This window comes from Lolium perenne, chromosome 1 (genome assembly GCF_019359855.2).
Source record: "Lolium perenne isolate Kyuss_39 chromosome 1, Kyuss_2.0, whole genome shotgun sequence".
Lineage (NCBI taxonomy): Eukaryota > Viridiplantae > Streptophyta > Magnoliopsida > Poales > Poaceae > Lolium > Lolium perenne.
The window spans coordinates 77,206,540-77,278,628 of NC_067244.2; the positions used below are offsets into that span (position 1 = coordinate 77,206,540).

Below are 72,089 nucleotides of genomic sequence, written 5' to 3' on the forward strand. Positions count from 1 at the left end.
ATATGATGAAGAAACCTTGCGGAAGGCACTCAAAGATGAAGTGGACGCACTCGATGAAGCCATGGATGAAGTACTTTCGAGAGTGACAACGTATCAGCAAAATCTAAAAAATTACCACAGCCGATGATTGCGGCCCAGGTCATTTGAAGTTGGTGATCTAGTTCTTCGGCTCAAGCAAGAAAGCCACGAAAAATTCGAGTCTCCATGGGTAGGGCCATACATAGTAACTGAAGTAATTTCAGGAGGAGCATATAGGCTGAAGGACAAGAAGACAGGGAAGGATGAACCAAACCCATGGAACGTGGTGCAGCTCCGACGTTTCTACGCTTACATATCAATATAGTATCGAATATGTAAGCATACATTGAACTGAAGAGCTCGCAAGTTTTCAGACGCACTCTTTTCCTTTTAGGGCACCGAGTGGGGCTCGAAGGTTTTTAATGAGGCGGGCTTGCGATGCTGGAATATAATAAAAATAGTGATGGTATATATTTTCTCGCAAGACTCAGGGGCTCGTACCCGAAGAATTCACAAGATATACTCGACTCTAAAAAAAAATATAGCTCGAAATTATTCGCCTTGGTTAACAAAAAAACCTCGCGGATAACAAACATAGATACGCCACAAAAACACTCGGGGGCTTGAAAAAAGACAATAAACATACAAATTTGCCTTGACTATGCATAAGTCCCCCAATAATGATTACAGTACATATGAGTTACAAATATATTCAGCTCGGACCAAATATAACGGGAAAAGGGAAAAATAGTGTACATAAATCTATCTATGGTTATGTTCTCTCGGGCAGCGCGGACAATTTGTGTTGAATCATCATCGTGATGATCTGTGAAGAAAGCAGTGTCATACCGAACAAGTTCATCAATCATCTTCTCGGCCACAGGTGATACAACTTCATTATGTTTGTCAACGTTTATCCTCCTTTTAGACGTCTTGAGGGCAAAAATGTCGAAGAGGCTGTTGACGTTCAACTTCGAGTGGCAGATCTTCAACCAAATTAGAGAATACTTTGCACCGGCAACCATCTGAGCCTTTACAAAGTCGTGAATACTCTCCACGTCCTTGAATTTGTCCATCAGCTCAGTAAGATTTGCAGGCTGAGAGTTCCGAGGAAAAAGAGCATTATCCACCATGGCCAGAGTACGACCAAAGAAATCGCGGAATTCCCGGACTTGAGCAGCTCGATCTTGGAACCGAATGATTCGTCGAGTATGATCCTCGCTTGCCCAGAAGTCAATACCGTTCTGTCGGGCAATTTTGGAGAAGGATCTCGACTCGCGCATTAACGCGCTGATCTTCAGTGACAACATCCAGAAAGGAACCTAGATTCAACCAAGAAAAATATATGAGAAAATACACGAAGAATGTCGAAGAAAAGGAAAGATACACCGCAACGCACCCGCCATATCTTGACTTGCTTCAGTCATCAGGTCAAGCATGTAATCCTCACGCTTGGTAGCCCGCAAAGCATCGGCTACCGCAGATTCCTTTAACTCAAGGGCCTCCTGTGCTTGTCGAAGAGCAGCTTTTTCACGCTCAGAGGATTTGCGGGATTGGTCCATAAAGGTGACATCTTGTTTTTCATAGCTTGGAGCTGTTGTCGAAGTTTGGCTAGTTCTTGTTGGACTGAATCAACACACGAAGAATCATCTAAGAAAACATCGGCAGGTGTTCTCGTAGAGCGAGACGCAGCGGGTGAAGCATCGGAAGGTCCAGCAGCCTCGGTATAGTTATCAAAAATCAACTGGAAGAAAGAAATACCGACATCAATCATTGGAAAGGATCACTTTTTCATTAATAGTCGAGATATTTACATAAGCGAGGACCCTTACAAAAGTCGACTCCTAGCGAGCAGATATGAATAGTCGCAGATCACAAAGAAAGCGACAACTACAAAAGGAAAGAAAAACATAGGGACATGTTGGTCTACTTGACCTCCGTCCTGGCAGTACTAGTGGATGCAGCATGCTTCGGGCTCAGGAAGGCGAGGATTTTCATCGAGTGGGGCTTGGCGTCCTTCACCAAAGTTTTCCACTTCTCCTTGTTCATCCCTTTGGGACTACCAGCCTTCGCCCAGTCGACGTCCTGTTGGCTGTCGGCAACCAAGGCAATGGTCCCCTCAACTCCAATCTTCAAGTTATCATACCGATAGACCAAGGCAGGATCCTCCTTACCCAAGAAGCGTTGGACGAGCTCAGAGAAAATCTCCGGCTGTTTCTCCTTAGGGAAGAAATGGGGAAGAGGCGCTTAAACGTGGCACGAGCATTGGAAATATTGGTGCGTGCCAAGTCGCCATTTAATTCAAGAATCGAGAGCGTGTCGAGAAGACTATCCTCGACCACTTCGTGCAAGGTAAAATCTTCACCCATCCTCCCTGCTGGAGAAAAATACGGATTCATTAACATTCAGAGAGACAAATCAAGATAAACACATAGGCAGGCAAAAAAGAAAAAAGCTTACTAGTGAATCTTTGATTCTGGGTGTCGAACCGATCTGCTATGGCGTTCTCACGCTCGATTTGCTGAGAATTTTTTTCGCTCAAAGCATTCTCAGCAGTCTGGAGCCTCTGGCGGAGACTCTCAACAGCAGCGGCATCCTCTTCAGCTTTCTCGCGAGCTTTTTCACTGAGTTCTAGCTTAGACGCAAGGGCATCAGCGTGTTCTTCGGCTCGGCGGAGCACCTCTAAAAAGATAGAAGGGCGAAGATCCATTATTATAAGACAAACAGCGTCTGGCGAAAAAGTGAGTCATCAAAAACAATGCGACTTTACCTTTCAAAGTGGATGCTTCATCGTGAAACCCAATAAATTGGGAGCCAAGGTTGATGAGATGCTTCATAAGAGGCTGTTAAGAAGCAATGTCAGAAAACAAGTCAGGAAGAGACAAACTCGTCAAAAGGTCAAAAACATTGACGGAAAGAGAAAAATAGACAAGTAATACAAAATAGAAAACCAAGGAAAGAGTACTTACATCGTCCAACGAAGGAGTCGAAGAGCTCCCCGCAACAATTTCATGACTGTCGCCAGCCCAGCAGCCCCAGTCCTTGCTTTCTTCGGCGCGGGTACTCGGGGGCTGGCCACAGGAGTCGACGCTTCTGTGTTTTGCTGAGGGGAAGGCAAAGATTCCGCAGCAGTGCGGTGTTCTTCGGAAAGAACCACGGTATTAGACGTGCTCGTAGGAGTTGTGCCATGAACTGCGGGTTCTTCTTTTTCTTCCTCTTCAGAGCTGTCAATATAGAAATATGAGTATTCTGAAGTAAAATAGAGATGGATAAAATACAACAATAAAGTAACTCACGACCTAACGGCACCAGCGTCATCGTAGGGGTCGAAGGCACCCTCTTCTTTAGGAGAAGATTCTTCGGCAGCTGGTTCAGTAGGTTTGGAGGCACCGGAATCTTCGACATCGTTCCTCTTCCTCTTGCGCCCAGGAGAAGTGGCAAGTGGGGGAGAAACGGAGGGACCAGACTCGGACTATCGTTCTGATCCAGTTTCGCTTTCGGAGGAACCCGCGGATTTCTGAGATCTCGCGGTTTCACTCCCAGGAAGAGAGGATTCTTGTGAATCGTCAGTGACAATGATCCTACCATCCACCTCTCCACCTTCAGGAAGTGGGGGAAGAGAAGAGAGAGTTTGGTGGTTCTGCAAAATACAAAGCAAAGGCAAGAAAAATGAGAACACAAGAAAAATCAGACGCAGTCGATAACAGATGAAGAAGTTTACTTAGAAGAAATGCTTACTTCAGGGAGAGCGTGGGAAGCACTGTATGGTTCCACGCGGCATGATGAGGGAACTTCATGCTTTTTGCTCAAAGAGGTAAAACGTCGGATAAGTCTCTCCAAGTCCTTTACAGAAAGATCCTTGGACAAACGGTCGACATCTTTAGCTCCTGAGTACATCCAGAGAGGGTTTTTGCGAGCCTGCAGTGGCTGCACCCGGATTCTAAGGAAATAGGCGATTATTTGTACACCCGAGAGTTCTTCTCTGTCAGTGTTTTGCAGTTGGTGGATGCGGGCCATCAGAGCTTCGGTGGCCGCCTTTTCTTCGACAGTGGCTTCCGTGTCCCAAGATCTGCTCCTTTGAATTTATTCGGCAGCTTCAAACGGCGCGATTCCATACTCCTGGGAGAGGGTACACTCGTCGTGGATGTATAACCACTTCTTGCGCCAACCTTGGAAGGAGTCGGGGAATTTAACGTCGAAATAATCAACATCGGGACGGATGCAGATACAAACGCCGCCTACATTGTAGACGACGTTCCTTGAGTTGTTGCGCCGGAGGTAAAAAATGTGTTTCCATAAGCCCCAATGAGGATGGATGCCGAGGAAACACTCGCAGAGGGTAATGAAAATGGAAATATGGAGGAGAGAGTTTGGGGTCAGCTGATGCAGCTGAATCCCGTAGATGAAAAGGAGACCACAAAGAAACTCATGGATAGGAGTGGAGAGACCGTGAATGAGGAAGTCAATGAATGTTACCCGGAATTCGATAGGAGGATGCGGGACGCTTTCATCGCCGGGAAACATCAAGGACTCCTGCTTTTTCAGCAGGCCAAGTTTCTTCAGCATCTTCTTTTTCTGGTTGGAGATCTTGGACCGCTCCCATCTAGAAACTTGAGCCTTCTCCATCGGGGCGTCGGTACCAGTGGCTTTGTTCTTTAGCAACTTCGTGCGCAGAGGCATGGGAGTGCACTTTGGTGGAAAAGTGAGAGGAAAGGATGCAGGAGCGCAAGGAGCTCAAGAGCTGGCAATGGCGGAGAGAGAGAGAGAGAAAGCAGATGTGCGGCGCGGCAAAGGGGGTGAATGAGGACGACGCGGTGACTTTATAGCAAGGATCCGATCCGCCGTGCCATTGGATGAAAAGGGGAAGTGTTTGTAGCCTTATACGTGTCCCAAGGGGTAAATTGGTCTTATCAGTCTGAATTTACCAGACAGGGGTTACTGCGCGCGTGCCAGAGATTACGAAGGAGGTGTGTCCCCCACTTGCGCAAACGTGTCGATGGCGCAGGACTTTGGACCCACGTCTTAGTGAGGTGACAGGATCCGTGGTTTCCCAAGGAGGCAATCGTGGCCGTCGTCAGCAATGACGTCATTCTATGAAAACTTCGAGTGGCTTTATCAAAGACAGTGATAGGGAAATTTTGAGTGTTCCAACAAAGAAACTTCGGGAACCTATGATCAAATACAAGCATTTGTTCATATGCTCGGGGGCTACTCTTATCAGAAGTATTGCTCATACTTCTGATAAGAGGACAAGTTGAAAGGCAAAAAATATAGAGTTGGTCAAAGTAGCAAAAGCTGATCCTACAGCCAAGTGCAAACACTTGCATGTAGCCTCGGGGGCTACTCCCATCGGGAGCGCTAGTCGCGCACCCGATGAAAATAAAGAAAGAAAGAAAGTGGAAAGTTCAACCTCAAAATATAGATGGTATGTGTTGAGCCTACACCGAAGTGCAAGCACCCGCCTGTAGCCTCGGGGGCTACTCCCATCGGGAGCGCTTTTCGCGCAACCGATGAAACATGAAGAAGAAGGAAAAACAGGATGACAAGATAAAAAACAAGGCGAGAAGTTATCGTCGTACATCTTCGAGTTACATATAACTCGTCATGTACTCCCATCGGGAGATCAAGATATTATCATTAACAATTCGAAGAAATTAGCAATTCCAGCAGCCAAAAAGGCACTCGACAATATATTCCCAAAGCGCGTCCGCCGCGGTGTAAATTCTGGATGTCGTAATATTTTACGAAGGTAAGTCCCCAGGATCCGTCTTGTGAGGCGTGGTATCGCACCCGAATGTGCTCTACTACTTTATCTGTGTCAACAGACGCGAAGAAAAATCCAAGCGGACGCGTTAGGTACTCGATAAAATATGTCTGGAATTCGGCTCGTGGTCAGACCTTAAGCGGACATGTCGAATTACGCCAGTATACCAAGGTCGAGTCCAGGGACTTGACCTTGAAGTAGGTTTTTGCGGGTTTGCCACGAGAGCAGTTAACTGGTACCTGATCCGTCAGATGAACCAGCCCCATCTACCGTTATCCCTGCACAAAATATAAATGTTCTAGACAAAACCTTATGGTGATTCGAAGAGTTTATGGATTGACTTTACGGTGGAGATTTTACTCGACTCTACGATTCAAGCAAAATCTCGGGGGCTACTGATATAGGCATCCCGAATGGGCCTGCCGAATAAAGTACCCGAGGATGACTGGAAGCCCACGACCCGAAGTTTATGAAGCCCGGAAGCCCAACAAGCGTCGATATGCAAAGTAGAGATAGACTAGGAATAGAGTCTTGTAATTATACGGGAAGGACTCGTATAACCTTCCGGACTTTATAACTTGAGTGATACGAAAGCCTCGGCTCCACCTCCTATATAAAGGGGAGCCGAGGGAGAAAGAAATCATCAAATCATTGTCAACACAAACTAATTTTCATAGTCGAGCACCTATTTCGGCTGAACCTTCGAGATCTACTTGCCCTCTACTTTTCGCGAAACACTAGTATACAACTTGTAGGCATTGACAAGTTAAACCCTTGTCACTAAGCGGCTGGGGAAAATTGAGCACAACTAAGAACCCGAGGGCACGAAAATAGAAATCCCTTTAAATTAATACTTGCCAAATGAAATGATATTGTTTTAAGAGACAACTTGCAGTTGGAAAGGAAGTCAATATGTTTCTGAATTTGCCAATTTGTCTACTGCCGCGGTAAAGCCCGCTGTCTTGAGAATGAATGATTTTACATTTTTTTTGGGAATGCACCAACAAAAGAATAGATTAAGACTTACTGAAAACATGTACATCCTTCCCGGGGAAAAACATATAGTAAAAAATGGAGATGTACTACAAGTTGTAGGTTCTTTGTCTCACCTTCACAGGTCTTACTTCTTCCTCAACAACATTTGCTTCATTTTGCAGCTGATCTTCGTCAATAACATTTGCTTCATTTTGTAACGGAGATTCTTCAAAAACATTCGCTCATCGTGGATAGCTTCAACAGATACATCTCCTTCACTTGGTAGCTCACAGTGAATTGCTGAAACCTTGTGCTTCAATGTAAGCTTCTTTCGCATAATGCTTAGCTTACTATGTTTTCTGCCAGACTTGTTTTTCCTATGACTGCTTGACTTTGTCATTGATGCCTGTTGAAAATTGTCAAGGTGAAAGTTATTAGGGGAAAAATAGCATATGTCCACGTAGGTGTAGATGTCACTTAGCAAAAAAAAATTACTATAAGAGGAACCATGGTGCTCTAATGTCACATGGATGGCAGAAGATTTGAAACATTTTAAGTGGGATGTCAGTTAGCATATACCGGAAAAAGAAATTGACATCAGAATGTGTAAAAAAATCAAAAGGAAAAATAGACAAAAATCCTCTTATACATGTGGTTTGTGAATACGTTTAAGTGGAATGTCAGTTAACATATACGAGAAAAATTGATTGGATGTCGCTCACAAAAGACACACAATTTCAAATTCACTTCATAGGGCACTGCACTTGGGTCCCCACCAGGCGCGCCAGGCGGAACGCTCCGGACCATCAGATGCAAATCGCATAGAGATAGATTTTCCGTATATATAAGGGAGAGGCAACCTGTACGTTCTGGAAGGAAAACGGAGCAGAGATCCATGGCCATGGAGCTATACTTTTGCATGGACGTGTTGTTGGACATCCTGCAGCGGCTGCCGCCGAGCTCCCGCCGCCGTGCTCGTCTCGTCTGCTAGCACTGGCGCGATGTCGTGGACGACCGCACCACGGAGATGCAGAGCCGCACCAAGCCCCTCATCTGGGACACTTGCTCCGTTGAAGCCCACATCGTGGACTTCTCAACGCCATGGAAGGCGACCTGCAAACGCATGGCTGATTACGACAATTACTTCAGAGCGGGCGTGCATCTGGTGGGCATGTGCAATGGCTTGCTCTGCCTCTGCAGCAACAACAAGCCCGGTGGCGTCATCATGGTGGTTAACCCTGCCACCAGGTAGAAGCTTTGCGTCTCGCCGTTGCGGGGCACAGGTCTGTTTGTCGGGAGTCGCCACCGGCCGGTCGGGTGGGACCAGGCGTACAACTTTGGCTACCACCCGATCATGGGGCGGTACAAGGTGGTGCAGTTCCATGCAGCTTTGACTGTGTTTGTGAGTTCGATGCAGTGCATGTGCTCACGTTAGGTGAGGCGGCGTGGCGGGAGGTGCTGCTGGTGATCCCCGGAGCCGGAGGCGCAAAGTGCAATCTTAACGCCGGTGTCGTAAGCATCAATGGAGCGACCCACTGGTTCACCGGAGGCGACTCTGCAAGGATCGTGTCATTTGACCTCCAAGACAAGCGCGTCATCTCAACCCCGCAGCTGCTTGCGCTGCCGACTGGGCATGATCGGTACTACCTGACGGAGGTGCATGGCAGGTTGGGCGTCGCCATCTGGGACGGCTCGGTGAAGATGGAGGTGTGGGTTCTGAATGAGGAGAGATGGAGCCGCTGGTATACCCTTAGGCGGGACATTCCGCGGCCACACTTTGCCTATGGAGAGTATGTCCTGACGCGCATTTCCTTGTCGTTTGATGTGCACAGCGAGAAAGGCTGGTGGTTATCAGGTGAGCATGCAATGTTGCAGGTCTATCAGGTTCCCGTGTTTGGCCGGTTGCAGAGATGATAGGGGATAAGTATTGCTACCGCATGTTCGCCTATGTCGAGACTAGTCGCTTGATGTATTTAGACGAAAAACACTCGGCGTTAACACGACAAACTAATAAGGATATCGTGGTGTTAGTTTTTGGTGCTGTGATTTGCTACAGAATTCTCTTATTGGATACTGATTCCGTAGAAATATTGGGCCTAAGTCTTGTGACCTACGATTAGATTTTAGAAATTCCCATAAATTTTTGTAATTTAAAAAAAATCTAGGACCAGCTCCAAGTTGTCGACGTGATTTTATCATTTTACACAAAACACACCTCCCCCCTTCCCAAAAAAAAGCAATTGAGTCCATGGCGTTGACGAGAGGAGAGGTAGCAGGTTGGAGTAGGAGGAGGAGGAGGAGGAGGAGGAGCAGGAGGAGGTCGTCGTTGGTGCAGGAGGAGGAGGCCATGTGATGGGTCCTATCACCGCCAACAACATTATAAGATGCAAAGACAAATTTCTAAATGAAAATATTTCAAAACTCTTCATATTTGAACCACTATTGCCTCCTTGCTATGACACACTCCTCGAGTTGAATATTTCCTAGAGTGCTAGTCGTTCATCCGAACATTTGAGCTTGTCCGCTTGTCCGCTGTGTTGACTCCATCCACAGTGTCACTCATGGCTACTTACAAGTTCTGCTTAGTACATCAAAATTCATCATCTAGTCCTCCAACAGGAGTCGACAATTTCTATATACGCCCATAGGTGCACGACTCGAGTCGAGTACTTCCTCGAGTGCTTCAAAAACTTGAGTCGAGCACTTCTTCGAGTGATTCAAAAACTTGAGTCGAGCACTTTCTCGAGTGCTTCAAGAACTTGAGTCAAGTACTTCTTCGAGTACTACAGCAACATGAGTCTAGGAACGACTACAAGTACCTGAACATATATAGACTCGGGGGATACTCCTACCACAAGCGCGGATGGCGTACCCGAAAAAAATGCTAACATCGGACAAACAAGAACCCGACAACTTCAGCTATTGCATTAGCCAAATAAGGCAGCCGATATATACGTTGAATTTTCAGACCGTGTCTACCGCGATAACATGTCTAGATGCCATGTTCATAAACATGAAGATAAGACCTCGTGATCCGTCCTGTGAAGCCTGGCACTCGCACAAGGTGCGCTCTGCTACATATTTTCTATATCAACGATGTGATAAAAAATCCCGACAGACGCGTTGGATACCCAAAATACATTCAGAACTCAATAAGACCTCCGTGGCCCGAGCTGAATTACGCTAGCATATGCTAAATTCGAGTCTGAGGACTCGAGTCTAAGTAGGTTCACGATGTTTTTGCCTAAGATAAATTAACTGATTCATAATCCGTTGGAAGTACCAAACTCATTATACCAATATCCATATGACAAAAGTCAAATTAATAAATTGTTTATTCAAACAAAACTTCAGATTTGTCTTGCAAATAAATGAATTAAGGTATGGAGACTCAACTCGAGTATGTGACTCGAGTGGACCCTACTTCCATCGGTAGCACCTGGATGCAAAAACATTCGAGTACATGGTATCGTCGCCCGTGACGTCGGCTGCACCAAACTACTTCACCATGTCCTCCAAACAACTTCATCAAGTACTCCAACATGAGTCGATAAAAAGGGGTTGCGCCCAGAACTCGAGTCGAGTTCCTCCTAAGGTGTTATAACTCGAGTCTACGCGCCAGGGGCGGAGGTCCCCTTAGGGCAAGATGGGGCAGCTGCCCTACCTTTATGTTTGGATAAAAACTACATATATTCACGTATGTTGTTATGTGTACACAATGTTCATTCTGTTAAGTAAATCAGACTTTTTGGTCCCATAAGAACTCAGATTTAGATGTTTAAATAGGCAAATGAAAGTTTTAGAAGAGGCACACAACTCTCATGTCTTGATTTACTTTATTTGATATCATCTTTCCAAAGACTTTTGGCGATCTAGAAGAACAAGTCTATGAGGGATAAATTTTGAGAAATTCCAAATTTCAACATAATGAGAGGCTACTTTGTGATTAGTCTAATATACATGCAATCCTTACATATCAAAGTGTAATTAAAAAAACATGTGCACTTTTACAACTATTAATATGTTAGTCCCAATAAATATAATAAAACTTATCAAGTATCATGAATAATAACATTAGAAACATCAAAATAGTAGACATGTTTCGTATGAGCGTGCTACATAGAGCGAGATATATTCAAAAGCAAAAATGCTATACTCACGGGCAGAACCAGTTCTTGCAAGATCTCATGAGGTCGCTCGCTGGTTTCCAACTCATCCCGTAAAAAAATCCCGTACGAATCTCCCGTAAGTGTAGCATTCTTATCGTGCTGAAACTAAGAAAGATTTTCAAAAAGAATCTATAGCTTTTCTACTGTCTACGACTTTTGGATGGAAATAAAACTTCACTTTTGGTATGTTTATAGGTTCTACTTCTATTTAAAAATGTTGCTATTACCTTGCGTTTATAAATAGTATACCAATTCAAATAAACAACTTTTACATTGAGTGATGCGATCAAATTTTGATTGGAATCCTTTAAAAGTTGAAAAAACTTACACAATACAAATATAGGGGAGGGGCATCTGCCCCCCCCCCCCTCCCCCAAACGGCCCATGGTTCAAGTTAAATAATAATGTATGCCTATGATTTTGCCTTACTAAACTTTTAGAACGTCCCCCCCCCCCCCCCCCCCCACACACACACTGCTACGCGGGGCTTCAACCACCCGCCCATAAACTCGGGCTACTCCCATCGGCAGCGGTGGTTGCGTACCTGATAGAAAAATAACTTCGCAACTTGTCGATTACAACTGCGCCACACGTGACTTACGACGTTGGCCTGATATGATATACTTCCAGATCAGTGGTCTCTATTTATATGGATGCCGCTATTTATATGGATGCCGAGTCCAACGATGCTGATGATTTGAGTCCTACGCGAGTCTTCGACTTCCATAGACACTCGGGGGCTAATGACATGGGCATTTTCCGCCGGTAGTTATTCAGCAAAAGTTTTTGTTGCATGTAATTCGCCGGTGGTAAATTCTCACCAGCTCGCTGCCACAAGTGATTACCCATTTGTATTTATTTTCTTAGCAATTTTCCCAACGCAAATCTTTAATTCTAACAAGTGCTGCGTGCCGCCGGTCAACCTTCCTAGTAATAATTGTTTGAGACATACTCCAGATGAGACTGATGAGCTCGGTCCGTCGGTCGCAAAGCTACGACCCGAAATCTTTGTTAGATAACCTCCGTTTGTAGTTCTAAAAAAAAAGATAACCTCCGTTTCATAATATCAAGGGTACAGAGTTAAAAGAAAAACTCTCCCCTAAAGCTATAGATCAATCAGTTAAGGAATTTACTCCTAACAAATTTCTATAAGAATTCTGGTAGAATTAGACAGCATTAAGTGTAAAGAGGATACATACCGTAGCTCCTTTTTTCAATAAAAGAATAGTACGGGAATGAAATCCAAATAGAAGAAGCGGAAATAGTAATATTTTTGATTCCTTTTGTTTGTTACTCTTTTTTATTTTAATAAGCAAAGGACGCTCCAAATATACCATAAAATCATGGAAAGATATTATTTTTACGAAACATAGTACAGACACGGCCGCTCACAAATGTGTGCATACACTCATCCGAGAGAGTGATTGTAAGAAACTGATCCGGCGGATCTTGAGATTGACAAAGTCATTACATGTGTCTCGTTGTCAACAGAAACATAGCCTCCCACGGAAGAATTTTCCGCCTTTACGAGACACCAAAATGTCAAACCTGAGATTCTAACTCTAACTAACTGGGGGTGCCACTGTCTTCCCAACTATCTAATCATAGATTGATTTTCTAGATAAATATTTATTGGATCACTATGAGCCAGATTCAATAGAATTAGATCCCTTCCAAATAGAAAGAATTAGGATCCTTGATCCCTCTCAATTTCTCTTTCAATCTGAGAGTTCAGAGAGGTGTTTTCATAGTCATCTACTAATACTTTCGATTTCATTTTTCTATGATATGTTCTTCCGTATGAAAATTTGTTATTTGCCATGTACAATGATTCTTGTGAAGCATCTACAACCGAATGGTAAAAGCGCCTAACTCATAATTATAAATTTACGGGTCCAATTTCTGCTGGATGCACGCGAACAGGAACATTTCATAAAACATTTCTAGCAAACTAAGATATATTATACTCCTATGGATCAACATACAAATTATTCGCAAAAAACATACAAATTAATTTGTCTCATAAACACCGAGTGGCTCTGTGGTCTCGACATAGGGGAATGTCCGGCATTGGGCATAGCCGCGTGTCATCTCGGCGACGAGCGTCCCATGATCCGGGTGCCCGACTCGTTCCACGCCATCGCATTCCAGCCTCCAGCCCTTTGGTGGCGTGCCTTTTGGCCGGTGTGCGAAAAACTCCGTCTTCCCCGACCTCGTCGTGAGGACATAATCGCCGTAGACAAAATGCGGCCGCGGGATGCCTTCCTCGAGCCTGTACCGGCGGCTCCACCGCCGCCACTGATCCAGGACCCACACGTCGGGCATCATGACAAAGCCCAGCCTCCCGTGCACCTCCGTCAGGTGGTAGCTGATGTTGCGCCTGTCCGGCTGAGCAGGCAGCGGCGTGGTGGAGGCGAAACATTCTCCTTCAAGATCAAACGACACGATCCTCGTGGCATTGCCTACCTTTACCCAGTGAGTGACGCCGTCGATGCTGATGACGCCAGCGGCGACGTCGCACCTCGCACCGCCGGCGGGGGCTGGTACCTCCCGCCACGCCGTGTCCCCGAGCGTGAGCACCTGCACCGTCTCCAGGTCGAAGAGCCGTTCTTTGCTCCACGGGACGTGCACCACCTTGTACTTCCCGGTCATGGGATGGCACGCGAAGCTGTACGCCTCGTCCCACCTGATCTCCTCCCTGCGGTGGCTCCCCACGAAAAGGCCGGCGCACGGCAGCGGCGGAACGGCCAGCGCCTCGCCGGTGGCAGGGTTGGACACCGTGAGGGAGCCGCCGGCCCGCTCCTCGTTGACGCAGACACAGAGCAGGCCGTTGCAGACGCCGACCAGATGGGAGGGGCGTGTGCCGGTGCCATCCCACCAGCGGTAGACGCCGGATCTCACCCTCCTCTTCCACAGCTCTCGGCAGGACCCTGTCGACGAGAGGTCGTCGATCACGTAGGCGTCGCCGTCGTCCCAGATCAGGGGCTTGGCGTGGCTCTGCATCTCCGTCGTGCGCTTGTTCACGACGTCGCGCCAGTGCCGGCAGACCAGGCGTGCCCGTCGCCTGGAGATGGACGGCAGCCGCTGCAGGATGTCCGCCAGCACGTCCACGGACAAGTACCGCTCCGCCGCCATGCCTCTGCCCGCCGTCGAGTTCGTCGTATTCTTGCTTAATTTCCACCCGCACGAACACGATGTAGCTCCCGTAGTGTCGTTATAAAACGAGATCGGATCCGAGCCCCGCTTGGTTTGTTGCCAATTCGTAGGGTTTTTTTCGTTGGAATTAACGTACGTAGCTGTCAAATTTGTTCTCCGGTTGAAGTGGAAACTGAGATCGTGATGATCTCTGATCCGCAATCTACTGAAAAAAAAAACGCAGTCGCCCAAGGAAGCAACGAGGGCCAAGGTAAGCTCATTATATTTCGGTGCGTCTAAGTCTTAGTCGACTGAGACATTACGATACAGGCTTAAACAAAGTATAAACAGCATCAAACACTAATCTTCAAGCAGAAATAAAATCTAACGATGGAGCACGTGATTGAGATATAAGTTACATCTCAGCTAGCTTAAACTTGGTAATTCCTATTATATTTTCAGTTATTTATAACTAAAAAAAATACTCCCTGCTTAACGGAATACGTGGAGTCTATAGAATGCAAAGCGTGAAATTTTGCAACAGCCAAAAATGAGACAATTAAGTTGTGTTGCTTTCGTGCTCTAAATCGTCTGAAAAGATAGTTCCGAATCCAGTGTGTGCTCAAATTCAAATATTCAATGGCAAATTGACAACCAAACAGGTAGCCAAGTTAGTTCACTCTGCCATCGCCTACGAGTCGTCGACAACCTGTGGTCGCCAGCGACGGGCAGCTACAAGGAGCTGAAATATATCATGTCGCACAAGGAAGCACACGCCACTATCCATATATGTCAAAAAATGAACTCGGCTAGATTAGTTGTTCTGCTTGTCACCACCGTACAACCTGATCGCTCGACTAGATTAGTTGTGCATTTTTGTTGGATTGAATATAACCTCCCTTCTAAATTAAATATCGTAGATACACGTCTCTCTTGGAAAAGATGTCCACATAAAGCAAGAAATTAAATTAGTTACTCACAGAGATTTATACCTCATGACTTTATCATTCTTTTCTCTCATTCCTCTCTTTTTGATGATTGAGACAAATATGCATTTACAGGTTGACACCGAGAGGGATATACTCAAGGTGATGACCAATGGGTGAACAGAATTAGTCACCAAAGATAGGACCAAGAGATGATAACAAATCAATAGAATGAACATAAGTAGGATCCGTAGTTTCTGTACTTAGGATCTCAAATTAAGCGAAGTGAAAATATTTAATATATGTATGTTTGGAAATGCACTATGTGGTCATCTTTTGTATATAAGTGAATATTCACGTGCATTTTGTGTTAAACTGTGTGCAAGGATGAAAACGAGATACTAAAAGAAGCCAGCAGCTAAAAAAAATTGTAACAATTTTTTAAACGTGTTGTAACAATAATAATATCCTTATAAGCCATTGGCTAATTCACCGCCTAGGTTTTTATGTAAAACAATTGAGTGGCTCCGTGGTCTTGACATAGACGAATGTTCGGTAGCAGTAGCACTCGCCTTTCATCTTGGCAACAAGCGTGCCCTTGGCTCGACCGACATGTCCAACGGTGCCCCCGAGGGGCACCAACGTGGCTTTTCGCTGGTGCCCATAAAACGATGATGACTCACGCGTCAAGACATACTCGCCATAGGCAAAATGTGGCCGCGGGATGTCCTGTCGCCTAAAGGTATACCTGCAGGTCCACGTCTCGTTGTCCAGAACCCACACCTCCGTGGTCACCGAGCCATCGCAGACGTCGAAACCCAACCTCCCGTGCACTTCCGTCAGGTGGTATCGATCACGCCCGGCCGGCAATGCAGCCGATAGCGGCCTGGTGGAGGTGATGCGCTCGCTTCGGAGGTCAACGGATATGACTGTCGGGGAGTGGCCTCCGGTGAACCAGTGGGTCGCTCCATCGACGCTGATGATTCCGGCATTCAGATTGCACTTTGCGCCTCCGGGGATCACCGGCACCTCTCGCCACGCCGCCTCCCCCAAAGTGAGGACATGCACCCTGTCGAACTCGTAAACGACGCCGTCGAAGCTGCATGGGACGTGCACCACCTTGTACTGCCCGGTGATGGGGTGGTATCCGAAGCTGTAGGCCTTGTCCCACTCCGGCCAAACATGTCTCTCGACAACCAACCCCTTGGGCCGCAACGGCGGGACAGGAAGCTTCTGCCTAGTGGCGGGGTTAACCACCGTGACGGCGCCACCAGGCTCCTTGTTGCTGCACAGGCAAAGCAGCCCGTTGCACGTGCCGACCATCTGCGTGCCTCCTCGGAAGTAATTGGCGGGATCCGCCATGCCTTTGCAGGTCGCCTTCCATGGCTCCGAGAGGTTGCTGACGAGGTAGGCTTCAGCGGAGCAGGTGTCCCAGATGAGGGGCTTGCCGCGGCTCTGCATCTCCGTCGTGCGGTCATCGACGATGTTCCGCCAGTGCTGGCAGACGAGGCGGGCGCGGCGGCGGGAGCTCGGTGGCAGCCGCTGCAGGATGTCCAGCAGCACGTCCGTGGAGAAGTACTTTTCTGCCGCCATGGCTCTGCCTTGTTTTCCTTGCAACACCGTGCACGACAATGTGGTGTCGTTTTAAAACGATCAGGTCTGAGCCCCGCTTGGTTTGTTGCCAAGTAGTAGGGCTTTTAACGTAGCTGAGTTTGTTGTCGGGTTGGAGTCTAAAGATTGAAAGACTTTGGGCAAAGTACACCTGCCAAACAAACTCAACCGAGACCGTAATGAACTCTGATCCCTGACCGGAATCTACTGAAACCGTGTCGCGCAAGGAAACATACCACACTTTCTGTGTAAAAAAAAGAAAGAAGCACGTGACACGAGGGCGGACGTAAGATGATCATATTTTCAGATAACCAGAAAAGGTTTTACACTTACTATATTCAGGAAGGGTGTGACTAGTTCTCAAGTCAAGTGATAGTGATGTCACTCTCGTATCTAAAAGTCTCAATTTCAACTTTCAACTAACTTGCAACTGGACAAACATAGCGCAAGCAATACTAAACATTATCTGATTCAGAACAAAGGGAACCAAACAAGCACATCGTATCTACACCGGAAATGACAATGGCAGCTAAAGTACAAGCTTCTTCAAGTTCTTAGCTAGCAAGCCTAATTATATATAGCAGGGCCCAGTAAGCACTTGAAATAGTCGCAAACACACAAGGCATATTTAGCAACTGTACAGAATGCATGGCGATGCCACGCAGCTAAAACTGAACCAAGATGCTATTGGATCAGCCAACAATACTTCAGAAATTACCAGCATAGGACTGCATGTTGTATCCTGATGTAGCGGCGCCGTTTCCGTAAATCTGGCGCTGGGGAGCAGCAGCCTGCGCCAGACAGTCTCTAGCGAAGTGCCCAGGCTGACTACACTTATAGCATAGACTAGTACTGGTGTTGCCACCAGCTGAAGGGCCGTAGGAGTTTGCCTGCACTGGAGAGTCCCTAGAGGCATAACCAGTCTGTGCATATCGTGTTGCAGATGGTGTACAAGGCATCCCACCATATAAGCTCGCTTGTTGCCCAAACTGATTTGGGAAAACCATATTCATGGTGTAGGTATTATTGGATGTGAAACCAGCGTTAATAGCAGCACCGCCATTCACCGCAGGGGTTGAGCCTGAGCCATCCTCCGCCAAAAGGCCATCGATTACTGCAAGAAGAAAGCGACTCTCCGTTGCCGTGTCATCCAATTTTTGAACCTTAACAATGGTGCATTTCACACGTGCTTCGTCGTTGTACGTTTCTTCCTTAACTTTCAGTTTGAATAAGTAATGCTGATAACGGGCCCGCTGTATGATTTCTGCAAACTTTTCATCATCTTGATCTTCATTTTTTATCGTGAAAAGATCTTGCGCTGGGAGGCCAATTATCTCCTCGCCAGCATCTTGGAATGCAGTTGCATACGTAGTAGACCCGGTGTGGTCCTGGATTTGACATGGCAGCATGTACCTATACTCGCAATTTTGAGAGCTCTGTTCACAGCTCTCGCATTGCCACATCTCATCAACATCTTTTGTGACCTTTTTAGTGCAGCGGGTACCATTAACCACTCCGGTGCAAGCTGGATAACAAAAATTGTCGGTCTTGATGTTCCAAACTGTACCCATAACAGTGATCCAGTCTGGCTTCTCTGATTTTCCCATGCCTTCTTCCTTGATCTGTGCAATAGTAGTTCGGACATCAGTCCGGCACATGCTTGACATTCCCACAGACAACGAAGTGACAGCAGCATTTTTGCCTTCTGTTATGTACCATTGCCTCAGCCTTTCTGCTTCAGGACCGTCTGGATTTATTTTTAAGCAGCTTGAGCTGATTGTGCCCACAGACCTGCCGTTGAAGTCACAAATGCGGCCACTTTTCAGGGCAAGTATAGGACTCGAACCAGAATCACACAGCAACTGCAGCTGCTGACCTTCAGCATCACAGAAGTTACCCCAAAAGGTTGTTTCCACGCTGCAACCAGACATGTCCTTCAGTTGGAGGACTCTTTTCGAGGCTTTCACACCATTCTTCCTCGTTACTGTAGAAGAAGGGCCAACTGATGTAACAACACCAAGCAAATCTAGCATGGTGCCTATATCCATGTTCGCTATTTCGCTGATTTGTCGGAAATTGAAACGCTGACTGCGGATGCTGTTGTCATCACTAGAACAAACTTCTACAGATGTTCTAGCATCCATACTGATTTCAAAGTCATTGTTCAAATGGTTATACTGCTTCTGCGCAGGTTTCAGCGCCCCTGGGCCCCCTCCAGATATCAAGTACACCTTACCAACCTCAATTAGGTCATAGAACTGATCAACGGCATCTTTAAAACATTTTGCACGAATTTCTCCATCATGTGCATCAAGGAGATCAAAAGTGAAGAGTTTTCCTGGACCTTGTGCATTTCTGTAGTGATTGACATGAGTCTTTGCAGTCACCCTAGCCTTTATCTTCCATGTGCCTTGGTATGGGTTCAATGCAGAAATCGGGGTAACACGAGGGCCAGCTTCATTCTTAGTAACTGGGCCACTATTTCTATATGCTGGAGGTGGCTGCTGATACGAAGGCTGTGCAGGACGAACATAAGTATTGTCAGGAGGGCCGAGGCCCCCAGCTGTGCTAGGAACTGCAAACCTTTGGCTTTGATGAGAGTTCAGAAAAGGCTGCTGAGGGTTGGGCTGCACAACATCGGTATGCATTGTGTTTTGTGCTGACATTGTATCATGAGAACTACCAAAAAACACATTGTTAGGTCCAGATCTGACTGTCCGACCAATCGAAGAGTCCAATGTGCCGTGGACACCATTGTAGGGTTCACCATATGACAGATTGTTAGCAACCTGTTCCACCCTTGGGGCAACTGCATTGGCCCGTAAGTTAGGCTCCTGGCCTTCACGTGAGCTTTTAGTCTCGTAAATCTTTGGTTTCCCGATCATGTCGCACTCACTTTGCAGAATATCAAGTTTGCAAACAATAATGATCCTGAATGCAACAGAGAAGAATTGTCAGCTCAACTGTAGAAACTTATATGCAAACATCTAGTATGATCCAAAAGTTTTTAGAAAGTCATCTGATTAGGTCTACCAGAGGATTTATTTTTTCTATAAACAAACTTGACTCATAAAAATAGAAAATGGTGTTACTTGCAGAAACATGATCAAATTGAAGAAGAGATTGGAGAATATGATAGTTAAACACCCCTTTAGAATTTAAAAATCCAGCATGTCCATGTTTTTTTTTTTTATGCTCTAGAATTATGCATGTTTATTTATGGCCACAAGAACAAATAAGGTTCCGAACATTTGCTGAGTTCTTACAAGTCGGATACTAACAACATGTTAAATATTACAAATGGTTTCATTAGTTTGACACGGCAATCAAAATCAAAATGAAAGATTGTTAGCCATAAGCATTGGCACAAAATACGACAGTTTTTTTTCACTGAAGCGAACATACAAACATGATGCCATGGACTGATAAAACCCTACACAACAAAGGTAGTTCTTCAAAAAATTATATTTCGCAAACTAGGAGTCTGGAACTTTCTTATCACTGGTAGGTTGTAAAACCTGAAAAGCAAAGTGCATCTACATCTCATTGTGAGTACACTCACAAAAATAAAGTAGCATGTAAAATCACGGTGGAATAGGAAATCCAAGTTTCTCAGAGTCCGCAGAAGAATGAGATTACGGACAGGGTAATTCTTGCCATAACGGCAGCATGAAAGGTTCACCGCATTTATTTCACATAACACGAAACCAGACACAAAATTCCCTCATGTTATCAGCAGCATCCACACCAAATATAACTTATTCTGCTGGGACTGAATGAGAACACAAAAGTAAAGAATTAATGGCATAGGAAACACTTGCCCAACAACATGAGCGGCAAGACCACGTGTGGGGGGCAAACATTATCATCAAGTAACCCTGACAACGTTTATCTGAGTGCATGAACAATTAGCGTACTCTAGAAAACGCCAATAATCCAGCGTTTCCTGTCAAACTCTAACTCTCTGTTTCATCATATGTTGAAAGCTAAAGAACGGTAAAATCCCCAAATGTGCAAAGCACTGCGACATTGGCCTATACTCACGATTCAAGAGACTAACACAAGATCCCATCTTAGGTGCAACCGGTGGTACCCCAGGCACAGCAACGAACAATCAGTACCCCCACCAATTGAATCAAGCAGATCAAAATCCAATCTTTCTGGCGGAACAAGCCAACCGACTCACATCGACATGAGGGTGGGGGGCGCAGAGAATGTGGGTACGTATGCCGGATGGCGGACTGACCTGCGGCCCTGGATGTCGCTGCACATGACTTCGAGGAGGTGGACGATGGAGCCGAGGCGGAGGGTGCCGTCGGTGACGAAGCGGTTGAGGTCGGTGGAGAGCATGGACTGCAGCGAGTGCACGCCGTCGGAGACGAGCATCCGGAAGCGGTCTGACCCCGCCGCGCTCTTGGCGGTGATGGGCCGCACGTCCGCCACCTGCAGCACCGGCTGGATGGTGCCCAGCCCTTTGGGGAGCTCCGCGATCTCCTTCACCGCGCCCGAGGTCAGCCGCGGCGCCTGCATCGGGTCGATTCCGCGGCGGCGCGCGCGCGGGCGACCTACCTCAAGCTTCCGCCGCGGCACCGGATTTTGGGGAGGGTTTCTGCCGTTGGTTGGGGGAGCGGCGGCGGTGTACGGGGTGCAGAGGAGGCGGCGGTTTGTGAGATGTGGTGTATGGACCGGTTGCACGGAGTGTGGTTTTAAAGCTTTTGTGTGGAAACGTTTTGGTCGGAGAGGGAAAATGGAAAATTCAATTTTGGTGCAAACCGAGGAAGGCAGGAACGAAAAGGGATTGTCTCACGGGGACTTAAATTAGTGAGACACTAGTACAAATGCCCGTGCCCACGGATCTCATATTTTATTTTTCAATGCACATATATAAGATGACATTAAGCCCCGTCAGCAACATCTTTAACGAGAAAGGAATATCTCCTACACGGATACTAATCTGGTTCATCAGTTGAATCCTCAAGTGTTCCGATATTTCCCAGACCATATACCATATGTAGTGCCATATCAGCATCTATCAAGGCGATCATTTATGTCGAACATGCTCCAGTCTATGTTTCGTCACACACCAGGTTAAACTCCTTGCACTTGATGAAAACATGTGCTCCTTCCACCTCAGATAGTAAAATGTCTTGCCATGGTCCCGTGATATATTTAGGTTTTGACAACCATGTAGTTTGACATTCAATTAAAATGCATTTCGAGAAGTCATCATTTTCTAGCAACAAGTTTTCAAATGCATTTAGGATACTGATATATATTGAGAAGCCGTAATTTTGCAGCCACGTAGCCGTAATTTTGTAGCCACGTATACGCATAATCAAACTTTCTTTTTAAGCCTTAATTAACTTGAAACTTTCCATGAGTCATGACACTGCGAAAAAATAAAAGAAACTCACACCCAAACTGGAAATAAAAGAAACTCACACCCAAACTGGGACACGGCCACCCTCTTAGTGCCTCTCGCATGCCTCCCCACTCTCGACCTTCCTTCTTTCTATCTCCCTCCATTTCCCTTTGGTGAAGAATCCTTTCCTTGCCTCCCCACTACTGGCGACCGGACTGCCAAGTCCCCTGCCTTCCAGCCGCTAGCCTCGATGAACGCCTTCCCCCACCGCTGCCGCCATTACCTATCCCTGGTGGCACGCCCATGTTCTTCTCCGCCGCTTGTCGTTGGTTATGGTACTCGAGGGAGGAGGCTAGCTTGTGGTAGGTCCACAACTCAGCGCTTGGCGCCATGGAAGAGGAGTGACAGACCTTGTCTCAACAGGATATGTGGTACACGTGTAATCATCTGCATATGTTTAGCATAGGTTAGTCCTCACATAAGTTCAAGTATTACAATATGATTATTCAATAAGCCAAACATATACGCATATGCCATGTAAATGAAAATTATCCATTGTCACCAACAGATTTTCCGAAACAGAATCTCGTAATACTGAGAGAAGACATCATAGTTTGAGGTGATGATGGAAATATCCATTGTCATGCATACATAGGGAGGCTTTGCAGTATTTGGAACGTAAATTTCAGGGAGGTGAACCTTTCTCTCATAGCGCCATAGAAATTAAATTCGTGGGAAGGGGGAAAAATCAAGTACAGTTAGGTAGCAAACAACCAGTTGAGAAAAGTAAGTTTACAAAACCCAAAAAAAGCTCCAGCTCACAAATTGTCCATCCATGAACTTAAGAACATACATTTTTCTCCAACTGAGTTCTAGATTCATGAATATCAAAAAATTGCTTCAAATTGCACATTTCCTTTCCAGTCAAAAAGCAAACTATTTTCCAAAGATCCATCATTGTCATATATACTGTATCGTGAGGATCCAAATCCTTGTGGAATGCGCACAAAGTCTCAGATATACACGTATCATCAGGAAACCTTTCTCAAATAATGGCAGGCATGCAACTTTTGATGAGGAAGAGAATCAGAACTGACCTCGTTGGAGGCCATGGCTTTGCATTGCTTGAACTGCTCTCCTTGGTGAAAACATGTTATATCTCAGCGTTAAAATAGTCTTTACCAAATAGAAGGTTCGGATCTTCTACTTTTGTTTTCTAACAATGGTGGAATTTTTTATTCCATAAGGTAAAACTACAGTGGCAACATAGCAGTATTCAATTTTTTCTCGTTATTACAAATTATTTACACAATAATGCAAGTAGTGAGCTACCTGTGATTGGGTTGTGCCTCTATGATAAGCTAATTTGTCCAGGCCCTATGTGTCTGATTGCCCAACCTTTGTATGGTACATGAAACAAATATCAGATCAAAATTTTGCATTTTTCAGGAAAGTCTAAGAAATTCCGAAAGGGCAAGAGGGTCATTGCTCACCTTGTTTCTCGTCAAGCTCCTCCAGATTTTATGACACTCCTTGCATAGGAAGTCACGCATCATAATCAAAATACTATAGAGACCGAGAGGCGATAGTTCTGATGAGTACACTAAGAAATTTAGCGAGCATGCAAATTTGTCATGTTACTTGAACTTGAACAACAACATAATTTTTTTTTTAAACGGAGGCAAAAGCTTTGCCTCATTCATTGATTAAGTAGAAGGTGCCCGGTTTTTAGAAGAAAACCGGGCGAAAACCTACAGGGTCAAGCCCACACTCACAACTGCCCACTCGCCACCACGAGGGGCACACGCAACCACCCTGGCTACCACAAAAGCTACACATATGCGAAGCTCAAGTTGACCTATGCCAAACAGATGGCTCTTCGAGAAGAGGCTGGCAGCTCCGATTCTGAAGACGAAACCCGTACACTTCCCAAAAGTAGTTTCGACTTTACATCAAGAGGAGACCAACCCGAAGACATTCGGACACGCCGGAACGGAGCCGACTAACATGGGCTTGTGCAACCAAGCCTTGCTCATCACCATTGTCGTTGCCTCGCAAAACCTCCACCCCAGAACACCCGCATCACCGGTTGACCACCAGCCAACCCAGATGCCGTGTGCAGCCAGCCCGACGGAGTGCGGGAAGGGGATCACCGGCTTCAAGACAACGCCCTCAAGAGGGGAAGCGACGATAGAACGACGCCGTCATCCGATCCCGCAAGGCAGGATCTAGGCTTTCACCCGAAGACGTGAACCCGGTGATAGCGAAGGTCGAAGAGCTCCACGACCGCCCCCCCAAGAAGGACGGCGACGTCCACGGACGCCGCGCGGTCAGGCTTTCGCCTGGAGCAATCAAGCCTACAACATTCCCACGCAACCGGACAACAAGACGAAGCTTCGCCAGTCCGCACTCCACTGACACACACCTCCCATGCGGCGACAGCGCGACCGCCGCATAGGAGACACCGAAGCTTCACGCTGCCCAAGCCATCTGGAACCCAGCGAGGCCAGAAAATGACCAACACAGCGCGCCCCGGACCATCCCTGCACCGCACATCAGCCAGGGACTGCACGCAACGCAGCCTGACCATCCACATGGCCCAAGCGTCGCCGCATCCGCCGGGCCGCCGCCACGGCCCGCCTCCCCATCAGACCCCAACGTCCCGGAGCCGCCGCTCCGGCGTCCTTGCGCCCACCTCCGCGCCACATAGCGCCCAACCTGGCCATCCTCGCACGCCCGGAGTAACCCCTCCGGCAACAGCAGACTGCTGCCGCACTCCACCGCACCACCTCAGGCGCCCCACACCACTGCGGCCCAGATCGGGCCCCGAACGCCCCGCACCGCCGGCCGCCGCCGCTGCTACGCCACGGCCGCGCCTCCACAGCCCGCAGCGCCCAGCCGCACCACCCCGCCGCCGCAGCGAGACGGGACTCCAGGGCCGCCGCCCTGGCTTCCACCCTCCCCTCCGGCGACGCCCCACACGGGCCGGCCACCCTGACGGGAAAGAGCTCGGGCCTCCCTCACCCCCTTTGGAGATGAGGCCCGCCGCCACCGCGGCAAGGGCCGGCGGCAGCGGCGGCGTAGGTCGGTTGCTGGCGGCGCGGGTAGGGTTTGGCTCCCGGCGTCGCCTGGGGAGCGACGCGAGGAGCCCCTGGCTTCGTGAGATTTAGTTCACTTTTTGGCCTAAAGTAACAACATAATATAGAAGCTATGGTGTCCCGTACTACTACAGAGAGAGAAATATAATGTAGTTACGAAACTTTCAAATGTCAAATATGCATGCATACTGCAAAACAGTTACCACTGATGGAGCAATAGATTATTGCATACAAACAGCATTTTCGTACTTTATACTTAGAACGTAGCAACGTGAACTCCTCAAAAATTTCTTATCAATGAGCACTATGTATGCATCCCGTTAATACACTTGTCAATATACAATCAACAAAGAACTAAAGATGAAGCTCTGTATCTAGAAACTACCGAAGCAGTAATATCATTTTTTCCATGCGTTCCTTCAAACAATGCTCCTTCTTGCAGAACACAGTAAAGAAAACGGAAACCTAATGGAGTTTGATCTTACAACCAACCTCCTCAAGGGGCCTCAAGGCTGATGAACTCGTCGCCCTTGTGATCTGCCACCACAACCATCTGATTGGCCTCCATGTTCACATCATAGCTTCATCTCCACTAACATGGTTAGACATAAAGAAAGAAGAGAAATTGATAGAAAGACTGGAAGAATGAATCATGCAGTCTTAGACATAAAATTAAGAGTGGTGTGGAACAAGGAATCGATTCTAGAAAATAACTATGCAACATTCCTGGAATAAAAAGTATATATACAACATTCCTGAATTCATGAGGAAAATAAATTACCTATGCAACATTCGTGAATGGGAATTGTAGATTGTGTACAAATTGATGCTTGCTTTTGTGTTAAGGATTCTAACATTTATGATGTACTAAAACCATCGTGCAAGTAAGTCTCATATACTGGATATATCTTAGAACAGAATTGCACGGTAACTCTGATGTTGAAAAGAAAGTCAGCGTAAAATGCGATAATCTGATCGTTGTCTGCACAAAGTTCAAAAGAAAGAATAGGGAATTTTCGATTAGTATTTGATGTAAACATTAATTAGTACATAAATTTAGAAATGAAAAGTTTCTAGCAAGGTATGCAGTACCATTCGATAGAACACAAACTGAAAAGAAATAAAAAAAAACCGCGTCGCGGAAGCACAGAAGGTTCACATCCCTTTGGTGACTGAAGGATCCTCGAGCCATTATAGGATCCTACTGCTATAGATGCCTTGACCTCTCTTATATCAACTCCAACACTCCCGCTCTTCCTCGCTATCTCGGGTAGGATGATGGGATGGAGGGCGACATCGTGCAAGCACTTACATCCAATCGAAGAGCCCCGTTTCATGCTTCCTGAAGATCCTTTCCATTGCTCTGGTCACCTTGAATCTTGGAGTCATGTCGCTACCACCTATCGACACCCCAATGATCTTGGCTCCGGGTGTTTCATCTGCTTGAGAATCTAGAACCAGGTTATTATGACTTGCTTCAAGGGCTATGATATGTCTCCATGCAACTGAACAGGATGTTACTTTGTAAATCAAGCAAGACAGCTCATAGCCATGTGAGCGCAAGAACCAACACAAGGAAAACAAATTTCTAATCTCCTTAGATAACCACCTACGCTTGAGGACGGCGACCATTGTGATGGTCTGAAGCACAGTCCTCCTGGTGGGTTGAGGTTCGGAGAGGCTTGAAACAGGCAGCTGGGTCATTTTCTGAGCAAACAAAGCGGACAATGAACTATTCTGTCTAGAAATACATGCACGATTTGCCAATAGCAATGAGTTTTCAAAATAATGCATGTGCATATCACTGCCAATACTAATTGTAAAACGGTTGCAAGCAATTTGCAATGTTAATCTCATTTCAAATACTGAACTGTAAAAAGGTTGCAAGATTTACAATGCATCAATCTAAGTGTTTTCCCCCAGACAATCATAACGATCCTAGCATGCTTATGTGTGCAAACATGCATCCATAGTTATGTGTTGACATCCATCCATAGGAAGAACCAAGATATAAAGAACAGGATCGCCTTTGTGCTTAAAGGCTTGGCCAAGCTTCAGGAGGTATCTACCGCAGGTTTGGAGGTTGGCATCGGGGAAGAACACGGGCACGAGATGTGTGCACTCTCTTTTCCCTGACTAAGATGAAGTGTAGGCTAAGCCTAGAATCATTGTTGTGAAGGAGCAAAAGAAATTTCTTTGTCAACAAATTAACATAAAACTGAGCTGATATGAGGATCTAGATAATATAGGAAAAATTAAGTGAGTATACTGTAGTAGTAACAACTAACTTGACATGGCATTCATCGGCAGGAACCAACTACATATTGCCGCATACTTCCGTGGTGCGTGTTAAGTGCCCTTAGACTTGCTTCATTTCCGTTCCGCGTTATGCGTTGGCATATTCTTAATACTACTGTTCCTGGACCCAAAAATCGTGTGTTCTGCCTAGACCGAAAAATGTGGGGAAATCATCCCTGCTGCTTTTATCCCCTCTGTTTTAGTTGAGATGCAGTGAATACTACTGCCTTTAGTTCAAAGTAACAGTAGAAGATATAGCTCGGACGGAAAACACATGCTAAATAAGTACAAGTCAGAGGGTAAGATAGATATGTCAGATAGTGATAGCTACCAACATCTTTTGGCCGCCAACTCTTGCTTTTGTTGGGCTACAGATCCCTCTCACCCAATCTACTACAGGCCTCACTCAAAATTACCTAGGAAAATTCGGTGCCCACTCATAATAGTGATAGGTAGCCTTCCACGGTAGACAGATGATCACCGTAGCCCGGAGGCTCCCTGACTCGCAAAAGAAGATCTTAAAATTTTATCATTGAGTTATGAGCTAGAAAGCTCTGTTTTGTTTCATTAGACTGCAGACACCAATTTTCACTTTGTGGCCATTTGTTTGACATATAACATAGTAAAGTTAGCTTTCTGTTGCTTTACTGAAGGGCTATGGAAGTGCCGTCATTGCGATTGGATATACCGTTTGGCTAGTCCGTACGAAAGTGGTGTCCTAAATCATCAGGGCTATCGCCACCAGATTGATCGGAAATCGTTAGTTCAGAAAGAATGGTTTACAGTTCACTGAACAGGGGTTAGTGTCAGAAACTGAAACAATGAGGCGATATGAGAAGATTTAGCATAGCAGGGATCAACTTCAGTTCACCTAGCATATCTGCACTTGGGTTATTTGTGTTTCTTGTTATACTATTTGAAATTGTTTTGCTGCACAAAATAGTCTCATGTGAAAATAAACTGAAGAAGGTCCTTCACTGCGTCTAACTCTGTACTGATATTGCTCTTTTTGTTTTTTCAGTTCCTCATATCATTACTGGAGTAAGCGCCAAATACCTGGTCACTGAAGCGGCACAATCAGGCCCTGAAGAGGAGGAGACAAATAGGACTCCGAGTCCGAAGGGCAGAGAAATTGAAACACATGAAAATGGCAGTGCTCAAGAAGCTAATGGATCACACACAAATGGTTCACACCAAGTCTATAAGTCTATAACGTCGACGAACCTGAGATTGCAAATCCTAAATAAGAATCCCAGCTTCAATCAAAACCATATCATAGAAATTAATCAGATTGGTCCGTTCTAGAGAGAGAGAGAGAGGAGGCACCTCACCGGCCGCGCGGGGCGGAGTTGTTCCAAGCGAGGTCGTCGAAGGCCTTCTGCGGTGAACTGGCCCCATGGAGAACGCCGTGAGCTGCATCGCCGCCGGCGCGTTGTGGTGGCCGGCTCGCCGTGGTGCAGCAGCAGCCCCCTTGGCCAAGCGCTCAACGCAGGCGGGCGAGATCAATGGAGCCGCGGGTGATGTGCGCGCACACGCCGGCGAAAAGACCTTCCGCTTCGCCATGATTCATGGGCGACCGGCCCATCGTCTCCGTAGTTGTGGGGAGATTGAAAGGGACAGGGGAGGGGGAGAGGGAAAATGAGCTAGGGTTCTGGATCGGGTCGTGGCTTTGTTTTGGCTGAGGTCAATCTAGAGGCCGATCTTTATCGGAGGGACCAGATGCAAAGCGAGCGGCAGAGGCCTTGGCCCATTCGCCCGACAGTGCGACGAAGTGCGACGACGAAGGGGTTTGACGTATCGGCAGAATAAGGAACATGTTCCTTTTTTTTAAGTAGTGTAGATAAGAGCAAGTTTATAATCAGCAGTTGCTTGATTTTTAGGGAGACCCCTAATTTCCCCTTCCAACTCTTGAGTAGGGCTGAGCGGAAATCAGGGTCATTATGTTCATCGAGATTGATGGTCTCTCTCATGGAGTCTCCCACGACCATGCAAAATATGAATTTTAAATATACTTTATATTCTGGACTACACAGAAATGATCAAAATGTAGATCTGAATAGTACATTTTCAAATCTCCGAAACATATCAAATTTTGTCTTTTTTTTCAAGCCCATAAATAAAATAATTTTGGGTTGAGATTCTGCAACATTGTGGGATATATCACTGGCAATGTACATAATTATTTTTAGATTTCAGATAACTTGTAAAGATGTTATATGAAATTTCTTAAATAGCAAGATAACTTACTATAGATCCAACATGACGCATCACATGACTGCATATGCAAAGTGTTCGGATTGCATGCGCAAACAATAAAGAACTTTTATAGATCCAGTTCACAAAAAAATAAAATAAATTTTAAAATAATAAATGTTAGACTCGTTTCGAATAGTTCATCACGAGAAAGTGAAGTATGCAAACAAAATCAATTTTGCATTGGTTGGGTGGAAGTTATGAGAGACTTTTATTTACTAGTGTATTTGTAGAAGGAAATCTTATTTGGTGGGTGGGCGGATCCCATGTATCCAAATCCACATGCAAATGGATGGTTGTGATTTCCGCTCCGCCCCATATCGCTCGGCGCAAGCATTTCTATCCCATACTGTTCTTTTAGCACTTTTTCACCACCCGACTCTTCTCCACGCATGGGGCGGACTATTCATGCGTATAGAGGAGGTGAATACCCTAAAAAAATTGTATTTTTTTTTAAAATCAAGTGATACAACTATCAATTTTGGTTTACATTATATGAAAGTCAGTCCAATTGTCGACAAAATCATGTGGTAGTTCTGTTGGCTAGAGCAAGTGATCCTTCATTAGCAAGCCCTAGGTTAAAACACATGTTTTCTCACTATTTTTTCTACTTTTCATTGTATTTTTTAAATTTTGAATACCCATTGACAAAGTTATTGGCCCGCCCATGTCTCCATGTCGCTCTATCTCAACTCGATGCTTCCGCAGTTCCGTCCTCTCTGGCCACCTTAGCCATGAACCCGGTTTGAATTTTCATTTTCATTTTCTTTCTCTTTTTTTCCTATGAAATTGGGGTTCAAATATGTGAAGCCAAGTGAAGGATGTGGGTTTGTTTTGATTGTGTGCATCACCAATGATAAATTTGTTATGAAATTTGTGTACTGAAGATGGCCAAGAAGTTGAGCGATGGTTGGAGGAGGAATTAGACGACCACAAACTTGACCGATGGTGACAATAAGAGGAGTCTGACGATGGCTGCTTTGTAAAGAAGTTCAAAGAACAAATTGAATCAACATTTTAGCAAGCCCTTTTCCTCAATCTGATGTGTTAGGCAGAGCAGCAGCGCTCCCACAGTGATTATGCATGTTTGCTGCAACGACGGACACCATTTTTAGCTTCCAAGAGATCTGGAGATTTCCGGGCGCTTCAAGACAAATGAAGAGTGACCCCTGACGAGAATGCATTATCTGTACACACCAAGTCCACACAAATACCATTGGTAATTAAGAGGATGAATGAATCGTGCCCTTGTGATTCTGCATGCTAAGACTGACGCTGTACCCTGTAATGGCAGCTTCCAAAACGCCATTTGCAAGCCAGTCGCCATTGCCTATAGGGAGTATACTAGAAGGACCCCGTGCGTCTTGCCGCGCCGATTTGTCCTTTAACGTGTAAACCATCTTTTTTTGTTACACTGTACATTGTTCTAAGAAATTCAATAGTTCAAATACCAAAAAGGGTTTCAATCGCTTAATAACCTCTACTTTTGTTATAACTTATACTATCGAAGAATTTTGATATTGCCACAAACAAAATTCCATTTTCTAGAATAGTAAAGAAAAAAAATAGTTTGGCGAACTCAGAGGACAAAACTATACATAAAAAGGAAAAGATGCCCTATTGGATGTAGACCCATTGTATATTGTTCTAAGAAATTCAACATGACAATATAACATAAAAATACAATAGTTTCGCTATCACATACTGAAATCCATTTCACAAAACAGCAAAGTTCCCGGAATCACTTTGGAAACTTGAGAGGACACAACTAAACTATATAAAAAAAAGAGAGATGTACCTATTAAACATGAGAATTGTGAAAATGCTTGGTCGCAATATGTATGCAGAGGACGGCCGAATGGAACTCTTCCAAAATAAAGAAATACCATGTTCTTTAGGAAAAATAGATCCTTCTATTCACAATGTGTTATCACCAGATTTTGGTCAAATCCGAAGGTGGGCCGTTAGAGAGATGGGCTTGGAAGATTACACGTGGAAGATCTCTGAAGCGGCCTTGCACGGAGAATTTGGGCTAGTTTGCCCGTGTATCTTTAATTATAGTAGATTGTATCGTAGATTGAAAGTTAGAGTTTGTCTCGTACACGGTGGGGATATTCCCACGTTAGAAAGTCCCCTGGACTATAAATATGTATCTAGGGTTTATGGAATAAACAACAACTCACGTTCAACCCAAAACAAACCAATCTCGGCGCATCGCCAACTCCTTCGTCTCGAGGGTTTCTACCAGGTAAGCGACATGCTGCCTAGATCGCATCTTGCGATCTAGGCAGCACAAGCTCCACGTTGTTCATGCGTTGCTCGTACTGAAGCGTCTTTGATGGCGAGCAACGTAGTTATCATAGATGTGTTAGGGTTAGCATAGCTCTTCGTATAACATGCTTACGTAGTGCAACCCTTGCATGTCTAGCCGCCCTCACATCTGTCTCAGGTGTGGGGGCGGCACCCCGCTTGATCATTATTTAGTAGATCTGATCCGTTACGATTGCTCCTTGTTCTGCAAGGATTAGTTTAATATCTGCAATAGTTAGGCCTTACAAAGGGGGGGAGGATCCAGCGGCACGTAGGGTGGCGTTCGCAAGTCCTAAACAGGATGTTCCGAGGATCAACTTCATGTTGGTTTTTAGGCCTTGTTTAGGATCGGCTTACGATCACCGTGCGTGGCCGCGAGGCCCAACCTGGAGTAGGATGATCCGATTATGCGGTGAAAACCCTAAATCGTCGTAGATCTCATTAGCTTTATCTTGATCAAGCAGGATCACCATATATTCGTGCACCCCGTACGAATCATGGGTGGATCGGCTCTTTGAGCCGATTCACAGGATAACCTGAGAGCCGATCGAGGCTCGTATTTAATGTTTACGTGTATGCCATGCAGGAAACTAAGCGAGGCATCCCCATCACCTTCGACCAGGTATAGGTCAGGTGGCACGCCCTTGCACTTCGCATCGCCGCGTGTGACCGAGAAGAGCATTGCGGGCCGTCGCTCGGAGGGTCTCGGCCAGCCGCAGCTCTAGGCTCTTCCCGGCTCTACGGTGTTGACAAGCCGCTGCCCGCCGGTGGGTTTTGGCAGTCAACACATTACGGCACGCCGGTGGGACCATCATCTACATCAACCACATCGCCATCTACATCCGAGATGGCGGACGGCACGCCGATCACCTACGAGGAGCTGCACGACGAGCTCAAGAAGAGATATGACGAGATCAAGGTCACCCTCGAAGCCGACCTCATCGGCTCTTTTCAGAGAACCCGTTCCCATGGCATCAGATGGAAGGGATTCTCACCGCAAGGTGCACTCGATGGGATAGATCTCTCTGCCCCGTCGGAGGAACGCACCGGGGCCCTGCGGCAGGAGATCAACTACTTGGTGGCTCACTCGCTACACCGCCACTCTGAAAACTTGGTCAACGTGTTGGAGCGTCTCGCTGTGCGTGATCCGAGAGATCATGAGCCACCGGTACTCGCCGTCGGGACCAGCTCTCGGGACGCATCGGGGAGAGTTGCCACTCCGGTCCCGTCCACCGCTGCCATATGCGTTGGCAGCACCAGCTGAAGTGCCGGCTACACCGGCATTCGTCGTCTACAAGATCGGTGGTGACCCTAGTGACTACCAGTTCTTGGCTGAGGCGCCTAAGGAGATCCCTCAAGGATACGCGTGTACGTATGTGCCAGATTGTGGCAAGCGGCCACTCTCAAACCAGGCCACAACGTCGGGGACTCCGGCGCAAACAGGAGGAACGTCAGCAACAGAGCTTGAGAAGCAGACGTGGCTAACTAAGTACGCCACCCCGACGAAACTCCCGAGCCCAGCTCCTGCAGTTGGCTCAGAGCTGGAAAAGCAAACATGGCTGGCTAAGTACGCCACCCCGGCGAATCTTCAGAGTGCAACTCCTGCAGCCAGCACGGCGGATCGAATCGGTACCATGCGAGAGACCAGTTCGGCATGGTGCCGAAGAGAAGGGCAATCGGCTATTCCAAGCCGTACCCGACGAGTACGAGATGATCCCGCTGCCACCTAAATATCGGCTCACGACTTCTCCAAATTCAGTGGATCAGATGGCTCCAGCTCCATCGAGCACGTCGGCCGATATTTGGCGCAACTAGGACCGGCTTCAGTGTCGGATCAGCTACGCGTGAGGCTCTTTTCACAGTCCCTCACGGGATCGGCTTTTGGATGGTACACCTCTTTACCAGCAAACTCCATCCGGTCTTGGAAGCAATTGGAAGAACAGTTCCATATGCAATACCATTCAGAAGCTTCCGAGTCTAGCATTGCCGATCTAGCACAACTGCGTCAGAAGCGCGGAGAAACGGTGACAGAGTACATCCAGCGCTTCAGGAATCTTAGGAACCGATGTTATTCGGTTCGTATAACTGAGAAGGAAGCAGTCGAGTTGGCAGTAGCTGGCCTTGCAACACAGCTCAAGGACATGGCCTCCCAAGCAGATTATCCCTCGCTGGCGCACATGGTTCAGAAACTATCAGCATATGAACAGCGCCACCCGGACCTGTACCAAGGCAAGTTCAAGCGTGCAGTAGTCCTGGTCGATGCAGAGGAAGACGAAGTTCCTGCGGGAGACCAAGAAGTAGCAGTGGCTGAGTGGACTCGGGGAGGAACCCCCGTATCCTGCAAATGGGTAAAGCCACCAGGGCCGCCGAGGGGATTTGATTTTGATGTGACCAAGACTGAACAAATCTTCGACCTCCTGCTCAAGGAGAAACAGTTGACGATTCCTGAAGGTCTCAAATTCCCCACGGCGCAAGAGCTGAACGGAAAGCCATACTGCAAATTCCACAACTCGCTCTCCCATGCCACCAACGACTGCAGGGTGTGGCGTCAGCACATCCAAGCGGCGATAGAGAAGGGGCGCCTACTGTTCCCCCCGGACGCCATCAAGGTCGACACCCAACCCGTCCCCGCCGTTAACATGGTGGAAGTCACCTACCCCGAGGGTTGCCAGCCAGGTCCCTCGTTCAGCATCAACATGGTAGGACCTGGGAACCACTCTGGCAAAGATGGAGATGAGGGCAGCTGCTCTCATAGCAAGGACACAGAGGAAGCCGCTCCACGCGATCGGCTCCATCATGATGGCAAGCGCTACGTCACAGAGGGAGAGGTGAAGAATATAAGATATCAACGACCTCTCTCTGATCACCTCCTCAGCAAATATGTGAGTCAGTACGACCAACGCCGACGGTCCAACTATGATGATGAAGGAGATCGTCGCTAGAGAAGCCGAGAAGACATCGTCGGCAGGATCGCGATGAGGAGGAGCACGAGCGCCGTGCCACGGACACATCAAGGGAGCAAGATGACAACGCCGGACTTTGGGACTGCCCTTTCTTCGGACAACTGCTGGGATTCGGGAATGAGCCGATTGCCCACAATCGGCAATTGCCAGAATGCAACAAGAAGAAGAAGGAGGCAGCCAATGTGTACGTGTTCGAGCGCTTAGGGCCTCTCCCGCCACAAAGCAAACGTCTTGAGTCCCCTCGGTGGGCAGATCTTGAGGATTCCGAAGACGAGGGACCAGAAGAAGAAGACAGTACCACCGTCCAAGGTGGTGCCCTGACGGACTCAGCCGTTCACAAAAACGCAGGGTTCAGCGGTTGCGCGGCCTGGAGGAAGCCGAAAGGTTATACCTGCATACGCTAAGGAAGGCACGGCCTGATCTGGCTGCAAAGGTTCAGCGAGCCCTGGATGAAGAGGGTCGTCCACGGAGAATGGAGTGGCGTCCCAAGCAAAAGAAAGCCGATGATGAAACATCGGCTGGCACAAACATGGTGCTCATCTTGCCGACGGAGCTTAGTGCTCCACGATTATACGATGCACTCAAGGTGGACGACAGCAGGCGCATCAAGTCAGAGGTTGGGTTGGTTTTATCCAGCCTGACCGAGTAGCAAGATTGATCCAATGAGCAAACTGGGCGAGGCTGATCCTTGTGATCGGCCCCAAAAAACTTATGGAGGGGCATTACAAAACCTTCATCGAACGAGCAATGTGGAGGCCGATTCCAGCAATCGGCCAAAATTATCCTCTGCACATATTCTGCTTGTATTCAGCAATGATCCACTGGGCAGCGGCCCCGACGGTAGATGAGAGTCAGCATGAATCTTTGCGAAGCCGACGTGCAAGTGCAGTGCCCTGACTAACCATAAAAGCCGATATCTGCAGTCATTTGGCAGATTCGGCTCGGGGGGCATGTAGTCAGATGAACATGTGCAGATAAACATGTGCAAACATGCGTTGCAGTGAAACATTGGGGGGCCGATTAAGAAAAATCGGCCAAATAAAAAAAAAAATTTTCAGCCGATGCAAGGGCATCGACTTCAGAACTAAGAAGCGAAGCCAGACCGGCTGGTTATATGCTCAAAGTTCACATCGACATCGACAGTCAGTGCAGGGGAGGAGCCGATCTGACCAAGGCGCGAAGTAGGCGGAGAAGCTCGAGGGGGCAGCTCACCCTGAAGGTTCTCTGCTTTGGGGAGCCGATTTGGTGAAACCGGCTAACTCTGCATAGGCGGCACATTCGGCTGATCCATTACCGTTCTCGCCTCGACTGAGACTCGGGGGGCAGCTGGCTGGTGGCTGCTTTGTTTTGGAAAGCCGATCGGAGTCGCATCGATCGGCCTGCATTGTGATCTCCTGCGAATCGGGATAGGAGGCCGTCGGTTTTTGTTTGTTACAAGTTTGGACCGTCTGTCGCTGCAAGAGGAGGAAAGGGACTAGATTCTCAAAATAGCCGATGAGTAGTTATCGGCTAAGGGATTGCGAAAAATTATGGTCAGATACCAAATCGCAGCCTGAAATGGAGAAGTTCTTGGCCTACGAGCTAGTCGACATGAGAGTCCGGCTTCATAGGCGTCCAAAAGAAAAGAAATCCGATACGTTGCTATCGGTCTTGGCATGACAGGCGGAAGGAATGAAATTGGAGTAATTGAAGGATGAATCAAAAGAACAGTTTCATTAATTCAGAGGAGCGGCTTTACAAGAAAGAGCCGATGGCTCTCAAAAGAGGGATCTAGTGCCTAGTGCACTGCTACTACTAGTCCTATTCTACTAGTCGTCGCTGTCCTCGTCGTCACCGCCGTCGATGTCGTCGGCGCTGCTCCCGGGGAGCTCCTCGTCGCTGCTACCCCAGCCCGTGGCCGGAGCTTCTTCCTCCTCGTCATCATCATCGTCCTTGCTGTCCGCCCAGGAGCGGAAGCGCTTGGTTGGCGGGTACCCGGCGGAAGAGGAAGATTCATCTTCCTCCTCTTCTTCTCCTTCTTCATCGTCGTCTTCATCCTCGCTATCCGCCCACATGCGGGGGCGCTTCTTCGGCGGGAGCTTGGCGGAGGGGAAGGCCTTGGCCTTCGCTACTTCTCCTTCTTTCTTCCCATTGTCGGGGGAGAGGGGTTTCACCTTGGAGTGAAGGCTATCCTTGTTCTTCTTCTTCGGCGAGAATTGGGGGAAGAGGTTTGAGAAGGAGGAGGAAGAGGAAGACATGGCTGAGGGAGAAGAGGATTTTTTGGTGCCGATGGCTGGAACAGAGGAAGGGGTGAAGGAAGCTAATCGATCGGCACAGTTAAATAATGAGGAGCCTGGTGGAAATTTAATGTCATTACAGTTTCCAAGGAGATGACGCCAGAGCTATCGAATTTTGCAGAGAAGCTGAGAAGACAGGGCATAATGATAACGGATACTGCAACAGCTTTGCTCTGCCACGACATGACCCGACAAAGGAAAGCATAATGATTTTGGAAATGATATTTCCAAAACCAGGGGGGCATGTGTTATCACCAGATTTTGGTTAAATCCGAAGGTGGGCCGTTAGAGAGATGGGCTTGGAAGATTACACGTGGAAGATCTCTGAAGCGGCCTTGCACGGAGAATTTGGGCTATTTTGCCCGTGTATCTTTAATTATAGTAGATTGTATCGTAGATTGAAAGTTAGAGTTTGTCTCGTACACGGTGGGGATATTCCCACGTTAGAAAGTCCCCTGGACTATAAATATGTATCTAGGGTTTATGGAATAAACAACAACTCACGTTCAACCCAAAACAAACCAATCTCGGCGCATCGCCAACTCCTTCGTCTCGAGGGTTTCTACCAGGTAAGCGACATGCTGCCTAGATCGCATCTTGCGATCTAGGCAGCACAAGCTCCACGTTGTTCATGCGTTGCTCGTACTGAAGCGTCTTTGATGGCGAGCAACGTAGTTATCATAGATGTGTTAGGGTTAGCATAGCTCTTCGTATAACATGCTTACGTAGTGCAACCCTTGCATGTCTAGCCGCCCTCACATCTGTCTCAGGTGTGGGGGCGGCACCCACTGATCATTATTTAGTAGATCTGATCCGTTACGATTGCTCCTTGTTCTGCAAGGATTAGTTTAATATCTGCAATAGTTAGGCCTTACAAAGGGGGGGAGGATCCAGCGGCACGTAGGGTGGCGTTCGCAAGTCCTAAACAGGATGTTCCGAGGATCAACTTCATGTTGGTTTTTAGGCCTTGTTTAGGATCGGCTTACGATCACCGTGCGTGGCCGCGAGGCCCAACCTGGAGTAGGATGATCCGATTATGCGGTGAAAACCCTAAATCGTCGTAGATCTCATTAGCTTTATCTTGATCAAGCAGGATCACCATATATTCGTGCACCCCGTATGAATCATGGGTGGATCGGCTCTTTGAGCCGATTCACAGGATAACCTGAGAGCCGATCGAGGCTCGTATTTAATGTTTACGTGTATGCCATGCAGGAAACTAAGCGAGGCATCCCCATCACCTTCCTGACCAGGTATAGGTCAGGTGGCACGCCCTTGCACTTCGCATCGCCGCGTGTGACCAGAAGAGCATTGCGGGCCGTCGCTCGGAGGGGTCTCAGCCAGCCGCAGCTCTAGGCTCTTCCCGGCTCTACAGTGTTGACAAGCCGCTGCCCGCCGGTGGGTTTTGGCAGTCAACACAATGTGAGCTTGTGCTAACACATCTTTGAAAATAAGTTGGAATCTCAGACTCTTCGTATCCTATCTGGTGGAAATGTGAGACACTATCAGTTTGCATTCCATCGCACCATAAATATTGTCTGCTATAAAGAGATCAGAGAGCTTAGATGAGAAATACATGTCTAGCAAATTCCGTAGAGAAGAATATGTGATACAAAATGCTAATCATCCTGAATGTATGTCTGTATCATGAATAACCAAATTTTGTTGGGCAAAGACCACTGTTGCATCATGCTAAATTGCAAATAAAATGTTTCCAGATACATAGATAAGAAAAGTGTTTTATAACCATGGATTTTTCTATTTTGGAAGTCAACATTATTTTGGTGAAAAAGGGACAATATGCTAGCATTGATTCAGTTTGGACAACCATTGATCCAGCAACAGATAATCAATTGAGAACAAAATCAATTTGGTACCATTGGCAATACTTCGTGCCGGTTTGCTGCTCGACTAAATCTCTTATTCCAATAAACTATAAACAAACTTCAAGGGAAGCCAAAAGTCAAGAACTATAATTGTGCCGTGTGTGGATCAATAAAGAGGCTATGAGGCGGTGTAGTACAAAACTCTTTCAAGAAGCGTTTCTGGGCTACCCAGATCTAGTAAGAAAATAACAGAATAAAAAAATCACCTATATGGGGATCTGCATTTGTAGACAAAAAAACTACTCTATACAACAACAAAATTTCGTCAATGCTCATCAGAAAAGAATTCGTGATTTCCCACCTGCCCTAAATAACAATGGATCTCTACTCAGATTTCCTAAAATTTGTTATATTTCTGGTAACGGGAAAAGTGAACCATGAGTAGAGATACATCATTGTTATACTTACATGATTGCAGGCTCTGAGTTGAATCTGCAACAACAGCTGCGCTTCCACTGGCATCTATACCTAAACTGTACTGTTAATCCGAGGATATTAGATTACACAAACACGCATACACATAATAATTACTATTTTCAGACTGTGGATATGTCATTTTCATACATCCCAACCGATAGACATATAAGTTTCCTTTCAGATCGAGAGGTTAATCGTACTCTGGCAACTTTACGTAAGACAGAGTTGGGTTTTTTGGAGATAACCTTTCCCAGGAAGTTTCTGGTGGAAAGTGTGTGTTACAAAGTACATGCATATATAGATCTAAATACTAGATGGACCTAGCGCGCTTTGCCGCGCCATTTATGCTACTGTCATTAATTACTGCCGAATTTCATAATCATCTATGGTTTACACTGTTATTTCAATACTTATTTCAATACTGCCCAATTTCACAACCTTCCATGATTTGGCTGATAGACCTTTTTAACAACCTATGTTATTCAGCGATCAGGCCTCCTATAGGGCATGCCGAAACATAACTAACACTTCATGACTTATGATAAACTTATATGGGGACGAATTTGTGATATATCAATATAGGGATCCAAAAATAACTCAAAGTAATAGCAGAAACAACATAGAACCTAGAAACAATTTGGTCTACGTAATGGCCGACCTACCTCGAGCTTCCGCCGCGGCGCCGAATTCTGGGGAGGGTCTCTGCCGTTGGTGGCCGATGAACCCCAGGCGGCTGGCTGGGTGTAGGTTGGTTGGGGGAGCGGCGGCGGTGTACGGAGTGCAGAGGAGGCGGCGGTTTGTGAGGTGTGGTGTATGGACCGGGTGCACGGAGGGTGGTTTTAAAACTTGTGAGTGCGGAAACGGTTTCGTCGGAGAGGGAAAATGGAAAATTCAATTTGGGGAAGGCGGGAACGGAAAATGCGGAACGAGGGAGACCCCTAATTCCCCCTTCCAACTCTTGAGTAGGACTGAGCGGAAATCAGCGTCATTCATGTTCATCCAGATTGATGGTCTCTCTCAGGGAGTGCAGGTTTGGTGTTCTCTCATTTAAAAAAAATATATTCTTACTCCAAAACATATCAGATTTTGCAACATTGTGGGATATATCACTGACAATGTACATAACTATTTTTAGATTTCTGGATAACTTGTAAAGATGTTTATTGAAATGTCTTAAATAGCGAGATCACTGAACCTTGGCAGCCAAAAGCACTTTCTGTCTCTCATGTCCCTACATAAAAAGAGAATACGGATTGCATGCTCAAACAATAAAGAACTTTATAGATTTAATTCACCAAAAAAACTAAAATAAATGTTAAGATAATAAATATTAGACTCATTTCGAATAATTCGTCACGAGAAAGTGAAATATGCAAACAAAATCAATATATGAGAGACTTTCATTTAGTAGTGCATTTGGAGAAGGAAATCTTATTTGGTGGGTGGGCAGATGGACGAATCCCATCCAAATCCACATGCAAATGGATGGACGTGATTTCCGCTCTGCTTCATAATCGCTCGGTGCAAGCATTTCTGTCTCATACTGTTCTTTTAGGGCTTTTTCACCACCCGACTCTTCTCCATGCATGGGCGGGACTATTCATGGGTATTGAGGAGGTGAATACCCAAAAAACAAATTGTCAATTTTTTAAAATCATGTCATCCAACTATCAATTTTGGTTTACATTATATGAAAGTCAGTCCAATTGTTGACAAAATCATGTGGTAGTTCTGTTGGCTAGAGCAAGTGATCCTTCATTAGCAGGCCCTAGGTTAAAACACATGTTTTCTCACTATGTTTTCTAATTTTCATTGTATTTTTTAAATTTTGAATACCCATTGACAAAGTTCTTGGCCCACCCATGTCTCCATGTCGCTCTATCTCAACTCGATGCTTCCGCAGTTCCGTCCTCTCTGGCCACCTTCGCCATGAACCCGGTTTGAATTTTCTTTTTCTTTTTCTTTCTCTTTTTTTCCTATGAAATTTGGGTTCAAATATGTGAAGCCAAGTGAAGGATGTGGGTTTGTTTTGATTGTGTGCATCACCAATGATAAATTTATTATGAAATTTGTGTACTGAAGATGGCCGAGAAGTTGAGCGATGGTTGGAGGAGGAATTAGACGACCACCAATTTGACCAATGGTGACAATAAGAGGAGTGTGACGATGGCTGCTTTGTAAAAAAATTCAAAGAACAAATTGAATCAACATTTTAGCAAGCCTTTTTCCTCAATCTGATGTGTTAGGCAGAGTAGCAGCGCCTCCCAGAGTGATCATGCATGTTTGCTGCAACGACGGACACCATTTTTAGCTTCCAAGAGATCTGGAGATTTCCGGGCGCTTCAAGACAAATGAAGAGTGACTCCTGACGAGAATGGTTTATCTGTACACACCAAGTCCACACAAATACCATTGGTAATTAAGAGGATGAATGAATCGTGCCCGTGTGATCCTGCATGCTAAGACTGACGCTGTACCCTGTAATGGCAGCTTCCAAAACGCCATTTGCAAGCCAGTCGTCATTACCCATAGGGAGTATATATGATTGGGAGTGACCTTCTTCGTATGTGCATTGTGTTGAATGTAGATGGGCTGCAGCCCAGTAAGTCAGCCCATATAGTCTACAATTTCTGAAATCTCAAGGCCCATCACGTTGGCAGCTTGGGACAGCTTTGAGGGACAAAGTTTAGTCCCACATTGCTAGTTGGGAGAGAGTTGGAGTGGTATATAAGGGCTGCTGTTCTAGTCATTCCAAGTGAGTGAGATTAGAAGGAGCCCTCGCGCACTCCTCCTCCTCCGCCCGCCCCACCTCGGCTCGGCACGCACGTCGCGTTTCGTGACTCGAGTTCGAGACACACTCAAGGAAGCCTAAATTTTTGCTTGGTGCACCAACTGAGTTGGGTACGTATCGACCTGCATGTGCATGCTCGCCGCGTGTCCCTGACTTCCTACGCGTGGCAATGCGGTCGGGTCGGCTATCCTCCCAGGCTATATAAGGAGACAGATCAGATCTAGAGAAATATACAGTTCTCAGAACTCTCTAGTTCGTTTCTCTCACGAAGTTCCTTTTGCTGCGCTACTCTCTAGTCTTCCCCATCCCGGCGACTGCGTGCACAGCCGTCCGGGAGAGCAGGCCTCCGAAACTCCATCCATTGAGATCCTGCACCGGGAGACGGGCGATAAGGTTTTTGGGGAGCGTTTCGGCGCGACTGCTCGCTGCTGTTCGTGCTCTTCATCACCGGTTCGACTGCTTCATCGACAGATCCGACTACACCATGGGCGACATCAACAATACCGATGATGGTGGTGGTGGTGCTGCTGCTGGTGCGACCTTCCCGGTCGCGATGTACGTTCTTTTCCTCTCCTACCTTGCACTGCTACTTGTTCCATGTTCAGATCTGATGCATGTGCTTAGTCTGATGTGTGTGGTTAAGTATGCTTGTGCATCTGTCATATTGTTTTCGGTAATTAACCTCACATGGAAATTGCCTAATAATCCAACAATCCAAAAACCTTATATGCTTAGGCAATTTTCACCATCTGGTTTTGCTGCTGCGCTTAAACCGAGCCCGTTTACGGGTTCTCATTTCAAGAGATGGCAGAATAAGACCCTCTTGTGGCTCACTTCTATGGGCGTGCACCGAGTTGCGGAAGGTACTCCCAGAGGTCCGCTTACTCCTGACGAGGATAAAACGTTCGGGGATGCCACCATAATCTTTGTGGGTGCCGTCCTAAGTGTGCTTGGAGACAAGTTGGTTGATGCTTATCTGCACATCCGAAATGGGAAGGAACTGTGGGATGCACTGGACGCTAAGTTTGGTGCTGCCGATGCCGGAGGTGAACTGTATGCTATGGAGCAATTCAATGACTACAGAATGGTTGAGAACCGATCTGTAGTAGAACAGGCTCATGAGATACAGATCATGGCAAAGGAACTTGAGCTCCTCAAGTGTGTGCTACCGGACAAGTTTGTCGCGGGATGCATTGTCGCTAAGCTTCCCCCTTCATGGAGGAACTTTGCCACTTCTCTGAAACATCAGAGGCATGAGTTCTCTGTTGAGAATATCATGGGCTCTCTGGATGTTGAGGAGAAGGCGAGGGTAAAAGAAAAACGCACTGGAGGAACCGATGGACGTTCTGCTGCCAATATGGTGCAGAAAAATGCCCACAAGCCCAAGGGAAAGAATAAGGGAGTCTCCCAGGCTACCAACTTCAAGAAGAAGGGGAAAACGGAGAAGAAAGATCCTTGCTGGGTGTGTGGCGAAACAGGCCATTGGGCTAATCGCTGTCCACAACGACAGGAAAGAAATGTCAAGCTGGACAGAACTCAAATTCTGTCAGCATGGTCATTGGCAACACAGAGGAAGGAACTACAGGGTATGGTAATATATTACCTACTGTTCTTTCGGTGTTTCAGCCCACGAAATGGTGGGTTGATACAGGTGCTAATGTTCATGTGTGTGCTGACATCTCCATGTTTACCTCTTATCAGGCCCGAGGTTCCTCAGTAATGATGGGGAATGGGTTACATGCTACTGTTCATGGTGTTGGCATTGTAGATCTGAAGTTTACTTCGGGAAAGATCGTGCAACTGAAGAACGTGCTGCATGTCCCTTCTATCAAGAAGAATCTCGTTAGTGGCTCCCGTCTTATGAAAGATGGGTTTAAGTTGGTGTTTGAGTCCAATAAAGTTGTACTGTCTAAGTATGGAACTTTTGTTGGAAAGGGCTACGAATGTGAGGGAATGTTTCGCTTCTCTCTAGAAGACTTCTGTGATAATGTTGTGAATCATGTAAGCACTAGTGTTAATGAAACTAATGTTTGGCATTCACGACTATGTCATGTTAATTTCGGTTGTATGACGCGGCTTGTGATAACCCACAAGTATAGGGGATCGCAACAGTCTTCGAGGGAAGTAAAACCCAAATTTATTGATTCGACACAAGGGGAGGTAAAGAATACTTATAAGCCTTAACAACTGAGTTGTCAATTCAGCTGCACCTGGAAAAGCACTAGTAACAGGGGTGATGTTAAAGCAGCAGTAATATGAGAGCAATAGTAACAGTAACACAGCAGCAGTAACAGTAACACAGAGGTAATGACACCAGAAAATAGTTGGTACTACTTCCAATGACATATAGAACGAGTATATGATGATAAGAGATGGACCGGGGTTCCCAACTATCTACACTAGTGGTAACTCTCAAATAACAAGTAACAAGTGTTGGGTGAACAAATTACAGTTGGGCAATTGATAGGATTGAAATAGCATAAGACATAACATCTAGTTTATTAATCATGTAGGCATGTTTTTCATATATAGTCATACGTGCTCGCAATGAGAAACTTGCATAACATCTTTTGTCCTACCAGCCGGTGGCAGCCGCGCCTCTAGGGAATCTACTGGTAATTAAGGTACTCCTTTTAATAGAGCACCGGAGCAAAGCATTAACACTTGGTGAAAACATGTGATCCTCATATCTAAGCCTTCCCCTCCAGTTATCCCAGCTGCTGTCACGTAGACGGTGGCCCATAGACGGTGGTGTGGCATGTGGCCCATCGGGCGGCCCAGTTGCTGTTGATCATGAAGGATGAATTCCAGCCCAGGATCAGTAAGCCGGATTCGAACCGACCTTCGGAGGAACCCGGATCCGGGGAGGCCCATGAGGAACCCGGATCCAGTACGACGTATATGGAAGGCGGATCCTTGACGTACACGACAAGATATTGTACCGTAGTTAGGCAATCTGTAATCCGGCTAGGACTCTCCATGTAAACCCTAGATTCGTGCGCCTTTATAAGCCGGATCCCGGGAGCTCTAAAGGCACAACCACAACTCATTGTAACAACGCGAAAGCGCCCAGATAATTCCAGACAAGCAGCAGTAGGCCCTGTCCTCGTGCAGGTGTTCCGAAGCTGGGTAAATCGCGTACCACCGTCCCGAGTGCACTCCGCCCTATGGCCCCTACTTCTTCTCCCCCTCGTGAGGATCCCTCCTCTGGGGTACCGTCGAATAGGAAACGACAGTTGGCGCCCACCGTGGGGCCAGCGGCGTCTGGAGGCCGGAACCGGGAGGGTTCCGCCATGGGAAGCTACGACGACACGATCGCGGTGGGGCGTGTTCTTTACGCCGGAAACTTTCCGATCGTCCCTCCGGACGAGTGCTGGATTCCGGCTAAGACCGACCCCGTCAAGCTCTCCATCGTCCCAATAGGCGGCATCCACATCTTCATCGGTCAAACCGTCGATTCCGACGGGAACGCACTGGTAAGTAACGCTGACGCGACCGCCGCTGAGCAGGACGCAGTCGCGAAGATCCGATCTGAGTCACAGGAACTTCCTAAGGAAGATTCCGCCTTAGATCTGGAAAAATCAAAGCCCACCCAATCCGCCCCTGAGCAGGAAATAACGGTGGAAGACCAATGCAGATCCGCCTGGGTCTCCCAGGTGTTAGAGAAGCAAAGGTGTCACTTCGTGCACTTCATAGCCCATACCGCCGGAGCCACCCCTCAAGAAGTCGGAGCTGGCCCCGTGCAGGTTGAGGCCCCGGAAAATGGCGACACTCCGGATCAGCAGGAGACTGTCGGAGAAAGCGACGCCCCGGGTGAAGAATCGATCCTGGGCAACCTCGGCCCAACCTCCGACGACGCATCCTCCATGCACACTGAAGAGTTCGATCGCAAGTTGAAGGAACTCGGAGGCGATGAGCAAGTCGAAGTAGATTCCGCCCAGCCAAAGCAGGTTCTTGCAACCTTAGCAGCGCTGGATCAGCAGGAATCGGGGGACGAGCACACCACTTCCGACCCGCAACCATCCTATGCAGGTACTCCGCTATCGCGGGAACGACCGCGTCAGGAAATCCTGTCCCCAGAAGAACTGGTTGAGCAGGCAGGCATGGACGCAATAGCACACTCGGCGATCCTCAAAAAACCAATAACTCCTGAGGAAGCTGCAGACCCGGAGGCTCTAGAGGCCACGAGGCTGGAGATGTTGGCAACAACTCAGAAAATCGCCAGAACCGCAACCGCAATGCTGGATGAAAGGAAAGAAGCCGCGCAATTCGTGGAAGGTTTCCAACAGTGAGAACTTGAGGTTGACCAACAACTGGTGAAAGTCAAGGAGCTCCAACAGCACTGGAGAGACAAGGTCACCGAGCTTCAGCAGGAGGTCGATCAAATCAGGCGGGAGGCTATACCCCCTCGCAAGATCACTTTCGCGACCCCCACTGAACAACAGCCACTTGCAACCCCAAAGGACAACATGAAAAAGGCTGCGGAGATCTTGAAAAAGAAGGACGAGGAGATTGACATCGACTATGTTCGTACGCTCGTTGCCTCAACAATGAAGCAGCAGAGTAAGGCAGATACTTCGCGCAGGTTGGAATCCAATCCGGAGCACTGCGTATCTACCGCGCAGAAGGACGCCCACGTCAATCGCCACCCTGATGATGAATCATGCACCGGATCCACGGAGCGCAGAAGAAAAACAAGGGAGCACCCGAATCCAATCCCCGTACCGTCAAAGACGCGTCCGTCAGATCCGAAGAAGGGAAAGGATGCAATGTACACTGGTAGGAACAAGTACCAGAATCCGTCACCTCCGCCTAACGGGTACCCGCGTCCCCCACCTCCTCGCCGCCGCAGTCCAGCCGGAAACACCAGGCCCCATGGGGCCGGTGGAATCAACATCCGCGACAACATGCCGCCGCCAAGGACCAGGGAGCGTACGCCGGAACCACGTCGGAACCAGAACAACGATCGTGAGCCTGAGTCCAGAAGGAGCCGGAACAACGATCGTGAGCCTGAGCCCAGGAGGAGCCGGAACACGGAGCGTGAGCCGGAGCCCCGCCGAAGCTGGAACGACGGAGGAGACTATCACCAAGGTGAAGGTAGCCACCGGAGCCGGAGCGAGCCACGGGAAGACCGCCGGGAATCAGAGGGCGGAAGAAAAAAATCTTACATGCCCCCTCGCAGATCCCCTTCACCACCACCCAGTGGCGGAGGTGGAGGCGGAGGCGGTGGCCGGAGATCTCGTTCTCGCTCAAAAACCCCGGGCGGCGGCCCACGCGATGCCCGAGAACGCCTCAATGAGTACAGATCTGATTACATCAGCCCAAAGTGCTTTGGCAGGATGATTCGAGAGGAACCAAAGCCAAGGATGAACCTCAAGCTACCCGGAAACCTGAAGATTTATGATGGCACAGAAAGGCCGGATACCTGGATTGAGGACTACTACAATGCAGTAACCTTCGCTGGAGGAACCCCTAATATTGCCTGCCGCATGCTTCAGTTGTACCTTGTAGGTCCAGCCCGGATCTGGCTCAGTGACCTCGAGAAGAACTCTATCTTTTGCTGGTTTGACCTGAAGAACGCCTTCGAGAAATACTTCAGAGGCACCTACAAAAGACCTGCCACAACAAGCGACTTGCAGGCATGTATTCAGAAGAAGGGTGAAACATCAAGGAGCTTCCTCACCCGATGGTTGCAAACCAGGAACGAGTGCGAGAACGTCGATAATCGCACAACAATGCACGCTTTTATTGGTGGCTTGCAGAGAGGAGGACTGCTGCGGCACAAGCTGACCTGCTTGGTCAATGCAAATAAACTGACTTTGGATGACATGATCACCATCGCCAGTGATCATACTGCTGCCGATGACGACGCAGGCGGAGATCTAGCAGCTACAGCAATTCCCCTGCATCAGCAAAATAAGAACCGTGATAACGGTAGCAGCAGCGGCACCAAGCGGAAAAATCCCCCTGATGACCAAAAAAGTGGTGGATCCGACTTGATCGCCATGGCCTTCCAGCGTGGAGGCCAAGGAGGCGGAAGAGGCCGCGGCCGCGGAGGCGGAGCTGGAAGGGGCCAGCAGCGTGGCGATGAAGTCACCGCTGCCGGAACCCGCGCCCCCCAAACCTATGAAGAGTACAGAGATATGCCCTGCCTGGCCCATCTGGATCCGGTTACAGGAAAGTCCACTCACACCAACCGCAACTGCAAGTGGGTCAATGATCTCAAATCTGACCCGGAAGCAGGATACAAGCGAGCCCGGAAGCACCGCCCGCGCGGCAAAGGAGGCAAGGGCAAGAACAAGGACAAGGAGGAAGACAGCTCCGAGGCGATGGATGAGGATGATGCTTCGCCGGATCCCAAAGCCGGATCCGTAGCTAAACCCAACCCCTTCGATAAAAAGAGTGCGGGCGCATACCACACCTTCCTTGGAACTCCAACAGTCCGCGCAAGCAAATCAGCTCTCCGGATCCTGAACGCCACAGTTCCCACTGTGCCGCAGTATGTCAGGTGGTCGGAAACTCCGTGTACGTTTGATAGGAAGGATCATCCTTCTGTCATTCCGAAAGAGTGCTACGCCTTGGTTGTAAGTCCCCGCATCGATGGGTATGACTTCTCCAAGTGCCTCATGGATGGCGGGACCAGCCTGAACATCATGTACCTGGAAACCTTGGAGCGGATGAACCTTACCAAGGAACAGCTAAAGCACAGGACCACTGAATTCCATGGTGTGGTTCCGGGTAAAAAGGCAAATTCCTTGGGCAGCATCAGACTTCCCGTGGCCTTCGGCGATGCAAATAACTTCCACCAAGAGATGATCATGTTTGAGGTCGTGCCCTTCAAGAGCTCCTACCACGTCATTTTCGGCAGGCCCACCTACCACAAGTTTCACACAAGAGCGTGCTACATCTACAACAAGCTCAAGATTCCGGGTCCAAAAGGTATGATTACCGTATCCGGAGACTACAAGAAGGCTCATGAATGCGAGTTAGGCGAAGCCGCCATCGCAGAGTCTGTGATATCTGGAGAGGAGCTGCAAGGCTACAGAGCCGCGGTGGATCCGACTGAGATGCAGACCACCAAGAAGCAGATCTCCGAACAGAAGACCTCGTTCAAGGCCGCGATAGAAACCAAGAAGCACGACCTCATCGTACGAGACGCCTCCAAACAGGTTTCAGTCGGATCCAACATGGACCCTAAATAGGAAGATGCGCTCGTCGAGTTCCTCCGCGCTAACATGGATATCTTCGCATGGCAACCTTCTGACATGTCCGGAGTACCTAGGGAACTCGCCGAGCACTACCTCAACATAAATCCGGGGGCTAAACCGGTGAAGCAAGCTATGCGACGCTTTGGAGATAAGAAGCGCCGCGCCATAGGAATGGAACTAGCTAAGTTACTAGAGGCAGGTTTTGTAGTAGAAGTTATCCATACTGATTGGGTCGCAAATCCCGTCCTTGTACCCAAAAAGAACACTGAAATACTAAGAATGTGCATCGATTACTCCGGCTTGAACAAACATTGTCCGAAGGATCCGTTCCCCTTGCCGCGCATTGACCAAGTCATTGATTCGACGGTGGGGGCGGAACTTCTGTGTTTTCTTGACGCATATTCCGGGTATCATCAAATACGGATGAAGGAGTCTGACCAAAAGGCGACTTCGTTCATCACCCCTTTTGGCACTTACTGCTATGTCACCATGCCCTTTGGTTTGAAAAATGCAGGTGCCACCTACCAACGTACGATGCAGCGGTGCCTGAAGGACCAAATTGGCCGGAACGTGCACGCCTACGTCGACGACATCGCGGTCATGACCCGGAAAGGATCCGACTTGATCAGCAACCTCACAGAAACCTTCGAAAATCTCCGTCGGTACAAGATGATGTTGAATCCGCTGAAGTGCGTCTTTGGCGTGCCAGCCGGAAAACTCCTTGGCTTCATAGTCTCTCACAGAGGCATTGAGGTTAACCCGGAAAAAATCAAGGCAATCATGTGTATCAAACGGCCAACTTGTCTCAAAGACGTGCAACGACTAACTGGTTGCATCGCAGCAATCAGTAGGTTTGTTAGCCGTCTTGGCGAGAAGGCGCTACCTTTGTACAAGCTGCTGAAGAAAACAGACAAATTCGTCTGGGACGACGCAGCAGATGCAGCACTTCAGGGGTTGAAGGAAATACTCACCTCCCCACCTATCTTGGCGGGTCCAGTAGAGTCAGAGCCCATGCTCCTTTACCTGGCAGCTACCAACAAAGTCATCAGTCTCGTCATCGTGGTGGAACGAAAGGAAGAAGGTCATGAATATGACGTCCAGAGACCAGTCTATTACATTAGCGAGGTACTGACGGAGTCAAAGCAAAGATACCCTCACTTTCAGAAGCTAGCCTATGGTGTGTTCCTAGGCAGCCGGAAGCTGAGACACTACTTCCAAGAGCACCCAGTAACAGTCGTGAGCAAGGCTCCGCTGTCAACGATTCTCAACAATGCTGACGCAACAGGACGCACAACAAAATGGGGCATCGAGTTATCCGCCTTCGACATCGCTTACAAGCCTAGGACCGCAGTTAAATCCCAAGTCTTGGCAGATTTCGTCGCAGATTGGACAGAGGCTCTGGATGCAAATCTGGAGCCGGATCCAGAAACATGGGTCATGCACTTCGATGGATCCAAGCAGCATCAAGGCTCTGGAGCCGGAGTCACCCTGAAGTCCCCTACCGGAGAAGAACTGCAGTACGTTTTGCAGATTCACTTCGAAGCTACAAACACATGGCGGAATATGAGGCTCTACTACACGGTCTGCGCATCGCTAAGGAAATTGGGATCAAGCACATAATTTGCTGCGGAGATTCCGACCTAGTGGCACAACAAGTAGCCGGAACCTAGAACGCCAGAAACTCCATCATGGCGGCCTACAGAGACGAAGTTGACGAGATCGCAAAATGTTTCCTCGGATACGAAGTCAAATACGTCAGATGAGATGATAACACAGCGGCAGATATGCTATCGAAACTCGGATCCGGCAGAAAACCAATTCCGCCTGGTATTTTCCTGGAGCATCTACGGATACCCTCAGTCAAGGGCGCTAACCCGGAAACCCAGAGGTGGCAGTATCTCCGGCAAAGGAAGTGATGGTCATCATTCCGGCCTGGACGCAGCCTTTCTTGGACTACCTAATTGATCAAAAGTTGCCAGAGGACGAGGTCCTCGCACGACAGATCATTAGACGAGCAAGATCCTACACAATAGTTGATGGACAGCTCTACAAACGAAGTGCAACTGGAGTATTTCTCAAGTGCGTCTCCAATCAAGATGGCATTGAAATCCTCAGAGAGATCCACGCAGGGGATTGCGGGCATCACGCCGCTCCTAGGTCCCTCGTTGCCAAAGCTTTCCGGCTTGGATTTTACAGGCTCACAACTAAAGAAGATGCTGATAAGTTGGTAAAAACATGCCGAGGTTGTCAGTACTACGCTACTCAACCAAACGCTCCAGCCCAAGAGCTGAAGACCATCCCTATCACCTGGCTGTTCGCGGTCTGGGGGCTTGATATGGTTGGTAAGTTAAAGAAATCATCTCCTGGCGGTTTTGAGTACCTCCTGGTAGCTATTGATAAGTTCAGTAAATGGATCGAGGCAAAGCCAGTGAGAAAAGCCGATGGTGCTACGGCACTCAAATTTGTCTGCAGCCTCGTGACGAGATTCGGCATCCCGCACAGCATAATCACAGATAATGGCACAAACTTCGCCAAGGAGAATTGAAGGATTATTGCCATGACGTTGGGATCCGACTAGATCTGGCATCAGTGGCGCATCCACAGTCCAATGGTCAGGTCGAAAGAGCCAACGGACTCCTCCTATCCGGAATAAAACCACGCCTTGAAGAACCACTGCGCCGCGCTGCTGGAGCTTGGGCTGAGGAGTTAGACTCCGTCCTGTGGAGTTTACGAACTACCCCTAACAGGTCAACAGGATTCACTCCGTTCTTCCTGGTATACGGATCCGAAGCTGTGCTCCCCTCCGACATCATCCAGGATTCACCGCGAGTCTCCGCCTATGATGAAGAAACTGCTGACGAGGCCAGACAGCTATCTGTGGACCTGATCGAAGAAGCTCGGAACTTAGCAGACCAACGTTCCACCATTTACCAGCAGAAGCTCCGACGCTACCATAGTCGTCGAGTTCGGAACCGCTCGTTCATGGCCGGAGACCTGGTCCTCCGCCTTCGCCAGGTGAAAGATCACAAGTTGCAATCTCCATGGGAAGGACCCTTCGTCGTTAGCAAAGTGCTTCACAACGGATTGTACTACCTTGTCGATTTCCGAGAGCTAAAGGATAGACCTGCTAATTGGCACCGGAAACGCAAGAGGGAGGATCCGGATGATATTTACGATGAAACAGAACACCCTTGGAACATTGCACAGCTACGTCCTTTCCACACTTAGCATAGAATTACATACATTGTAATAGTTATACATGATCAATGAAATAAAGCTTTTGGTTCACTCTTTGAGTCTTTTACCTCCTTTACTTGTTCATTTTAGATCGTGTATGTTTTCCGACTAAAACTGCAGAGCTGGATATTTCCGCCTAGGCGTGTATAAAAGTTGTGATTTTCAAAATCGTCCTTTAGGACGTAAGCTTAAGTTTTCTGGTGGAAATATCTTCTGTTGCAAACTCATGGATTCCTGGTAGCGACTTCCGGCACTTGGGCTGGGGGCTTGTTTCCGTGGTTATTGACGGATTGCCATTGGGCTTCGTCGCCGCTGGCGAGCGTTTCCGGCTACAGGTTTTCCGGCTCGTGGAAGGTCAAATGGGCAAGCCGGAAAAATATAACATCAGCACTTGCTTTCAATAAACGAAACATGCAAATAACATTAAAGGATAGCAGGATAAGTTTTCCGCCCATGCATAAGTGTTTCGTTCCTAGCTACTTAAAAATTTAAGTTATATTACAAACCCACTCCGGGGCCAAAATGATGCATCAGTTTTGACTATTTCACAGGTTCTACTCGGAGGATTGATCCTCATCAGAAGCAACGTAGGCGGAGCCATCGCCAGAATCGTCGCTGGAGTCTTCTTCCTCATGATCCGCGCTCGACCCGGAGCCTTCTTCCATGAAATCTTTGGGGCAGTCCTCTTCATCTTCATCCTCCGCGTCAGAGAATCCCGCGGGAAGATCATGCTTGTTGTACCAAAACGAGTGGTTAACTCGTCCGACAAAGAGCCGTTCATACCCTTGGGTCTCCGCGAGAAGGACCCTCATATTGGTGCCCTTGGGGGCTCCGCGTGCGACATCAGCAAAGTTCATGGTTGGGAAGTGCGCCTTGCACATCGCCAACACAAGTGAAGCAACTCCGCGGGCGGAAGATTCCTGCCAATCCTTGATGAGCTCCGGCACCTGCTTGATCAGTTTGGTCATGGTATCGATCACCGCAGTTCCGACTCTCTTCAGGGATAGTGATTTGGTGACTCCGCGACACGCCTCGAAGAGGTTATCAATGGAGCTCTGCGCTTCTTCATACGCTTCAGCCCTCTTGAGGGTGGCATCCTTCGTCCACTCAAAGCCAAGGCTCGCTGCGAAAAGTACAAATTAGTTTTTTTCCGCGAGCAGAAGCACAAGTCTGAAGAAGTCGGAGCCACAAAGAAAGAAAAAAGAGGTCCTTACGGAAGATCATCTTGTCAATAGCCTCCGCCTCCGCCTCGTAGTTCTTGTTCTTGGTTGCCAAGGTCTGGATCCTTTGCTGGCTCTTCTTGAGTTTTTCAGCAAGATCCGACAGCTCTTGAGTGCGCTTCTCCAAGAGTTCTTTTTTCTTCTTGGTCTCCTCCTCGGAGGATTCCTTCAGGAATTTCTTGAGGGATTCATTTTCCGCCTCAAGAACTTCGACCTTGGCGGCAAGGGCGTCGATGGTGGGGCGCTTGGCAAATTCTTCTGCTACTCGGAAATACAACAACACAGTTAGTTCAGATAGTATAGTTACATTGACGATCCTGGGGGCTCACTCGGAGTTATTACCTTCATAACCCTTGAGGCGTTTCTCCAGCTGCGCGATGGCTTTCTGACTATCCGCGTCCCTGGTTTGCAGTAGTTCTATCTCCTTTTTCTGCTCCAGCACATGGATGCGCAAGTCATCGTGCAGCTTCCGCGTGTTCTGTGAAAACAGTTTAAGGATTAGACGGAAATTCAAACTCTTGGGGGCTGGACGGAAGTTCAAATCTTTAGCATGTGAAAATTTTGATTTTCCGCTACAATCTACACGTTTAAGACATTGGCTCATACATGTTACTCGGAAAAATGCATTAACCAATGCCTGGGGGCTGGTGTTACCTGACGCACATTCTTGTGCTTGGCGAAGAAAGCCTTGATGCCGCTCTCAAGCTCAGTCAGCTCTTGTTCCTCCGTGTTCACAGGCCCCCACACTTGCTCCATCATGGCGGAGATCTCCGCGTGGCGCTGTGAAAGGGGGACCTTTTGCAGAATGGGGAAGAAGTGAGGATGAGTTTGGGGCGTTCCAGTGGCGCCGCTCAAGGTAAGTTTTCTCTCGACTTTGTCAGTCGGAGCGTCAGTCGAGGTAGCAGCGGGCTGCTCAGGCGGAGGTGCAGATGAGGACGCGCCCTTGCCGGAATCTCCCTTGTCAGCTTCGACAGTTGGATCCTCCGGAAGGTCATTAATGTTGATGACGTTCTTGGGATCCGGCTTAGCAGCTGAGGAGGCCTTAGGCGGAACCTCCACTTCCGGGGTAACTGGGATAGAAGCCGGAGATGGCTTGACCCTCTTCTTGGTGATCTTGGGGGCTTGGCTTCCGGAGCTTTTGCTGCAATAAAAGGAAAAGAAGCATAACAAGATTAGTGTATGTTAACTCACAACAGCATCAGGATTTTGTGACGGAAACCAGACGCTTACCCAGTTGGTATAAAGAATTGCTGGATGTTGGGTTGAGCACGGTTGCTGGTGTCGATGAGTTTGAGGCGTTTCTTCTCCGCCTCCGCCTTACGGGTAGCCGCGGTGCTAGGCACCTCGCGGGCACGTTTGGCTGCAGGGCTGGAGGGAGCAGCCCTCTTCCTCTTGGAGAGACGCGGAGCTTCGGGAGCTTCCGCTTCAGACGCAGCTTCCGGGTCGGTATTGCCCGCTTGGGGGACCCGGAGGAGAGTTCCGAGTTCGCCTTCCTCGAGGGCTTCGAGCTTTGTTACCAAGCCAAAACTTAGACAAAATTCAAAGTATAAAGGAATCAACGGGCAAGACAAGGTAACGTACCGCGATCCCGGAACCGTTGGTGTGGATGTCCTTGTTGCACACGTGAATGTGAAGATCACGCTGAATCTTGATGAGGAGGCGGATCCGCTTGTCGATGGCGTCGGCGGAGAGGTTGTCCTTAGAGGCACGCATAGGATCGTCGCGCCCCGTATATTGGAACATCAAGCGGTCCCGATGTTGAAGAGGTTGGATCCGCTTGGTGAACCAGGACATGGTGAGGTCCTTCCCCGTTAGACCTTCCTCCGTCAGCTTGCAAATCCGCCTAACTGTACGAGTCAGCTGAGGCGACTCGGAAAGATGAGGACATTGCGTCCAGGCCGGATTCTCGCTGGCGGGGCTGTTCTTGAAGGGCGGCAGCGTCCTTTCGCTCGCCGGGTCGGAGACGTCCTTCAGGTAAAAGAAGCCTCCGGACCAGTACCGCGCGGATTCGTGGCGGTCGGTGGGAGGGTAGACGCGGCCAGGGCAGAGCATGAAAGTGATGGACCCGCAAGTAGCCAACTCGGAGGTCTGTCAAATCTTCTCCTTCTTGACGGAGAAATAATACTGAAATAGAGGAAGTTCGGGAGGTACCCGGAGATGGCCCTCGCAAAGGGTGACGTGATTACTAATCGCCAAGACGCTGTTTGGGGATATGTTGTGGGGCTGGAGCCCATATGCCTTCAGGATTTCTAAGAAGAAATCGGATGGCGGAAATGAGAAGCCACGCTCTACTAGCACCTTGGTCACCACCATCTCTCCGTCTTCGGGGGCTGGAGCCAAAGAACCCGGAACTGTCCGCCAGGATCCGGGCTTCAGGAAGCCTTCCGCCTCGAGGTTCTTGAGTTCAATTTCGGTGGTGGTGCAGGGCCACCATTTCCCCTTGGCTTCGCTGTCTCGCTGACGAGCCTTTGATTTTTTGGCGGCCGCTTCTTCCGCCTTCTGCTCCATTTGCTCCGCTCCGGAGGCTTTCTCCGTGTTAGTGGATGTCCCCTCGATGTTCTTTTCGGAATCTTTAGAAGGTTCCAGATGAACTGGGACGAAGGGGGGAGGCGCGGAGGAGATGGGAGTTTCCATGACTGGCTCGGAAGTGGGAGGCGGAGTCGAAGAAGACATCTGAAGAAGAAACAATGGCGGAAACATACCTTAGCTGGATCCAACATCGTCATCCTAAGGATCATCCCTACCAACTACGGCGAAAGGGTGAAGCTCGAGAACTCACCGTGATGGATTCCGCGGTGGTCGGAGTCGCCGGCGACGAGGATTTCGCGCGGTGGCTCGCTGAGGTTAAGAACACGATGAACTGTGCGGTGGCGAAGTAGCTCCGGCGAGACTCCGGCGGGTATTCCGGCAGACTCCGGCACGGCGGAGAAGGAGCTCGAGGGCGGCGCTTAGCAGAGAGGTGAAAGAGGGGGTGAATGAGAGGTTTAGGGTTCACGGTGGATATTTATAGGCTGTGGGGAGGAGATTCGTGCTCCGCATCCTGTGGTCGGAACGCAAGCGTCGCACCGTTGGATGCGCGACACGTGTCGAAACCCTAAACGGTAAAAATGGCGCCAGAATTGGCGGAACCGTTTGAATCTTTTAAGGTTCCGGGTTACAGCGTGAAGATAAGCAGATCCTTGTCCGCAGCAGGGAAGTAACCCGGAGACATGCTATATGCTGTCGATGGATGAAGTCCCGCGGGATGGGAGAATTTTCCGACCAAGAGTTGGAAAAAGGAAAGATATGAAGTCGGAGTTCTTCAAGTTTCTTCATGTTACCGAAGTTAGCGGAAGCTTTAAAGTTTTAGCAAGGCGGAAACAAGAGGTGAATCTCGGAGAACTCTGGGGGCTACTATTGTGGGTATACTTCATGGGTGTACCATCGACAGTGCCTAGATCCAGCAAGCCCGGGTGGCCCATAGACGGTGGTGTGGCATGTGGCCCATCGGGCGGCCCAGTTGCTGTTGATCATGAAGGATGAAGTCCAGCCCAGGATCAGTAAGCCGGATCCGAACCGACCTTCGGAGGAACCCGGATCCGGGGAGGCCCATGAGGAACCCGGATCCAGTACGACGTATATGGAAGGCGGATCCTTGACGTACACGGCAAGATATTGTACTGTAGTTAGGCAATCTGTAATCCGGCTAGGACTCTCCATGTAAACCCTAGATTCGTCCGCCTTTATAAGCCGGATCTCGGGAGCCCTAAAGGCACAACCACAACTCATTGTAACAACGCGAAAGCGCCCAGATAATTCCAGACAAGCAGCAGTAGGCCCTGTCCTCGTGCAGGTGTTCCGAAGCTGGGTAAATCGCGTACCACCGTCCCGAGTGCACTCCGCCCTATGGCCCCTACTTCTTCTCCCCCTCGTGAGGATCCCTCCTCTGGGGTACCGTCGAATAGGCAATGACACTGGGGCCTCGGGTTCCGGACATAGACATGTGCAAACAACTTGTAGATACAATCTAAGCAATAATTATAGAGCTTAAATCTAAGATCTTGCCACTCGTGCACTAGTGACAAGCATTAAACACAACAAGATTGCAGCAACAATAACTTCACAAACTTATATAGATAGACTAATCATAATGTAACAATCCATCGGATCCCAACAAACACAACACCGATTACATCAGATGGATCTCAATCATGTAAGGAAGCTCATGAGATCATTGTATTGAAGTACATGGGAGAGAGAGTACCAACTAGCTACTGCTAGAACCAGTAGTCCATGGGGGAACTACTCACGGAGCATGATGGAGGCGGTGGCGTCGATGGAGATGACTTCCGGGGGCAGTTCCCCGTCCCGGCGGCGTGCCGGAACAGAGACTTCTGTCCCCCGAAACTAGGTTTCGCGATGGCGGCGGCGCCCCTGGAGTCTTTCTGGAGTTTCGTCAATTGGTATCGGGTTTTTAGGTCGCGAGGGATTTTATAGGCGAAGAGGCGGTGCAAGGGGGTGCCTGGGGGGCCCACCCCATAGGGCGGCGCGCCCCCTTCCTAGGCCGCGCCCCAGTGTGGTGTGGGGCCCCCTTGGCCCTTATCCGTCTCCCCTTTGGTGTTCTGGTCCGTCTCGGTGAAATAAGATGTTTGGCTTTTGTTTCGTCGAATTCCGAGAACATTGCCCGAACAGTCTTTCTGGAACCAAAAACAGCAGAAAACAGGAACTGGCACTTCGGCATCTTGTTAATAGGTTAGTCCGGGAAAATGCATAAAATCATTATAAAGTGTGAGCAAAACATGTAGGTATTGTCATAAAACTAGCATGGAACATCAGAAATTATAGATACGTTAGAGACGTATCAAGCATCCCCAAGCTTAGTTCCTACTCGCCCTCGAGTAGGTAAACGATAAAAAGAATAATTTATGAAGTGACATGCTACCAACATAATCTTGATCATACTATTGTAAAGCATATGAGATAAATGAAGTGACTCAAGGCAATGATCTATAGTTTGCTAACAAATAGATAACATATAGCAAAACTTTTCATGAATAGTACTTTCAAGACAAGCATCAAAAAGTCTTGCATAAGAGTTAACTCATAAAGCAATAAATTCTTAATAAGAGGTTTGAAGCAACACAAAGGAAGATTTAAGTGTCAGCAATTGCTTTCAACTTTCAACATGCATATCTCATGGATAATTTTCAACACAAAGTAGTATAATGAGTGCAATAAGTAAGCATGCAAGAATCAATGCACAGTTGACACAAGTGTTTGCTTCTAAGGTAGAAAGAAGTAGGTAAACTGACTCAACGTAAAGTAAAAGAAAGGCCCTTCGCAGAGGGAAGCAGGGATTAAATCATGTGCTAGAGCTTTTCAAGTTTTGAAATCATATAGAGAGCATAAAAGTAAAGTTTTGAGAGGTGTTTGTTGTTGTCAACGAATGGTAGCGGGTACTCTAACTACCTTATCAACCAGACTTTCAAGAGCGGCTCCCATGAAGGACGTTATCTCTACCAGCAAGGTAGATCATCCCTCTTCTCTTTTGTTTACACATGTATTTTAGTTTCATTATTGATGACACTCCTCCCAACCTTTTGCTTACACAAGCCATGGCTAACCGAATCCTCGGGTGCCTTCCAACATTCACATACGATGGAGGAGTGTCTATTTGCAAAATTAAGTTGCTTACTGATAGATCAGGGCAAAACATGTGAAGAGAATTATTAATGAAAGTTAATTAATTGGGGCTGGGAACCCCATTGCCAGCTCTTTTTGCAAAATTATTGGATAAGCGGATGAGCCACTAGTCCATTGGTGAAAGTCTGTCAGAAGTAAATGACAAGATCGAAAGATAAACACCACATACTTCCTCATGAGCTATAAAACATTGACACAAATAAGAGATAATAGCTGGCAGGAAATACCACATAGTAGGTAGATATGGTGGACACACATGGCATAGGTTTTGGCTCAAGGTTTTGGATGCACGAGAAGCATTCCCTCTCAGTACAAGGCTTTGGCTAGCAAGGTTGTTTGAAGCAAACACAAGTATGAACCGGTACAACAAAACTTACATAAGAACAAATTGCAAGCATTATAAGACTCTACACTGTCTTCCTTGTTGCTCAAACACTTTTACCAGAAAATATCTAGACCTTAGAGAGACCAATCACGCAAACCAAATTTCAACAAGCTCTACGATAGTTCTCCACTAATAGGTTTAAACTACATGATGCAAGAGCTTAAACATGATCTACTTGAGAGCTCAAAACAATTGCCAAGTATCAAATTATTCAAGACAATATGAAGCATTTTCTGTTTCCAACCAAATAACAATAAGTGTTGCGGTTTTCAACTCCGCCATGAACATTAAAATAAAGCTAAGAACACCAGTGTTCATATGAAAAAGCGGAGCGTGTCTCTCTCCCACACAAGGATTGCTAGGATCCGAATTTATTCAAACATAAAAATAAAAGCACACAGACGCTCCAAGTAAAGCACATATGATGTGGAAGAATAAAAATATAGTTTCACTAGAGATGACCTGACAAGTTGATGAAAAAGGGGATGCCTTGGGCATCCCCAAGCTTAGACGCTTGAGTCTTCTTGAAATATGCAGGGATGAACCACGGGGGCATCCCCAAGCTTAGACTCTTCACTCTTCTTGATCACATTATATCACCCTTCTCTCTTGACCCTTGAAAACTTCTGCCACACCAAACTTCTCATAAACTTCATTAGAGGGGTTAGTACTCAAAAAACTTTAATCCACTTTAGTCATGTAGTGACACATTGCAAGAACTCAATAAAACATTAGCTACAGCTCTCCACGTCTAGAAAGCCTTACTTAAAGTCCACAAGAGACAATGCAAAAAAACAGAGATAGAATCTGTCAAAACAGAACAGCCAGTAAATACGAATTTTTAAAAGGTACTTTCGTTGCTCAAATCAGAAAACTCAAAACTAATGAAAGTTGCGTACATATCTGGGGAACACGCATGAAAATTGGCAGATTTTTCTGAGTTTCCTACAGAGAGACATACTCAAATTCGTGATAGATAGAAATCTGTTTCTGCGCAGAAATCCAAATCTAGCATCAACCTTCTATTAGAGACTTTACTTGGCACAACAATGCAATAAAATAAAGATAAGGAGAGGTTGCTACAGTAGTAGTAACTTCCAAGACACAACAAAATAGTAGCAAAATAAAGACATGGGTTATCTCCCAAGAAGTGTCTTCTTTATAGCCATTAAGATGGGCTCAGCAATTTTAATGATGCTCACATAAGGATGAGAGTTGAAGCAAAAGAGAGCATAAAAAAGCAAGTTCAAAACACATTTAAGTCTAACCCACTTCCTATGCATAGGAATCTTGTACACAAATAAATTCATGAAGAACCAAGTGACAAGCATAAGAAGATAAAACACGAGCAACTTCAAAAGTTTCAGCATATAGAGAGGTGTTTTAGTACCATGCAAATTTCTACGACCATATTTTCCTCTCTCATAATAATTTTCAGTAGCTTCATGAATAAACTCAACAATATAACTATCACATACAACATGCTTTTCATGATCTACAAACACATAATTTTTATCAAGCTCAAAAATAATAGGATTAAAACTTTCAAACCCACTTTTATCAATAATATAACAAGATGATTGATCAATCTCAAGAGATATGGAACTCCTAGATAAAGTCAAGACTTCTCCAATCCCTTTTTCATTAGTAGTACAATTAATATTATCAAGTAACATAGGACCATCATCTAGAGCTTTATCATAAACATTTGCTAAGCAAAACTCTTTAGTACCATGCATTTCGATATCAGGGACAAACAAAGCATTATCATAAGATTTATCAAAATAGCATGGATTATCATAGATAACATTAGCATAATTATTCTCACAAGTTTACTCATAGGGAATATTGCAAGAGAATCCACAGGAACATAACACTCATCCTCCTTTGGTAAGCATGGAGGACAATCAAATAGTGTAAGAGATAAAGAGTTACTCTCATTAGAAGGTTGGCATGGGTAGCTAATCCATTCTTCCTCCTTTTGTTCATCACTCTCCTCCTCTTTTTCATCCAATGAGCTTTCAGGTTCATCAATTTCCTCCTCTTTTTCATCCAATGAGCTTTCAGGTTCATCAATTTCTTCTTTCACAGGTTCCTGCAAATTGTGAGTGCATTCTTGTGCATTAATGAGTCTCTCTTTATAATCAATGATATAAGGATTATCACTGTAACTTTCTATGCAAAAATTAAGGATAGAAGAGACATAATCTTTAAGGTCCTTACAAGCAACACAAGTTTCATAATTTTTAGACATGAAGGATTCGATCTCAAAAGCTCCCATAAATAAGACAAATTGTTCTACCTCTTCGAACCCAAAATGAATATAGTTATTCCAATTATAGTTCTTAATGAAAACTTCTTCACTAAAGCCACAATGGAATTTCAGATGTTTAGTATCCTGTTTAGAGCAATAGTTTATATCATGGCGTTTAAGCAAGATTTAGCAATTGTATTCAATTTTTCTATCACAACACTCATGACTTTATCCGTTCTTGATTCTCTATAATTCATATATATTTCAATAAGCTCCAAATAGGTTGTGGGTTCTTCCATAAAAACAGTTTTTAATTTTTCGGTTTTTCAAATTTTTATGGATTTCGGGTATATAGGAAAAATAAAACAAGACAAAAACAAACTATACAAAAGTAAACTAAGCAAAATAATACTAGACGGAAATAAACTAAGCACAAATAAACTAGACAGAAATAAACTAAGCAAAACAAAATAAAATAAAAACAGAGAGAGAGAGAGAGGTAGAGTGTACTCCCCAGGTGAACTTATGAGTAGAGCTATGCCTCCCCAGCAACGGCGCCAGAAAATAGTCTTGATAACCCACAAGTATAGGGGATCGCAACAGTCTTCGAGGGAAGTAAAACCCAAATTTATTGATTCGACATAAGAGGAGGTAAAGAATACTTATAAGCCTTAACAACTGAGTTGTCAATTCAGCTGCACCTGGAAAAGCACTAGTAACAGGGGTGATGTGAAAGCAGCAGCAATATGAGAGCAATAGTAAAAGTAACACAGCAGCAGTAACAGTAACACAGAGGTAATGGCACTAGAAAATAGTTGGTACTACTTCCAATGACATATAGAATGAGTATATGATGTTAAGAGATGGACCGGGGTTCCCAGCTATCTACACTAGTGGTAACTCTCAAATAACAAGTAACAAGTGTTGGGTGAACAAATTAAAGTTGGGCAATTGATAGGATTGAAATAGCATAAGACAGAACATCTAGTTTATTAATCATGTAGGCATGTTTTTCATATATAGTCATACGTGCTCGCAATGAGAAACTTGCATAACATCTTTTGTCCTACCAGCCGGTGGCAGCCGGGCCTCTAGGGATTCTACTGGTAATTAAGGTACTCCTTTTAATAGAGCACCGGAGCAAAGCATTAACACTTGGTGAAAACATGTGATCCTCATATCTAAGCCTTCCCCTCCAGTTATCCCAGTTGCAGTCACTCTGGGGCCTCGGGTTCCGGACATAAACATGTGCAAACAACTTGTAGATACAATCTGAGCAATAATTATAGAGCTTAAATCTAAGATCATGCCACTCGTGCACTAGTGACAAGCATTAAACACAACAAGATTGCAGCAACAATAACTTCACAAACTTATATAGATAGACTAATCATAATGTAACAATCCATCGGATCCCAACAAACACAACACCGATTACATCAGATGGATCTCAATCATGTAAGGCAACTCATGAGATCATTGTATTGAAGTACATGGGAGAGAGAGTACTAACTAGCTACTGCTAGAACCCGTAGTCCATGGGGGAACTACTCACGGAGCATGATGGAGGCGGTGGCGTCGATGGAGATGACTTCTGGGGGCACTTCCCCGTCCCGGCGGCGTGCCGGAACAGAGACTTCTGTCCCCCGAAACTAGGTTTCGCGATGGCGGCGGCGCCCCTGGAGTGTTTCTGGAGTTTCATCAATTGGTATCGGGTTTTTAGGTCGCGAGGGATTTTATAGGCGAAGAGGCGGCGCAAGGGGGTGCCTGGGGGGCCCACCCCATAGGGCGGCGCACCCCCTTCCTAGGTCGCGCCCCAGTGTGGTGTGGGGCTCCCTTGGCCCTTCTCCGTCTCCCCTTTGGTGTTCTGGTCCATCTCGGTGAAATAAGATGTTTGGCTTTTGTTTCGTCTAATTCCGAGAACATTGCCCGAACAGCCTTTCTGGAACCAAAAAACAGCAGAAAACAGGAACTGGCACTTCGGCATCTTGTTAATAGGTTAGTCCGGGAAAATGCATAGTTTAGCGTTTGGGGTAGATACATGATTTGTCTAGTTTGAATATGTCTAGACCTTGTTTATCAACTTGAATTCTTACTTTATGACATAAGAAGGCTATGTGCTTTGGTTTTTCATTTTTCTGATTTTTTTGAATTTTATGCCCATTTGAATCTTGGTCAAATACTAGCTAGGTTTGACCAAGATTTAAACAAGTTTAAAACATGAAAATGAAAAGGTAAGCCTCGATCCTTCTTAGTCACTCTAAAATGAAGCTTTTGGGAGGTTTTTGAAATTTCCATGTTTGAAACCCAAAACCACTTCTCTTCATGCCTTACTTCATAAGATGGAGTTTAGGGTCGTTAGGGAGTAGATACATGATTTTCCTGGTTTGAATATGTCTAGACCTTGTTTATCATCTTGAATGCTTACTATATGACATAACAAGACTATGTGCATTGGTATTTCATTTTTTCATTTTTTATTTTCATGCCCATTTGAATCTTGGTGAAATCCTAGGTTTGAGCAAGATTTAAACAAGTTTAACACGTGAAAACGAATAAGTATGCCTGGATCCTTCTTAGTCACTCCAAAATGTACCAATTGATAGATGTGTTAACTTTGCTTCATGGAAAAATTAATGTCATGTAAATGAGTTAACTTGGATTTCCTACCCTTGAATCCATAGGAAACTTTGTTCTAATGCACTATAATAATCAACTGAGTTTTTACACCAACAGGTCTGTCACTTACGTGTGGTGCCCATGCGTGAGGTCCCACACTTCAGTGAGCACAAGTCACGTGCAGTAGGTACGCATACTCCCAGCCATCTTCTTTGTCAAGAGAAGAAGCATCAGGATGCGTATTGGAAGTCTCTGGGTCCTTCAGGATCCTTCGGTTATCCCTCTCACAAAAAAAAATCTCTCTCATTCTGGGCCTCGCTCGCACCTCCTGCTCACTGACAAAACCTGCACAACAGTCAACATCATCACCCGAAAAAGGGGAGACACCATAATGCACTCCCTTCTTCTCTCCTTCCGAGTGATCCCTCTTCCTCCGAGTTTCACTCGACGGGCAAACACACATGTGCTGCATAGTAATAATAAAAAAGTAGAAAAATCGACCTACGAATCTATGATTAAATAGGTTAATCTAGGGTTTTGCCCACTACTACAGATCAAGTTCAAAAATATCCAACTACTTGTTCGATTTTGGGCTACTAATGTGCGTTGGGTTTTTATTTTTAATTTTTTCTGAATGTTTATGCCCATTTGAATCTTGGTCAAATCCTATGTTTGACCAAGATTTAAACAAGCATAAACATGAAAATGAAAAGGTAAGCTTGGATCCTTCTTAGTCACTCTAAAATTAAGCTTTTGGGATATTTTTGAAATTTCCATGTTTGAAACCCAAAACCACTTATCTTCATGCCTGACTTCATAAGACAAAGTTAAGGGTTAAGGGGGTAGATACATGCTTTTTCTGTTTTGAATATGTCTAGACCTTGTTCATCAATTTGAAGGCTTACTATATATATATGACATAAGAAGGCTATGTGCTTTGGTTTTTCATTTTTTTTCATTTTTTTTTGAATTTTTATGCCCATTTGAATCTTGGTCAAATCCTAGGTTTGACCAAGATTTAAACAAGCTTAAAACATGAAAATGCAAAGGTAAGCTTGGATCCTTCTTAGTCACTCTAAAATGAAGCTTTGGGGGGGTCTAGAAATTTCCATGTTTGAAACCCAAAACCATTTCTCTTCATGCTTGACTTCATAAGGCAAATCTAGTTTAGGGTTAGGGGGTAGATACATGATTTGTTGGGTTTGAATATGTCTAGACATGCTTATTTATCAACTTGAATGCTTACTATATGACATAAGAAGACTATATGTGCATTGGTTTTTTATTTTTAATTTTTCCCTGAATGTTTATGCCCATTTGAATCTTGGTCAAATCCTATGTTTGACCAAGATTTAAACAAGTTAATTTAAAACATGAAAATGAAAAGATAAGCATGGATCCTTCTTAGTCACTCTAAGATGAAGTTTTTGGGAGGTTTTTGAAATTTCCATGTTTGAAACTCAAAACCACTTCTCTTCATGTTTGACTTCATAAGACAGAGTTTAGGGTTAGGGCCAGGGTAGATACATGATTTTTCTTGTTTTAATATGTCTAGACCATGTTTATCAACTTGAATACTCATTATATGACATAAAAAGGCTATGTGCTTTGGTTTTTGGTTTTTTTGAATTTTTATGCCCATTTGAATCTTGGTCAAATCCTAGGTTTGACCAAGATTTAAACAAGTTTAAAACATAAAAATGAAAAGGTAATCCTGGATCCTTCTTAGTTTTTCTAAAATGAAGCTTTTGGGGGGTTCTTGAAATCTCAATGTTTGAAACCCAAAACCACTTCTCTTCATGGATGACTTCATAAGACAGAGTTTAGGGTTAGGGGTAGATACATGATTTGTCGGTTTGAATATGTCTAGACATGCTTGTTTATCAACTTGAATGCTTACTATATGACATAAGAAGACTATATGTGTGTTGGTCAAATCCTATGTTTGACCAAGATTTAAACAAGCATAAATCCTGAAAATGAAAAGGTAAGCTTGGATCCTTCTTATTCACTCTAGAATTAAGCTTGTGGGAAGTTTTTGAAATTTTCATGTTTGAAACCCAAAACCACTTCTCTTCATGTTTGACTTCATAAGACATAGTCGAGGGTTAGGGGGTAGATACATGCTTTTTCTGTTTCGAATATGTCTAGACCTTGTTCATCAACTTGAATGCTTACTATATATATATGACATAAGAAGGCTATATGCTTTGGTTTTCATTTTTTGTTTTTTTTCTGAATGTTTATGCCCATTTGAATCTTGGTCAAATCCTAGGTTTGACCAAAATTTAAGCAAGTTTAAAACACATGAAAATGAAAAGGTAAGCCTGGATCCTTCTTAGTCATTCTAAGATGAAGCTTTTGGGGCGTTCTTGAAAGATCAATGTTTGAAACCCAAAACCACTTCTCTTCATGATTGACTTCATAAGAGAGAGTTAATGGTTACGGGTAGATACATGCTTTTTCTGTTTTGAATATGTCTAGACCTTGTTGATCAACTTGAATGCTTACTATATATGACATAAGAAGGCTATGTGCTTTGGTTTTTCATTTTTCTGGTTTTTCTGAATTTTATGCCCATTTGAATCTTGGTCAAATACTAGCTAGGTTTGACCAAGATTTAAACAATTTCTAAACATGAAGATGAAAAGGCAAGCCTGGATCTTTTTTAGTCACTCTAAAATGAAGCTTTTGGGAGGTTCTTGAAATTTCCATGTTTGAAACCAATACGACTTCTCTTCATGCTAGACTTCATAAGATCGACCGACTTTATGGTTAGGGGGTAAATAAATGCTTTTTCTGTTTTGAATATGTCTAGACCTTGTTCATCAATTTGAAATTTCCATGTTTGAAACCCAAAAACACTTCTCTTCATGCTTGACTTCATAGTACCGAGTTTAAGGTTAGGGCTAGGGTAGATACATGATTTTTCTAGTTTGAATATGTCTAGACCATGTTTATCAACTTGAATGCTCATTATATGACATAAAAAGGCTATGTGCGCTTTTTTTTCTTATACCCATTTGAATCTTGGTTAAATCCTAGTTTTGACCAGGATTTAAACAATTTTAAAACATGAAAATGAAAAGGTAAGCCTGTATCCTTCTTAGTCACTCTAAAATGAAGCTTTTGGGAGGTTTTTGAAATTTCCATGTTTGAAACCCGAAACCATTTCTCTTCATGCTTGACTTCATAAGATAAAGTTTAGGGTTAGGTGTAGATACATGATTTGACTGGTTTGAATATGTCTAGACCTTTTGTTTATCAAACTTCAATTCTTACTATATGACATAAGAAGACTATGTGCTTTGGTTTTTCATTTTTTTTTGATTTTTTCTGAATGTTTATGCCCATTTGAATATAAAGGTGAGAGAACACGTTAAAGGTTATTCTAAAAAAGGTCATGCTTGGAATCTTACCTATGTATTATTGTACATCACAAATGTGAAATGAAAATATGTGCATCTCTATAAACCATAAACCCTAACCCTAACTATATAGAAAAAGATGAACAATCCATGCTTTTCAATTGCCTTTTTTGATCCACCTTTGGCTGGATTTCAAATTGGGGGGGGGGGGTAGGGGACGAGTGTGTTTCTTTGGATGCCTCTCTCGTATTTGCTAGTTTTTGGGGGTCACAAAAATTCATGGTAGCATCATGCCCACCCCCCTCCCTTCACGCGCGGAAAAAATGTTAGGCGAGTACTAAAATGGCATGAACAACAAGTTTCAAGTAAAATTTCGAATATAACCAGAATGCACCAATTGATAGATGAGTTAACTTGGCTTCATGGAAAAATAAGGTCATGTAAATGAGTTAACTTGGCTTTCCTACCCTTGAATCCATAGGAAACTTTGTACTAATACAGTATAATGATCACCCGAGTTATTACACCAACAGGTCTGTCACTTACGTGTGGTTCCCATGCGTAAGGTCCCACACTTCAGTGAGCACAAGTCATGTGTGGTGGGTAGGCAAACTCCCATCTTCTTTGTCAAGAGAAGACACATCAAAACTCCACCTCTCTCCCTCTCTCTCTCAAGTTATCCACCTCTGCTGGCTGCCGGTTTTGGCACAGCGTTTCTAGCTCAGCTTGGAGGCCATGGTGTGCACGCACTGTAGCCATGGCGATTTGGTCGCGCTAAGTGATTCGTCCCCGGCTGCGACGAGGATCAATCTGGGCGGTGGCTGTTAAGGACCCGATCGCATTTCTTGCTTTCAGCGTGGGGTCTTCCATGTAAAAGTTAGGGATTTAGATGAAATTTCCTGTTTATTCTGTGTCTTGTTGTAAACTATGCTCTGGTGCGTATTGGAAGTCTGAGTCCTTCAGGATCCTTCGGTTGTCCCTCTCTCTCTCAAAAAAATAAAAAACATCTTTCTCATTATCGGCCTCGCTCGCTCGCACCTCCTGCGCACTGACAAACCCTGAACAACAGTCAACATGACCCGAAAAAGGTCAGACACCATAAATAAGAGGGCCCCCCTCACTTCTCTCCCTTCGTCTCCTTCCGTGTGATCCCTCTTCCTCCGAGTTTCACTGGACGGGCAAACACATGTGTTGCCTAGAAATATTCGACCCCTTTGCATGTATAATCATGTCGACCATTTTTACCTGGTTTTGAAATAAATAAATGAAAATGAAGAAAACCTCAAAAATAAAACCCTTCCGCATTGAGTGCTTATAGGTGTACTAGTTGACATGGAAAATAAGAAACCTGTGATAGGGTAGTAAAAAACAAAATGTCTTCACAAAACGGACTATCGTGTATGAAGATTCATGGTTTTCAAGCCAAAAAATGGCATAGTTATGGCCATATTTGTGGCATAGTTTGTTATAATGTGCCCAAATTGGGCATGGTGGTGCATCTTGCCATTCCCAACAATGTTGCTGACTAGACTTTTCAACTTTTCGGTATAAAAAAACTCATTTTTCATTTTGTAGATGACAAAATAGGTTTATTTTGTGAATGGGGTACATAAGATACGGCTCAAAATGGCGCCTCTACATTTTTAAGATAAATTAGGCCACATATTAGTGAAAATTCCCAACTCTTTACGTTTTTAGTGCTTTCTAGCTAGTTTCACACATTTAAATGACTTTATGCTGATTTATTGAAAGTAATTCCAATTTGAAATGTAGGTGTGTTATAACTTCGTCCTATAAATCCCCAAAAATCATTTTTAGATACATATTACTTACTATATGTCTAGACCTTGTTTATCTGCTTGAATATGCTTACTATATATATATATATATGACGTAAGAAGACTATGTGCTTTGGTTTTTTTATTTTTTTATTTTTCCTGATTTTTTATGCCCATTTGAATCTTGGTCAAATCCTAGGTTTGACCAATATTTAAACAAGCTTAAAACATGAAAATGAAAAGGTAAGCTTGGATCTTTCTTAGTCACTCTAAAATTAAGCTTTTAGGAAGTTTTTGAAATTTCCATATCTGAAACCCAAAACCACTTCTCTTCATGCTTGACTTCATAATTAAGACAGAGTTAAGCGTTAGGGGGTAGATACATGCTTTTTCTGTTATGAATATGTCTAGACCGGCCATGTTCATAAAGTTGAATGCTGCTTACTATATATGACATAAGAAGGCTATGTGCTTTGGTTTTTGATTTTTTTTTATTTTTTTTGAATTTTAATGCCCATTTGAGTCTGATTTGACCAAGATTTAAACAAGTTTAAAACATGAAAATGAAAAGGTAAGCCTGGATCCTTCTTAGTCACTCTAAAATGAAGCTTTGGGGGGGGGGGGGGGTTCTTGAAATTTCCATGTTTGAAACCCAAAACCATTTCTCTTCATGCTTGACTTCATAAGACAAAGCTAGTTTAGGGGTTTAGGGGGTAGATACATGATTTGTCGGGTTTGAATATGTTTAGACATGCTTGTTTATCAACTTGAATGCTTACTATATGACATAAAAAGACTATATGTGCGTTGGTTTTTTATTTTTTTAATTTTTTCTGAATGTTTATGCCCATTTGATCCTGAAAATGAAAAGGTAAGCTTGGATCCTTCTTAGCCACTCTAAAATTAAGCTTTTGGTTTTTGAAATTTCCATGTTTGAAACCCAAAACCACTTCTCTTCATGCTTGACTTCATAAGACATAGTTAAGGGTTAGGGGGTAGATACATGCTTTTTCTGTTTTCAATATGTCTAGACCTTGTTCATCAACTTTAATGCTTACTATATATATATATATATATATATATATATATATATATATATATATATATATGACATAATAAGCTAGGCTATGTGCTTTGGTTTTCATTTTTTGATTTTTTCTGAATGTTTATGCCCATTTGAATCTTGGTCAAATCCTAGGTTTGACCAAGATTGAAGCAAGTTTAAAACACATGAAAATGAGAAGGTAAGCCTGGATCCGTCTTAGTCATTCTAAAATGAAGCTTTTGGGGGGTTATTGAAATCTCAATATTTTAAACCCAAAACCACTTCTCTTCATGGTTGACTTCATAAGACAGAGTTTAGGGTTAGGAGTAGATACATGATTTGTCGGGTTTGAATATGTCTAGACCTTGTTTATCATCTTGAATGCTTACTATATATATGATGTAAGAAGACTATGTTCTTCGGTTTTTCTTTTCTTTTTTTTTGATTTTTTTCTGAAATTTTATGCTCATTTGAATCTTGTTGGTCAAATCCTAGGTTTGACCAAGATTTAAACAAACTTAAAACATGAAAATGAAAAGGTAAGCCTTGATCCTTCCTAGTCACTCTAAAATTAAGCTTTTGGGAAGTTTTTGAAATTTCCATGTTTGAAACCCAAAACCACTTCTCTTCATGCTTGACTTCATAAGACAGAGTGAAGGGTTAGGGGTAGATACATGCTTTTTTCTATTTTGAATATGTCTAGACCTTGTTTATCAACTTGAATGCTTATTATATATGACATAAGAAGGCTATGTGCTTTGGTTTTTCATTTTTCTGGTTTTTTTGAATTTTATGCCCATTTGAATCTTGGTCAAATACTAGCTAGGTTTGACCAAGATTTAAACAATTTTAAAACCTGAAAATGAAAAGGCAAGCCTGGATCTTTTTTAGTCACTCTAAAACGAAGCTCTTGGGAGGTTCTTGAAATTTCCATGTTTGAAACCAATACGACTTCTCTTCATGCTAGACTTCATAAGATCGACCGAGTTTATGGTTAGGGGGTAGATACATGATTTCTCTGGTTTGAACACATGTATAAAC

At 45.9% G+C, this 72,089-nt stretch overlaps 3 protein-coding genes across 3 annotated transcripts; all 3 read right to left on the reverse strand.

The window, feature by feature from the left end:
• Positions 1–12,936: 12,936 nt before the first annotated feature.
• LOC127331554 (F-box protein At3g07870-like) lies at positions 12,937–14,061 on the reverse strand. Its single transcript, XM_051357733.1, has one exon. It carries the CDS (start codon positions 14,059–14,061, stop codon positions 12,937–12,939), a length of 1,125 nt encoding a protein of 374 aa, XP_051213693.1.
• A 1,430-nt stretch (positions 14,062–15,491) lies between these two features.
• LOC127331562 (F-box protein At1g11270-like) lies at positions 15,492–16,580 on the reverse strand. Its single transcript, XM_051357739.1, has one exon. The coding sequence runs from the start codon at positions 16,578–16,580 to the stop codon at positions 15,492–15,494; it is 1,089 nt and encodes a 362-aa protein (XP_051213699.1).
• Positions 16,581–16,988: 408 nt separating this feature from the next.
• Positions 16,989–21,284, reverse strand: LOC127293876 (replication protein A 70 kDa DNA-binding subunit C). The gene is made up of 2 exons (XM_051323571.2): positions 20,845–21,284; positions 16,989–19,529 (listed from the first exon to the last, which is right to left on the reverse strand). Exons 1-2 carry the CDS (start codon positions 21,126–21,128, stop codon positions 17,306–17,308), a joined length of 2,508 nt encoding a protein of 835 aa, XP_051179531.1. The 5' UTR covers positions 21,129–21,284; the 3' UTR covers positions 16,989–17,305.
• Between the last annotated feature and the right edge of the window lie 50,805 nt (positions 21,285–72,089).

What these genes read in the sequence shown, in the direction of transcription:
- LOC127331562 (XM_051357739.1), bottom strand. Translation starts at nt 16,580, where the DNA reads ATGGCGGCAGAAAAGTACTTCTCCACGGACGTGCTGCTGGACATCCTG.
- LOC127293876 (XM_051323571.2), bottom strand. Translation starts at nt 21,128, where the DNA reads ATGCAGGCGCCGCGGCTGACCTCGGGCGCGGTGAAGGAGATCGCGGAG. An exon ending in AGCGACATCCAGGGCCGCAG is followed by an intron (nt 19,530 to 20,844) that starts GTCAGTCCGCCA and finishes TGTTGCATTCAG; the next exon opens with GATCATTATTGTTTGCAAAC.
- LOC127331554 (XM_051357733.1), bottom strand. Translation starts at nt 14,061, where the DNA reads ATGGCGGCGGAGCGGTACTTGTCCGTGGACGTGCTGGCGGACATCCTG.